This window comes from Trachurus japonicus, chromosome 3 (assembly GCF_045865225.1).
Source record: "Trachurus japonicus isolate A0001 chromosome 3, Traja_1.0".
In the NCBI taxonomy this organism is placed as follows: Eukaryota; Metazoa; Chordata; class Actinopteri; order Carangiformes; family Carangidae; genus Trachurus; species Trachurus japonicus.
The window spans coordinates 4,742,731-4,814,819 of record NC_140909.1 but is presented as its reverse complement, the minus strand read 5'-3'; positions in this window follow the sequence as shown (position 1 = coordinate 4,814,819).

Genomic DNA, 72,089 nt, shown 5'->3' with positions numbered 1-72,089 from the left:
CCACTGAATATATTTCATTTTATCAGTTAATTGTGCTGCAAAAAAGTCCTGCTGTTTTTATCATTTATTTTCAGTACATCTGTACCAGTGATCCTTGTCCTCTGTCATTTGCTGTTGTCCTTTTTGCGAACCAGAACCAGCTCTGGGTTATTGGCTTAGAGTTTTTACCACACTGCAGCAGTGGATCACTCAGGATGAGATGGAGATGGAGATGCAGCAGCAGCACATGGGCTTGGGGGGAGACAGAGGTGCAGCCATGGATGGCCTGAGGGGAAATGGAGGTACAGTAGTGGATTGTCTGTGAGGGGCTGTTAGTTACTGAAGCTGGGAGAAAAAAGTTGTCTTCACTGAATAGTTCTTTGTTGCACAGTGCAGTAAAAAAAACAACAACAACCCAGCTTCACATTTTGAGGTGACGCTGCCGGCAGCATCGTGTTATCCAGCTGCTCTGACAGGTCAGAGGTGGAGCTGGTCGTTCCCGGAGGCGTCCGGTCCGAGTGCCGCGTCCAGCTCACCGCGTTGCCATAGTAAAGCTGGTAAACAGGTGGTAGCGGGAACCGAGGCACTCAGAGTAGGAAGGTAATTTTAAAAAGCCTTTATTGCAGCATGGCCAAACAAATTAAAACCAAGCCAACGCGTTGTGGCCACAGTATATATGTATATATAGAAAAAGGTCACATGACTGGGCGGGCCTTATGATAGAAGCACATGTGATGTTAATCAGTAGAATGCAATATACATCAATATCTAAACAGACATGAAAGGAGAACAACACAATATAACAAGCAATCAACAATAGAGAACATTTCAAACATTCTAAATCATCAGGTTAAAGGGACAACGAGGAGTTTCTATTTGGTTATAAAAAAGTCTCACGTTAATGTGGATGAATCTCCGTTACCACTTGTTAATGGTCCATTTTAGATAAATCTATGGTTTTGTCTCTATGGTTATTTTGTTATTATTAGTGGTGGTGGAAATGCTGGGCGAGCCGACCAGCATTTCTTTACTTTCGGTTTCATGGCGAGTCATGAGAATAACGCCACCGAATCTCCGTTTATGGTGGGAACTACGACGGTATGTGATCGTCTTCCAACCTCTGACTTTAATTCTTGATGAATGAAAACATGAGTCTGTCTTGCTCCGGTCAAAGAATTTGCGGAGGCTCATAAATGTAGTGTGAAGACACTTCGCTTTAACAAAACTCCTTGTTGTCCCTTTAATTAACAGGGGTTTCTCATTTAGGAAGCTGAAGGATTGGGAGCTGGGTCCCGCCTAGATCAAAGCAGATCAGTTCCCGCTACCACCTACGTAGTATTTGGATCCTCACACTGAAGAGCACCAGAGAGACAAAGACAACTGACACCTCGTGCAGCACTGACTCCATGCATGTTTTCTGATTAAAGCTGGTAAACAGTTGTATCCTATGTGGCTGGTAGAGTGGTGTGTGTGTGTGTGTGTGTGTGTGTGTGTGTGTGTGTGTGTGTGTGTGTGTGTGTGTGTGTGGTGGGAACACAACAAGGGAGAGAGAGAGAAAGCTCATTTTCCCAGTGGAGATTGATCACTTGTGGTGGTCCAGCAGCTGGAGGAAGACGGCGTGTCCTGCTGCTGCTGCTGCTGCTGCTGCTGCTGCTGTTAATGCTGCTGCTGCTGCTGCTGCTGCTGCTGCTGCTGCTGCTGCTGCTGCTGTTAATGCTGCTGCTGCTGCTGCTGCTGCTGCTGCTGCTGCTGCTGCTGCTGCTGCTGCTGTTAATGCTGCTGCTGCTGCTGCTGCTGCTGCTGCTGTTAATGCTGCTGCTGCGGCCGCGGCCACCGGCTGCAGCGATTGATCCCTCAGGACCAACTCTGGTAAAATGAGCCAGGTATTTCTTCTAGGGGAAAGACAAAAGCATGGTGGTGGTGGTTGTGAGAGGGGTGGGGGTAACCAAGGGCATCGCCTGCCATTGCCATGGTAACGAGGGCCATAGTAACGAGGGCCCCCTCTCGTGCTCTCTCTCTCTCCACTTGTGACTCCTCTTTCTCCTTTTGCACCAGGATAACTGGACTCATGTGCCCGATGGATTGTTTACCTCAACTCCATCCTGTGACTTGACTTGAATAGGAATAAATGAATCTCTAAACAGACCATAATAAGTTGTGGACTGGATTCCTTCACATGATATTGACAAACCAACTTTTACTTGTCATGCATTTCCTGCATATTAATGTGGAAGGAGGATGTGCCAGTTCAAAGGCAGTTTACCAATCAGAAACAGTAAAGAAATAAATGAGTTGTTAATAACTAATATGAAAAGTTGCACAAGTATAATTTCATTTGAATTAATTTCTCTTTCTGCTCTTGCAGTAATAGAGAATCTGTTTTTGCTTGATTTTTAGTATTGTTTTCTTGTGCAAGACATTTTGTGCATGCGTCAAATAGTTATTGTCGGTGTTGCTTTAGGGAAAAAACATAAGCAAATAGCGTTGGAAATCATGGTTGACACCAGACATTTGATGACCGTGATGTTTGTGTATTAGTGCAATAATATGTAAGGAAAAATAGAAGAGCAGCTGAGTATGTGAGTACAGGATGTGATCAGACTGAGTCGGATCAGTCACAGTCAGAGACACAGAGAGGGATGTTACAATGGCTGCATGACTATATTGATCAATATGAGGCTGCATGATATCAGCAAAATGTGTGATGACACTGTTCAATATTGCAATGACGATATGACTTGTGATGAATAAGCAAATTCTCAGGTGTGCATATTAACCATACATCCAAAAAGACTCAATATGCTGCAGTACATACACCTGGCCTGTATTGGCGCTGTAACACTGCCACACTAGGGCAGTTGTCAGTCTGAGAAGTGAAGCTCACTTCCGCGTTCAAAAAACTGCAATCCCCTCTTCTTCCTCTGGGGGCTGGTGTCAGAAGGGAGCATTCTCCATAGACCCCCATGTTAAAATCACCCACTTTACATCCTCAATAAACATGTTAAAAGCCTGGTGTCAGCACGTTTTTTCGTCTCAATCGATAGTTTCTACCCCCGCACACACTCTGAGGGGGGTGAATTTTTAAAAAACTCTACCGTTTTACTGTTATTAGGTAAAAGAATTCTGGCCAATTAGGGCGCGGAAACGTTGAGTGACAGGTCCGAGCAGCTCCGTGGACAGCTGCTTCGAGGCCAGTGGGCGGGTTCTCGGCCGGCCAATCCAACATGGCGCTGTTCAGGCCGCCATATTTGAGTCATAAAAACGACTCCCCAAAACCAATGGGGGACGTCACAGATGCTACGTCCATTCTTTTTACAGTCTATGCTTACAACGCGTCGACTAAACACGAAAAGTCGTCAAAGATACTCTATTTACCAAGACACTCCATGAGAGGCTGTTCGTAGATAGAAATGGTGACACTTCCTGTCTCTCTAAATGGGCGTGGCCAACCGTCACCACCTCGTCTGTGAACTAGGTGTGGATTTATAAAATTTGTAGGTAGAGGAAAGTGAGATATTTATATTTTCTCATGATAACATTTAATATTTACACTAGTAACAGATATATTTAGCATGACGAAAATTATTTAAATAGTTTTCATGGGAGTTCGCGGCCGTTTGTTTGACGTTGCCTAGGAGATCTGTGCCGAATCTCACGAGAGTGTGTCGTAGAGACAGAGACAAGTGGATTTTCTTCTGATGTGTCTGTCTGAAAATTGCCGTTTTTGTGTCAAAACGTTCAGAAAAGATGTGGCTTTTGAAAAATGATTTCAAAGTTTACTTCTGTGACTGTGGGGCGAAAGGATCGACCATAATCCGCGTTCACGTTCAATTTTCCCATTGGAGTCAATACACTCTATGCTGCCTCTGGTCTCCTAAAGGGGCGTGGCCGAGCAGAAACCCACCTGACACATACAGGAAGCTGACTCGTCATGGGGGTCTTGGTTCATAAACCGTCTTTGAAGTCGTGCCAGAACGAATATGACCTGTAAATAAAACTTACTCATCACATTTCAGGCAATTTCCTTTTTGCGATATATTTAACGTGCATGTTGATATCGCAAAGACGATGGAAATGAGATTAATCAGCCCCAATCAATATTATGATCACAATATTCTGATTATATTCACTGCCATGCTGCGCTACACTCCCACTTGAACTGGGATCAGCAGAGACGGGTCACTACATTTCCCCCAGTGCTGCAGACCGTGTCTTTGAAGGGGGAACCGACTGGAGTGGCCAGAATGCACAAGTACCTCCATCACTGTCATGGTTTTCTAATTGTAGGTAAGACTGTAGCTCTGAGGCTGCAGCTGGTAGTTTGCCGGTCGGGGGGTTGAGGGTGTTGGCGTCGGTGCCGTTCCCTCAGCGGTTTTTTGAAGACGCTCCCCGAGCTCTTGGTTTTCTTTGAAGTGGGTACATCAGCAGTCGCTACATGGGGATCATTTGGCCCCCATCTCCTTGAAGAGCGCATGGTGAATAAAATATGAATACCAAATTCAATCTAAAGAAACATATTTAACATCCATATGCAGAAAGTACAGCTTTACAGCACGCTGCAGCATTGGATTTTATTGCACATTTTAATCTTCACTTCATTAATTAATAATAACTTCTGTATCTGTTTGTGGTCACGGTGATAACGTCCATGCAGTCCACTACTCACTGTCTCAGAAGTAAGTCCTGCTTGGATCGGTCCAACTCCTTCGTCCCAGAGCCGAGGCGGCGTCTCACAGTTGTAGTTTTCCTGCAGTTACTACAGTATACAGCACAGCGTTTTTTTTAAAATATATATTGTTGATGGTGCATTTTAAGTCTGAGTCGTCAACTTTTCACATTCAGGCTGGAGGAGGTGAACAGGAGGAGGGAGGCTTTGAGAAGCAAACACTCATGATACTTCTTCTCCCACTGAAAACCAGCATCAGTAAACTCAGGAGCAGAGGGATTTGTCGGTGGCCTTTAGGAATTTAGTGTCCTTCGATGTGGGGATGAGGTGTCGGGCCTTTTCTGTCAGCGGAGAAGACATGAGCAATGGCCCCGTGCTGCTCCAGGATTCTTCCCATCATGCCCTGCCTTGATCTCTACCCTGTGTGGCACTACGTCTTCAGCTCCGGAAACTTCATCTCCTTCTGTGCTGCTGCCAGATCCTTTTTTTTTATGCCTCCAGCTGCAGGAGAAGCTTTTTCTTTGTTCTGGAGGTCAATTCTAGGATCTCAAATTGCATTGTCTTAAAAAAAAACAAAAAACAAACAAACACAAAAACATGAAATGACAAGGTAAATCACAGAATAAAAGCGTATCTGCATCTACGCACATTTCAGAATCAGAAATACATTTGAAGAGTTCATTTGCAAAAGCAGATAAATGCCATTTTGAAAAAGATGAGCTGATGCTTTTGAATGATTCTTTGCATAGTGTTGTTTTCAATAAAGCTTTATCTTTTTGAACTACATCTGTTTTGTTACGTCTCATCTACTTGGTCAAAGCCACTCAACTTTGGTTTGACTGATATCACTTGGTGTAAATAATAATTAAAAATTGTTTAGAAAATTTTTTGAAAACGGAGTTATCTGCTGTTGCAAATGAACTCTTCTTTTGTTGCCAAGTATGTTCACACAGAGCACAAATTGACCTAAGTTGCAGATATATAACCTAAAAATATACAAGGGGACATATGAAAGAACAACATACTATTCACATGAGGGCCAGACTAATATGGACTTTTTGGGGCTGATGTCGATATTAGGGAATACAAAAATGCGATAACCAATATATCACACAATTACATTTTTTCATTAAAAAAATTAAATTAAATAAAACAAATTGCTGCTTTTCATCCCTAAAATATGGTTCAAACACAAATGCTAAGGCAGAACATTTTAACAATTTTCTGACACTTTTATTGTGAAAAATTGTTGTGTGAGACAAGAAGCATATGGACAACTATGATATAACATCATAAGCCCTTTTAATATTTAGTTTTTCAAAAAAGAAAAGTACAAAATGATGTGCAAAAACGCAGCAAAGCTCTGGAAAATAACAAAATCATGCAAATTGGCAGGTCTATTTTCAAATAATGACTTCATCATTATCTATAGCTAACAGGTGGATAAGCAACATCATAAGAGTCACTGGTAAAAATGCGCCTCTCTGACGTTATGATGCAGATACAGTATAATGTTAACATCAGCATTTGACCATTATTCTCTAGTGGCTATAATTGGCTATAATTAAATCAGCTTGCCCATTAATCGGTCAGGCCCTAAATTACATTCATGTAAAGGTACCAGAAATATATATAAAGGTGTACAATTTCATAGCCCATTATTAGTATTAACAAAGAATTCACACAAGTGGAAGTGGAAGTGGAAGCAGTAATCCCAGATTCCAAGAACATTTTTTGAACCTTTCTTTCATACAGTGGGTATGTATATATATTGGTATTTATACCCTGTTTCTTGATGGAGCTCGTAGCCAAAGCTTTGCAGCAGCTTCCTCCGTTTATTCAGAGAAGCTGCCTTCACTAAATTTGATTTGTTGTTGGTTGTAATGCAGACACGTCTCTCCTCCGAGCTCCGGGAGGCCATCACTTCCCTCAGCTCTTGGGCAATTGGCTCTTCGACTTTGTGGTCTTGAGGGATAAATGACATTTGCAAGCATCGACTCTTCAGCGTACAATCACTGTTGATGCAGGGAATTGTCAGGCTCATGTCTGGCTCCACGTTTTTAATCCAGAGTGTGTTGACCATGTTCCAGAAGCCTTCAGTACTCACAGTGTTTACTGGACACACACTGTATCTGAGGCCAGATGAATGTGTTTGCATTAGTAATTTCAGTTTGTGTCTGTGCTAGCTGGAGGAGGTGTACAGCAATGTGCACTTATACATGTCTGAACTCACACTGGACAAGGACAGAGATCCAGTAGTATTTATCTTTTTGTCCTTCATGCATTCATTGCCCTGCAGCTTGTGCTGTTTTCACCCCTGTTTGAACAAGTTATTTGTGTTTCTTTGCGGCTTCTCTTTCTTGCACTATTTCCAGATAAACTTGTTCTTATTTAACATCACTTGCCCAGAATCTGAAATTCTTCCAAACAAACAGATGAGGATCTGTTTCTGCTTGAACCTTTGGGGGGAATTTCTGCTCTTCTACTCCAACCAAAACATGCCCGTCTTTCCCTCGGTGGTTGGATGTTTAATTTCGGCTGCAGTCGCTCTGATGTGCAGCAGAAGTTTCTATGAGCAGAGCACGCATTTTACAAACATCGATCGAACATGTTGAACTGTTGGGAATCCAAAAAAAAAGAAAAAACCCTCTCTGGGTTCAGTGGTGCAAAGGCCACAGGAGTTTATAGTCCACAGGGACGTGGGGGGAAGACAGCGTGATTTGGTCAGATGAGTCATCCCTCACCATGGTCCACTCGTCCCGTTAGAGGGAAGGGTCATCGCAAATCAATATAAAGTGATTCTGAGTGATTGCCTTTATCTTATGATGGAACATTTCTATCTTGCGTGAGAGTTTTTTTCTCTTCCAGGACGACGGAGCCTCCATCCAAAGGCTCCGAGGGTCCTTGAGTGGTCTGATGGAAATGAAAAAAAGGTATTAATCATATGTTTTGGCATTTGCAGCCTCAGATTTCCGTCCAATTCGAGTGAAATTATGAACAAAGGTGTTGGACAGCGCTCTCCACCATCATCATAAAAAAAAAAAAAAAGGAAGGGAACATCTTTTGGAAGATCGGTGCAGCCGCTCCTCCTGTAGACTTTGATGAATCGATGCCAAGGCACGATGAGGCTGCAAACTGTCCTGCAGTGGTAATAGAAGAATTATTCATAAGGGCCCAAATCTGTGTTTTGCGAGGTCATTGTGACCAATTAAGTAGTAATCCAATCAATTCATGCTTAAGTCCAATTAAATGTTTTTGCAAAATTTGGAGAAAATCTTGAGACGGAGATAAGAAGCTTGAACAGCACCTGTTTATTTCTACCTTGAAGTTTGTGAAGCAAGCTGTCAGCACTATACTCCTCTTCAAAGGATTACAGCAGTTTCATGACAGGACTAATTAAATATATCTTTTGAAATTCAGAGTAACATTTGTTCATTATTGCCACATATTTTCTTATTGAAACAAGAACAAACAGAGTGAAATAATAAAATCAGCTGTCTCTGATCCAGACAGTTCACAGCTTTGACACATTTTCGTAGTCGTCTAAGCATCCAAGACGCTTCACAATGTCTCCTTGTAAATTTTTCGGGTGTCGTTACTGAGTCGTGTCATTACATTTTTCTCTCTTTTGGGGATTTTAAAATTTGTGTTATTTGGCTTTTTTTTGCCCTTTAGCGGTGCCAAGCATGCATCTTTTCATTTAGACCCTAATTTTTTTTTCCTCTGCAGTGTTTGAGGTATTCATGTGGGCTGATTCAGGCTTTCCATTATTGTTGTGGGTTGCAGAGCGAGTTCTTCAAGTGGGTCTATATCAAGGTTCATGGCTCTACTTAATAGAACTTTGCATTTAATAGACTCCCGGTCTGCTTGGTTGAGATGTTGCCAGTGCTTTATAGATTTTATTTTTTTTTCCCCTGTAACACAAGAGGGGACAGTTACAATACAGCCTATTATGCGTGTGTATGTGTGTGTGTGTGTGCATATAAACAACAACCCGAGCTGCAGATTAATTTTCTTCTTTTTTTTTTATAAAGTTACAACCTCACTTATGTTCTTACTTTGCATGCTCCCTTCCCAAAGTTACAGTATCTACTATATCAGCAGCACGATCACCAGTGGCCTCTAAATAAAATGCATTAGGTCACATGTACATTAGTTACATGAGGTCTGACATCATGGAAATGGATGTGTTGTCGAAAATGAAGTTATTTTAGGGACACGGACATAATAATACCATTTCAGCCTCTCGGTTATGTCTCATACAGCTGCAAGACTTCATCACCAGGAGCTAAAATGCTGCCCCTAATGTATCTCTAAAGCAATTACAGTGTGCTCTGAGGACTAATGAATATAACTTGCCTTTTTTTTCTCTTCCTCTCATTAGATCAAACCAGCAATTAGTCATAATGCTTCAGAATTTGATAAGATTAGTCTTAGGCAACCGTGACATGCACAAGAGTATTAAATTGTTTTCAAAAGGATGAAAATAATACAGTAACAAGCACCCAAGGTTGCATAGTTTTGTAAAAAAAAGAGTCATAAAAGGAGTTTTTTTTTTTATTGGGGCAGCGATTATTACCTCAGACATATTCATGAAATATTAAAAACACTGACACTCATAAGCTGACAATTACATATTTTATGTGATCGTACCAGTGGCACAAATATTTGTTAATGTCAGTTTAACTGGATGTCGTTCACCATCGTCACCGTAAACGTCCACAGATTCAGCTGCACCAACCAGAGTTTCCCAAATGCTCTTTAAAAGCTCACCGGGTGACGCTGTGAATAAATAAAGAGGAATTTGTTTTCGTCCTTGAAAATATCAACAGTCACAAATTGGATTTAGTTTTTTATTTTGCCACTTTTCTCAACACCTCTTTCTTTTTTTATTATCTACTGTGCTGTAAAGTTGCTCTTATGCTGTGTCTTAAACACACCATACACCATGTAAATAATATGCCATATTTGATGACTCACTATTTTTATTTTCAGTGCAAGGAAGTGGGGGTGGGGTGAGGGGGGGGTTAATAAATCTCACACCATGGGAGATGACAACGGCGCCAACTCCTCCACTCCAGTGTTTGAAACTTACATAAATTGTCTGTTTAAAGCTACTGATGTGCGAACAGAGCGCTTCCACTCATCATGAGCTTCACTTCTGGGATGTCCAGGATCCAGAATCAATCATTTTTTCTCTCTGCATTATGTAGCTGCACTGTTACTCCGCTCAGAAACTCGAGTCAGCTGCAGTCCAGCAGCTCGTCCAGTAACGAAGAAGGAGGTTCTCAGTAGCGCGGCCAAGTCTGTGGAGTTGACTGTTTGTTGTTTGTTGTTTTTTTTAATTATACAGTAAGTTGATTGAATAATCGCTGCAGGCGATCTGATCTTTCAGAATCAACAGATGTGGTTGTAGCTAAATGTAACTACAGAGTCCAGTTTGGCATGCTCCAGCGCTCACAGTGCCAGATTACAAATAAGTGATGATTGCAAACTTTCCCATAAATTCTCTGTTTTAGTTTTCTTCAGTCTCCACACTGGTGACAGCTGCGGCCACATCGGGGGATCCCATCCTCACCCATCGCCATGATACATTTGCTTCATTCTCAAGGTTCAATGTTCATGTATTGTCTTTTTAAACATGTTTTCACATGTAGAGAATGAAATGTGTAACTCCGGTCCCAGTAGTTCTATAAAGTGGCAGTAAAAACACATGAATAAAAGACGACATAAAGTCCACAGCAGCATCAGTGGAGGGTTCAGTTAATGAGGCGGTGAGTTCGTCAATCTCACGTCCTCTGGAAAAGAAGCTGGACTTCAGCCGTGATGTCCATTTGCTGGCTGGCTGGGTGGGTGGGTCGGTGGGTATAGGCTCCTTCATGATGGAGGGTCCAATATAATGGAGGAGTGGTCTGAGAAACCCAGATGGGGCTGCAGCAGCGATCTGTATACACACATGGTGACCTCATATGTTGTTTCCTCTGGTTACTATGGAAACTTGGTGACAAAAAACCATAGCAGAGGGTCTGAAATATCAGATTTACTTGGTTAAATTCTCAAGAAATCGTGTGTGTGTGTCTGTGAGAGAGAGATGATGAATGTATGAATCAAAGGGACATCATGTTTTTATTTTGTAGTATTCTCATGAATGTGAAATCTGAGAGACTTTCTTCAAATCTGGTTCAAACCTTCACTTGAACTTTCATTCATTCCTTCACCTTTATTTATTCAGGTAGAGACCAACTGAGAGAAAGCTCTCTTTTTTCCAATGACACCCTGATTACAACAATTGGAGCAATACAATTCAATCAATACATATAGTATTCATGCAAAACGTAAACTATAAAATAATAATACAAAAAAACAATACATGCACATGTAGAATATATGAAGTCAATGACGATTATTCAATTTAAATGGAGCAAAAATACTCAAAAGCAATTAACTTAAAGCAGATATCAGTGGCACGGCCGTTTCGGCTAATGCTGTGTTCAAGGCAGGCTTTTGAAACCGTAAGTTACAGCTTCAAGTCACAACTACGACTTGGTAGCGTTCCAGGTAACCCGTAGCTCGTGTTTTTACCGTCCTGTTGTCTGTGAAAGTTCCCTATAACGGCCACTCGTAACTTCCGACCCGTGAACTCGTACCAGATCGAACTGGTATGACTTCACAGGAAGGAAAAACACAAAGTACGAGTTTCCTTGAACGCACCATGAGTTAGCAGCCCCCGCCCTTGTCAGGCATCAATTGGTCCTCGTGCTACGTCACCACATTCACGCGCATCCCTTGGCTGCACACACAGCCCTTCATGCCGTTCTCTCCCCTCATTGGATAACACTTGTATCCCACAAGGAAAATTTTCTCCTCGGGTTACAGCAGAGCAGAGTGACGGAGAGAGACTCGTGTTTAGGCTGAAATACTTCATGTAAGTGATTGCTGACGGAAAATAGGACTATTTAGGACTTATATTAACAAAAACATTCCACTGATATCTGCTTTAATTAAATTCAGATCAAGTGTCAAAGGTCACGGCGATCTTACGTTCTTGTGAACACAAAGTATCAGGAAAGTCCAGAGGGAATTACATCTGGTAGAAACATTCATTCCTTTGGACTCAAGGATGGACTGATTAGATTTTGATGGTGTTCAGTCCAAGGTCAAGGTCACTGAGATCTCGCTAAACTTGTTTTTTTTTTTTCGTGCCATGTGAAGGTGAAGCCTTGAAGCCTCGACTTTCATCAGATTCACTTGGACATCTGATTAGATTTCAGCGCTGAAAGGCCATAAAAACCAGCTTTTGTCGTCCACACTTAACAGCAACTGGACCGCCATGGCAGAGACGTACAAACCGCGAGACAGTGACTGATGACGTTACTTGAACGCACCTTCACTTTAAACGCTGCGTTCTCCGAGGGGAAACAAAAAATCCCCAGGTATTTCAGATCAAATGCTCTTTTGGGCTAATGCATTTTCTGCATATAAACTCATACATGTAAATCTGAGCCTAAAAGCCTTGTTAATGGCAAAAAAAGAATAAATATTGTTTTATTGTTTCCCTGTTATTGTGCTAATGAAGACAGATCTGTCATGACTGCAGTTCTTGGGTCTCCTTCTGGTGTAGCTTTCAGCACAGAGATGTGGGGAAGAAGAAGACAGCGAGAGAGAGAGCGAGGAAGAAAAATCGTCAGAGCAACTTTAAGAGGCAGAGACGGAGACACAGTCAGACAGAGATTGATGGAAGAAAGGGAATTTATGATAAGTGCCTCTCTGAACTGAGGATGTAAATTGTGATCTGCAATGATACGTCCTTAGTATTCCATTGTTTTAAACCACAAGGGTCAAACAAGCAAAGTCAAAAAGAATGAATCGGACTGCGAGGCAAATGAGGCCAGTTTTGTTTCGGCAAACACATAAATCCAGAAAACAGGATTTGCAAATGCTTGTCATGTTTCATAAACGAGCCGCGCTAAGTGTACAATTCCCTCAGACACAAACAAATACCTCTCAACTCATGTTATGTCGACCGCCATCTGAAAAACTGTGAAGCAATTTGTATTTTTTAAAGAGAGGAATCCAACCATGAATGCTCTCTCACACCAATTCACGAGAGCCCTGGTAACTATTACTGCTAAATAATTCCTGAGATGTGAGCGCCGTACTTGTCAGCATCCTAGATATTTAAACAAAGGTTTTCTTTATGTATGTGTGTTTTCCAGCTAAGCAGGGCAGCGTTAATCAAAAATAATTAGACTGTATCTCTGAAGATAGTGCTGCTCTCTGAGGGAGAAGCTTGACCTTCATATGAAACAGTATATGGTACAATGCAGTCATATACACTACACAACTCTCATTAATCTGCAAGTTAATTCAAGTTTGTCCAATTTGGAGGTGAAGTTATTCTCACTTACTGTTGCATTTAACCCTGAATCACAAATATAAATATTTTGCCCAGGCTTTTATTTAGTCAAAGAAATCTCTGCTTTTAATATAAAGATGCAGATTTTAAAGCATATAAAAAATATTACCACTGCAAGGTTATCAAGGGCTTTGACTAAAATAAACGTTAAGTCTGAGAGGTGTGGGAAAAAGAAAAAGACGGTTTACGTTTTGTGGATGCAAATTATAGAATAATTTCCTTCCCTCTGGGTTGAATAATCAGACATAACGTTATGAAATGGGCACACAGTTTTCACCTGTCTGTCATCTCGAAGGTTGTTATTAAAGTTTTTGCTTCCGTAGCAACTTGGTTGAAATACCTGTAAAAATCACTGAAGCAGAAAACATCTACAACCTTTTTTTAAATGTTATTTGTAGAAAAAGCTTTGCTGTCGGGTAAATAATGTAAACTTTTATATTATAGTATATTAAATATTCTTTTCTTGCCAAGGATTCGATGCAGTGTTATGTTTGTATATTTGATAAAACGCTTCCTACAATAGTCAGTTTAGCTTCACATCTTGAAACTTGACATATATTGTTTGTTGTCCGAGTAACCCGAGCAAAAATTACAACTCTCTGTTTATATAAGGGCTCATATACCCTAATCCAGACAATTTCCGGTTGCCATGCAACAGTGAACATTTTTTACACCCTGGTTTCAGTGCTAGAGGAAACAAATTAGCAATAAATAGGTAATTAATTGGTGAACCTACAGTCGGAGATGCTGCTGATGCCTAGTTTCATTGAACCAAGCCTGGCTAGCTAATGTTACGCTAATTAAATGCTATTAGTAGCTTCATAATCTATATTTTACAGCATCTGTGATTGTTCTAATGTTACACCCTGTAAGAAATGAGGCTGTCACTCTTTAAAAAAAAGTTATGTTCAAACATGTTGTTGTCACTTGAGTTGTAAAATAGCTGCATATATTTTAGCAAATTTATGGACAAAACCATAGAGTTCAAAGAGGTTATTACAACTTAATTCTTTTTATAGTGCATTTCCCCGAAAATGTTCAATTATGGCTCAACAATATTGTCAGAGCTGAAAGCAAATACTCATCCATCTGCACCACCTACATCTCCCTTCTCTTACAGTCATTTAATCCTTTTAGTGGGAGAGAAATGCATCAGTTTTCATATTTCCTTTGTGTGACGGTGCTTGTTTCACAGACTATGAGGGGATCGGGCTGTTTCCAGTAGTTACGAGTTTTTGCTGTAGGTTGACCTGCTCTGCCTTTAAGGTAAATGAGGGTGGAAGATGGAGTAACTGACAGCCAGGTCACAGGGTCCTTCTATTATAACTGGAACAAGTGCGTCTGTAACCGGTCTGAATTCGTATCTTATCTGAAACTCCTTGCCCAAGCTACCTTGCCATTACACGGTGACCTGTGGCCACTAAACTTTCTCACAATCTGATAGGGGCCCTGACACACCAAATCCCCTCAGCTGGTGCAAAAAGAAGGGAAGATTTCAGCAAAAGCTCATTTTTATCTTTCACTGAAGATGTAGCCCACAGTGTGTGTGTGTTTTTTTTCTTCTGTTTTTTATTTTTATTTTAGGTTGTTCCTTTGTTTTTGTTTTTTACAGTGTAGATGCTGGATACTTTTAAGCTTATATACTGCTACAGTACGCTTACCATAGGATCTATATGGGGACAGTTATCAGATGGACAGGTGATACTGTTTCCTGCACATTAAAGCAGATGGACAGTTTGTGTTATGGTTGTGTTAATTTATTTGATCAGGTATCAACCAGCTGCCAAAAGGATAGAAACATTTAACTACATTTAATTTAAAGTTTTCAGGGGAAAAAGTTGCTGCTAATCATTAACAGTGTCAGACTATTGCTGAATTATATATCCATATCTTACTTCAATGAATAGAAGGGCAAATAGCTAAGACTTTCATTGTCAATCAGCCTTCCAATTATGTTCTCAAAAAGGATTAATCAATGAAACGTACAAAAAATAAAGTATCACCAAAACTTTTCAGAGCACAACACGACAAAAAAATGTAGTTTACAATGAAACAAACTGTCTGGAACCAGTTGCAGTATCAAAACAGTTTCAGCAATGTTAAAGCACTTGATCAATGGACCAATTCTTTCAGCTGTAAATTTCAGTTCAAACTATATCTTTAAAAGTTAGCACCATAATAATGCGTTTACACCACAAATTCTTTACTATAATACATCCATGGAAGCAACGCAGCTGTATCGTGCGGATGGTGAACTATCCACACGTTACTATAGCAGGTTCACCGAGACTGACCTGAAGGAGTAGTTTGTTCTGTGAACGCGACCAGACCTCGATCCGCTCCAACTACTGCGACCTACACTACATTTCCCATGAGCCTCCACGTGCACGGTGAAATTCTTGGGCCGGCACAAGACGGACGAAAGCAAAAACATTTGCCAAGAATGTTTTCATCGATCAAGAATGAAAGTTGGAGGTTCGAAGACGATCAGATACCGTCGTAGTTCCGCGAAACCGAAAGTAGGAATTGCTGGCCGGGTCGACCACTAAATAATAATATCAAAATAACGATAAAGACAACAGATATATTTATCTAAAACTGACCCATTAACAAGTGTGGGTAATGTAGATTCATCCACATTAATATGAGACTCTTTTATAACCAAAAACAGACTTCTCATAGTCCCTTTAACAACAGATATTATGCGATTAATCGTGATTGACAGCCCTAGTTCAAACCTTGATAAGCAAAACTCTGATGTATGAAGACAAGATGAGAAGAATTGGTATTGTATAGGGTTTTTTTATTATTATTATTGTCTTCAGCTCTTAATAAAGTCCACTGCCACCTGAACCAATAAAATGTGAGCAAATAAAATTTTTGAGCTTTTGAACTTTTGAAGTCGGGGTGTGTTTGTGTAACGCTCCTCAAGCTGCAGCATTATGTCACACAATACATTTAAAACAGAGGATATGAAGGAATGTGATGTTTACTTCTTTGTGTTTACTCAGTGCAGGTATAATATCGTGGCTCAGTAGCTGCTGTAGTTTTAGAAGTAAACCCTCCTTTCAACAACCTGGACATGTTTATTTTATGTTTAACGTTACAATACATGTTTATTTATGTGTGATGTTATTGTGTCTAACACACTGAGCCCTGAGGTCCTGCTGGTGCTGTGGCCAAACTCATTTATATAGTCGTACACTGTTCATGCATCTGTGAGTCTCTGGGCAACAACAAATCCCTGTTTTTGTTTCTTTTACCGTTTGTTAGATGCTTTTAAAATATTTTTTCCCATAAAGCTTTGGGATGAGATGCAGCACAGGTAGATTTTAGTCTAAACTGCCCAAAACTGATGAACTGTTTAAGATCTGTGCATTAAGTGTAATGAAAAAGGTGGGATATCTCAAGGCTACAGTATAAGGCTTCACTTTGATTATTAAAGAAAGCATCAGCTCAGCAGGGATTAGAAGAGTAATATGCATGGGCATGTTTTTGGAAACCTGCATGAGATTTTCCACCCATTCCAGTGTTGAACTGATGTGGTGGTTGCTCTATCACCAAGCTCCCGGTCTTAAAAAAGAAAAAAAAAAAAATTGTAATGTCAGATGTGAGCTGTGGATAGCAGCAGAGCAACCAGGCGAGCAAACCGCCAACTAACGGGGCCACAACGTCTATGTCCCTCCAAAAAAAAGAAAAGTAAACTGCCTAAAATCCTTTTTTTTTCGGTATCCTTCCCCAGTGATGTGCTGACTTTGAGCATGAAAAAAAAAAAAAAAAAGATTTCCAAACAGAAAAACATCTTCTCAGATTCAAAGGGTAGAAGAGAGTGCGGAGGAAGTGTTGGGGAGAACATCTGCTTTGACCTTGTGTGGCTTCAAAAAAGCCCATAAATATTAAAAAAAAGTCTGTGTCGGATGTGTGCCCTCAGCAGCGCTGGGAAAGGTCACAGCCCAATCCAGTCTAAATCTGTTTTCTAACACCACATATGACATCTTGTATACACTGTGTAAAAGTCTGTGCTTGAGCTGTGTTATCAACATCGTTCGGGAGCAAAATGACCCTGCAGCGTAACGACCCCAGCTGCAGCGTAAAAGTAATATTTATAAGAAGTAATATAAAATAAAACTTAGAGTAATATTTATTTAGGACTTAATATAAAATTCTATTCCTGTTTGTTATTGTGCATGATGTATTATTATGTATGCCTGGAAGATGGAGGCCAAGAAAGAAAGGAAGAAAGAGGGCACAGTGTTTGGCCATGGAAATATTTATTGCAATGCTGGATCCATAAATCACAAATGTATGTCATATCCGTTGTCATAACGCCTATACATAAATCCTCCTCTTTTATATTACATTAAAGTGTATTTTCCCTGTCAGGAATCCTGTGTATTCTAATCTAACGCTAACGCGAGGCACTCGGGCAAATGTCGGAGAGAAGAGAAGAAAACAAATATTAGAAAATGCAGACGCATCTTCCAACTCCATTGTCAAAACCGGTAAAAGATAATCAGAATTGATCCTCGTGCAGCAGCAGCAGCACTCAGGAAATCCATCCATTGATAAACACTTCCTTGAGAAAGTCACGCTGCGGCTCCAGTAGTGGTTTTTCGTTTTCCATTTGTGAAAATGAACCAGCAATTTATTTCTAATCCAAAAAAAAAAAAAGTGGTAGCAATAGCAATGGGCTAAACACAATAGTGTCTGTATTGCTCTCTCAATATGATTTATGGGACAGAATCTCTGTATATTTCTTTTGGCGATAATAAGAAAATACAGTAATAAATCTGGAAATGTCAGGCAATTTTGTTATCACCTTGTTGGAATATCTGAATACATGAGAGGAGGGAAGAGAAAGAGGAGGAGGAGACGTGTTAGCCATAAGATAGTTTGACCTGTTTATGATATTACAGCTGTACTGTACAACCTAGAAAATACTCTCATTCCAATCAATACATCTTAATAAATAATAGAAATAATTGACGGTTGCAGCCGTGGAGGATAAACACCTGATTCACGCAGCCGAGTCTCAAGGTTTGTGTCACAATAACAGAATCTGCTCTATTGTGTTGTATACCATCATATGATTATGTATAATTACTGTGTAATTACGTAATTACAGTTGCCACCGACGCCACGGTAACGCACGGAAGACGGCGACAACTATTTATATAAGCTCGCCTTCCTTCTTTCTTCCTATACGACGGCAATCAGCAATCACTCGGCATAAATAGAGCCCACGTGCGTGCGCTCGCAGTCGCACACTTGTTCTTGGACATGCTTGTCATCATCGCAAAGGTCATTGAAGCCCCCCCACCCTGCCATCCCCTCTGTCACTCACACACACTCACACACACACACACACACACACACACACACACACACACACACACACACGTATAAGAGGATGAGAGCGCAGGAGGAAAGAGGCTGGTATGGAGATCACCAGCTCATTTGTCTCTTTATCAGACTGTGTCTCCCCCTCTCCAGAGGAGGTGTCTGTTTGAAGAATGTGCCACGGTTGGGAGGATGAATTTGCATGATGAACTTGGAATTTATTTATTTATTTTCCATCAGGCGGGCCCCCCCACACCCCCCACCCCCCGCTCCCTCTCTTCCCAACACCATCAGCCCCTATTCCCCCCATTTAAAACTGATTTCCATTATACGCAGGGCAGCTACAGATCCTTTGTCAGTTAAAACCAATGTCTTTGATAATGATTGTGCCCCTTTAAGCTGTCACACATGGAAAAGCAAAGATTTGTTACACTTCTGCACAACATTCAAGCATAATTCAATTCATTTTTTTTTTTGCCAGCGTGGCATTGTAAAGCATCAAGGCTTTAGAATGGAAGTGCAGATTAGGTCGACTTTTCCACCGAGCAATATCCATAAAAAGCAGAACATGTGAAGAATAGGAGCCGATGTTTAAGGTGTGCTAAGTGAGTCAGATACGATCTGATTACAGAGATCTCCCGCTGCTCCGCTCTGTCTTATGATAAATGTGTCGAACGTCGGCTCTTTAAGGTAAACGCCTCTCATTTGTTTCGGAGAAAGCGATATTGTTGAGATGAAGGAGTGCTGCTCGCTGATGTTTGCACCGTTTCAGCAATACTTAGCCCCCTTTAAAAGGCTGGCATGATGGCAATAGAGCTATCAGATAATCTTAAAAAACAAGGAATTACTTTGTCATTGCAAACCACAACTATAAATTCAGCCAGAGGAGGAAAACTGAAGCTGCATCTTGGAGGCATCTTCGCGCAGCAGTAAATATTACAACCACACAGACTGTTTCAGTTGACAGCGCATCCATGTGTGTGGCCTAGCCTCCACCGAGGGGGATGACAGAGGGAGAAGCAGTAAGACTTTTATAAGACTGTGCAGCCCGTTTGATGAGAGCATTGATCTGTACCTTGTTACTTAGGGCTTGAAGAAGTGACAACTGCCTGGCACTTTTCTTTTTCTTTTTTTTTTAACTGTTGTCATTTTATTGCAGTGGTTGGAAGATGGTGAGAGGAGGAAAGTGAAATTCACCTCCTTTTTTTTCTTTTAGTTTCTGGAACGCCTCGTAAATTACTGACAATCCCGGCTCGTCAAAGATGAATACATGTGATAAATCAGAAGGCCGCCGGCAGCAACAGCCGTATATATACGTGATCACACTGCTTGTTGCTTCCTCTGCAGACTTGCACTTCCACTTCTGCCAAGTTTGCATGCCCTCTGCTGAGGAGGAGTAACACAGTTTGAACCACTGGGGCGCACTAGCTTGAGGTTTATAAGCTAAAGTCATTTGGTTTCCTTGACAACAATGTGGAAGTTTAGAAAATGGGGTGACAGTGCTGGAACCAGAGTTTCTTCAGCTGGAACCAGTCAGACTTTTTTTGTTTTTTTTCTCCCCCCTCGCTCTGTCTTTTGTTCTGCTTTCGTTTTTAAAGAATGAGTAATTTGATGTTCTGTTCCCAGAGCAGTGGTTAATTCAGCTCATTGACTTGTTTACTCTGCACACTCTTAATCCCTCAAAGTAAAGGGTGCGGTTGCATGTGCAGCATTTGAGGGAAAAAAAACGTGACAGACACATCATCACACTCAGAAAAGCAGAAAGTGTCAACATTAACTTTCATCTATTCATCTAAGCACTGAGTTTGTTTGTTTTTTTTTCGTCCCTGATAGCAGCGATGAGCAATTACACACTGATTCATGATGCTTTGAGTTTGTCAAAACATAGATCCACACAAATGTGCAGGAAAATACCGTACATACGCAAATTGTATCATTAATGATTAATCATCCAACATGTCCGATCCATCTGTGTGTTTGCATTTGCATGTGCATGTGCATCTTTCCTGCTGTCTCAGGAGACCTCATTTATAAAGCATGTGTTTGCAGAAAAAAACAAAAAATACTGGACGTGACATTGTACAGTAAGGCTCCCACATGGGCGAGTGTATACAGTAGGAGAGGGTTTCTATACAGTATATCAAGTGTGTGAGTGCACGTAAGCAAGCCGGTGTTATTGCAGGTTTGTGGTGTGGTAAAGGAATGGATAACATACTGTCCAGAGGAAGGGCCAAGCTCACAGCCATTAGGAAGAGCAATAAACTTAATTGAACATGAAATTAATTGAGTCCATCTCTTTCTCGCCTTAATCGCAGGATAGTCGCATGCATTTTTTATGGGATATGACTTCTGTGTCGACGACGTCTAATGTTTCTGGCCATTTGCAGCTCAGGAAAAGGAGCTTGATGATGATGATGTTGTTGTTGTGTAGATCTCCACTGGAGACCAATATCACGCTGGTAGTTTTATCAAAGAACCTTTTTTCCCCTGATTTTTAGAGTTAATTTTGGCTGAAATCACAAAAAAGGTCCAGTAATAAAGAGTAATGATCAACCTTGTTTGCAGTTTTATAAAAATGTCTTATAATCATGGACTGTGGGGAAACTTTTCAGAACATCTATGTGTCTACCACGGCTAAATGAAGCACTAAGTGCAGTAAGAGTAACAGCAGTAATTACACTACTTTTTGGCTTCACTCACATGATAAACAATGTTCCCAAATTTAGCAAAACTGTCATTTGACTGCTTGTGGTAGTTGATTGACCGATTGCAAAGTGAATACGCTGCCTCCCATATAATGCTGACTTGGTGCCTATACATTGTAATAAGTGACTGAACCAATAGTCAGTACAATGTTAAAATACCACTGTGGTTATAATAAACAGCTAATTTCTTTCAATATTTACAGTCTTCTCCTTAATAAATGCCAAACAATGAATTTAAATTGTGTTAAATTTACAATATGTCTATATAAGTGCGGTGTCCAAATCACAAGAGCTGCGTTTTCTTTTTGGTAAATGAAAAACGTTACATACCATAAATCAGGGATGTCAAACTCATTTTAGCTCAGGGCCAACAAACAGTACAGTGTAATTTGATCTCAAGTGGGTTGATCCATTAAAATAATAGCATTATAACGTTTAAATAATGAGAACTCTAAACGTTTCCCTGTTTCAGTGCAAACAAATACATTATTACGATATTTACATTTAATGAACTATCCCGTGGGCCATACATTTGACACCCCTACCATAAATGAAGAGATGCTCTGGTCTATAAAAAAAATTTCTCCAGATGTAAATGAACATGCTCGTTTGGTACAAGCCCCAATAGAAATGATCATTCCAACTTGCATCACAGTTTCTGCCAAAAAACTCCCAATATCAAATTTTTTTCCCCGACAAACCATTCAGCCCTGCTATAATCCCATAAAACATTCATGTTAGTCTGCTCTTATCCGTGGTAGAAATGCCATATTTTGTCGTAGTGAGGTGCAACAAATCCTAAACTTGGCCCATGAGTGTGTGTTTGTAAGTGTGACCACTAGAGCCTGTGACTGTGTGAAGCAGCCAAATGTCCAGTGTTTCAGAGATGTGGCTGTATGAGTGCATGGATGTGGAGGAGCTCGGGCTGAAAACAAGTTCCTGTTTTGTTTTGTGGTTGTTGTTTTTTCTACTTTCCCTACTTTGCGTCTAATTCCTGTTTTTATAAATATGATGTATCTCCAAAGTAACCCCAAGTGCTTGAAGTCTTATACTGCCCAATTAGCGTTTTGTATAATGGCTCTGGTGCATTATGTTGTCATAGCCTTTCTAATGTGCCTGCAATTTAGACTAAACAAAACACAGCAAAGTTGTGGCTAAGTGAACAAAAGTGGGTTACGTTTTGATTGCACAATATGTGACTTCAAGTAAACAGCCGCTACAATGGCTCATGTAAATACGGCGCTTTATGCAAATGTGTGTCTTATTGCGGTTCATGTTCACAACTGTGGTTGTAATGACATATATATATATAGTGTTCAGTCTTCCACAGTGGGCCAGGATAAAAGAAAATAGGCTTATAATGGTTGTGTTTCTGCAGGTATCAGTTTCATTTATTAAAACGCACACTGAGACATTCATCTCTGCTCTTACAGCCCTGTTGACGTTTTAATTTACTGTACAAAGTCGAATAAATGCCCATTCATAGAAATCATTTTATTGATTGTTCAGCTCTGCAGCCAAACAGTGGAGCAGATCCATATATATAAATATATATAAATATATATATAACTATTGGCTATTGTTAACGGTGACTGCTTCCCTCTGTGCGACTCAGCTGTCCCTTTTCAGTTGAACACCTTGTTATCTTGATTGTGTGAACCTGCCCCCAGCTGAAGTCAGCTAAAACATTAATTGGACACAGGGAAAAGTTCACATTCCTTCCAGCCATTCTTTGCACACCTTTCCATTATTTATGTTCCTGTATGTGAGGAATTCCCTTTGATAGAACCAATCAATGAGCTTCTCCAAACGCTCCCTACCCAAGGAAAGAAAGACTGTACAGGAAGATCAAGAGAACAGGCCGTCCGAAACTCTATTTTCTGGGGGAGTTGATGGCACCTGTGCAGGGAAATGGAGGGGGGGTCTATTCACTGTGGAACAGCGAACGTGTCTGTCGACTTTGATTCCTGCTCGGGTGGTCGTAACTTCTCAGAGAAGAGAAACTTTAGTACATGTCAGTGTTTCACATGACCAGATAAATCTATCTCAACAGGATGATTTACATATATATATATGTAATGTGTACATACATAGAATAAACCACTTCATTAGCTCATTATTGTGTTTTAGGGCTGCAACAATGAATTGATTAGATAGATAGATGGATGGATGGATGGATGGATAGGTGGGTGTGTGGATGGATGGATGGATGGATGGATGGATGGATGGATGGATGGATGGATGGATGGATGGATGGATGGATGGATGGATGGATGGATGGATAGATAGATGGATAGATAGATAGATAGATAGATAGATAGATAGATAGATAGATAGATAGATAGATAGATAGATAGATAGATAGATAGATAGATAGATAGATAGATAGATAGATAGATAGATAGATAGATAGATAGATAGAGTTTATTATGGACTAAATAGAGTTTATTATGGACTCGGGTACATTATAAATAAAAGAAGACAATACAAAGGCACATACAATACAAGGTTTGGAGCGCCGGTATTTTGAAACATGACGGAGGTTGAGAAAACGGTTTCACCAAAATCTTCTAAAGTGTGGAAGCATTTCACTCTACATAATGTCAGGGAGTGTGTTTGTTGCAATCTTGGCAAAAGTGATATTATGGGATGGCACAGCAGCACCACGGTGATGATACACCACCTTAAATGAAAACATGTTGGAGTCGTTGATGAGGAGGAAGGAAGTTCAACAGCTGGGTAAAGCCTGGTACACACATAAAGGTTTTCTACATCTCCCCACACATGAAGATAAAAAGTCTTTGATTGAACAGTTTTGATCGTATTGTGTGTGGTGTGCTACGATGTTCCAAATACAGAACCACACACATGAAGATGTGTCTTATGACGTACTTTGAATTTCGTTTCATTGATGGTAGCCTTGGAGACGGTAGCCATACTGGTTTTTTGTAACACACCTCACACCACAGGATCGTCTCGTAGGAAAATCTTAAGAGCTGTCAGATAATCGGGTGATTTCTGTCCTTGGTCGGAAATTGGGCCAAAATCAGACAGATTATCTTTATGTGTAGAGTGGTGGGGGTGCGATCGAAACGTCCAACGGGTCGGGTGGGGTGGGGGGGTGGCCATGCAACTCTCTTTTTACCACGCACTACTGTCATGCATACACGCTCCTCTGTGTGTGCGAATGAACAGATGGAAATTAGCCCGAGGGCTAAATCTGGTACAACCATCTTTTCATTGTTTTTTTCAATTGACTAATGGTAATGTACACTGTCCTGTTTCAATAAACTAAATGAACTAACTAACTAATGACAATAACGAAGAGAGAGCGCTATGCGGAGATGAATGAACGGAACGATATTGCGTTGGTCGACCCAAAAGCAGAAAAGTCTATTCGTGGCAATTTATTCTGCCACGAATAAAAGAATGTATGGGAACCACTGTAGCCTAATTACCGTTGATGCCACAAACTTGTTCATTCATTTTTCCCAGATCGCTACTTTGCTAAGGAGCTAATTTGAGGAAACTTTGGTGACGCGACCTCGTCATACACACGCCTCTTTACAAACCAATTAGGTAGACACAGCATATGTAGGTGATGAGGACAGGATGTCACTACGTCATAAACAGTTCTTTAGTGAGTGAAACCAGAACCAACCGGATCAGATGTAGACACAATGAAGCAGAAACACAAACCTTGGTTCTGACTTTCACCATCCGAGATCCAGGTAGAGCTTTGAGGTCGACGAATCAACTTGTATTGGAAGTGCCCAGATCAAAATATAAACACTGGGGTGACCGAGCCTTTTCCGTCGTTGCTCCCAGGCTCTGGAACAAGCTCCCCACTGAGATGCGTCTCATCTCAGACCCGGGCCTTTTTAAATCCAGGCTAAAAACCTATTTATTTAGGATGGCTTTTAATACCCAGTAGCACGATGGCACTTTTATCTCATTTTATTTTATTTTAACTTATTTGACTTTGCTGTATTTTATTGCTCTCACTGTTTTTATTGTTTTCAAATGGTTTTATTTCTGTTTCTTTCTTTTTATTATTACACTATTTAAAGCACTTTGGTACTCCGAAAGGATTGTTGTAAAGGGCTGTATAAATAAAGTACATTTACATTTACATTTTCAGGTGTGGAAACGCCCCAAGTCTCTCCAGAGCTCGTCTGGTGCTTTTAAAAAAATCCAACTCATCAATTTATCAAAAAAGATAATCTAATCGACTATTAAGATATGATGGTGTCTGTCTATAGCACACATACATACGACTACAACATGCTGCTGTGGTGGTGAAATGGCTTTTTCCCTCTCCATCCTGCTGCTATCATCCTCCTCCTCTCCTCTGTGTCCCATCCGACAAAGCCAGTGGAGTAAAATAATGAAAAAAAAAAAAAAAATCAAGACAATTCCCAATTCAGAGTTGGCATCATTATTCAGAAATCTCTCTCTGTTTTGATGAAATCCTCGCCCTGAAAAGTTTTATTTACTTGAAAGCAATTGTCAACCCTCAATCCTCCATGTGGTAGCTGAGGATCCAGTCTCTCAGTGTAGCCATCAAACATTCTCTTTTAATATCCTTTGCAAATAAAACATTGTGTTTGGTTAGTATTTGAAGATCTCCAAGTCTCCGTCTCTCTCCCTCTTTCTAGTTGCTCCCTCACTGATGGAGCCCACACTTATTGATCATCGCACTAAAGCATTCCCTCTCGTAGTACAGCAAGGACAAGAGCTCATGATTTAAAAATAAGAACTTAGTTTTAGTTCCAACACATGTTTCTGTTCACTGCTGCTTCTTCTTTTTTTTTTTTCCCCCCCAGTGCTCAGCAGACTACTGTTACGGATTGATTCAGTGATTTGTGGATGACGGCTGGCTGTCCACATCCCTGTCCATGTGCACATACTAAACAGGTACCAGGACAAACTGAATCCTGAGGGGTGGACTGAATAAAGACAAAGACTTTAGATGATTCTCATGTATTACAATGTGGTTTTTTTTGTTGTTTTTTTTTGTTTTTTTAAATCTTGTCAGAGCTTGAATTGTTGAGAATTGGAGGAGAAATGAAATGGCAGGTTCACACTAACAAATGCAGCGGGCCAAGAAAAAGATCAATCACACAATCAGACATGTTGTAAACAAGAGGTGCAAACAAACAGCTGTGGTAAGAACAGCAGGTCAAAGGTTGAACCGGGAGCTCAGCCTGCGATTGTGTTAGAAATGTATTACTATTATTATTTTTAGTCTTTGATAATACTTCTCTTTCAAATAAACTAACTGACTTTCTAAGTGCTTTGATGGAATGAGAACAAAACTACAAAAAGTTTCACATGTGGTGCGTTGTAGACACAAAATCATAGAAATATCAACTTAGCAGTAATAATAATTATTAGAAAAATGCTCATTGCATAAAGTACATGCTCTTAAAGGTATTCAGAAAAGAAAATTGATTTTGAGCCCACTGTGGGTCTTAACATTAGTGTAATAACTCATCTATCAGACGATGGAGCCCAAACTTTGTGCTAAATTCTATTTTCAAGTAAATTCGGGGTGAAAGTGGGGTCGTTTTTTTTCCGCATTGGATAATGCAGGCGCACGAATTCTGCGTTGCGTTGCTCACGATTCATCAGCCAATGATATTGGATCCATCATCCGTCAATCAAACATCTGAGACAAACGAGGAGACTCGTCCACCACCACCGACACAACCTCTCCTCCGTCCATCCTCCACTCTCCTCCTCCAGATCCCTGCGTCCATCACTTAGCCTCACTAGCTAGGTTAGCAAGCTATAACATAGCAAGTCTACTAGCTAACAGTTAGCTACGTTAGCTAAACACACTCGTACACACAGACACACTAGAGCACTGGAAAAGAGAGTAACGACACGCATTGGTCCAATGGAAGCGCCTCCTGGTGGAGGAATATGGGTTTTGCAAAAGCGCCCAAGAACTGACATCTCTGCATTGTTGGTGAATGAGCAAGTGTGGTGTTTTCAATAATTTAAGGACATTTATAGATCACCCACATTAATAGCATCATTGAGGATCAATCAATCAATCAATCAAAAAACAAAAACAAAAAAAAATTGTTGTCTACATTAATGTTTCAATCTACATTTTGTAATAAACAAGTATAATCTGATATGACCAAGACACCTAAAACCAAAAACACGGCTGTTTTCATCAGTTTACAAGCAAGTGGGCAACACACATACATTGGAGTGAATGGGTTTTCTGGGCGCTTTTGCAATACCCATATCCTGCCACTAGGGGCGCAAAACCCTTAAACCCTTAAACCCTTAAACCCTTACCACGGGAGTCAATGGTGGTGTCCTTACTCTCTTTTCCAGTGCTCTAATACACACACCGAGCTCGGTCCCGCCCCAAACATTGAATAATATTACTCGGGTAAACTCGCGCGACAAACAGGACAAACGGCCATTTCTGAACACCTTTAACAGGCTGTGTTTGATTTTATAGTTATACTAAAGAACTTTCATTTTGTATTGATTTGTGGACAAAAGCGGTTATTGTTCCTCTTTGCGGATCCTGTCCCAGTATCAGCCATGACGATACAATTGAGCTTGGTTTTTACTGGCTGGTGGAGCAACAACCCAATGCTACTTTATGGCCTCGTGAGGTGAGGTTGTCTCTTCCAGTCTGAGTGCCAAGCGTTTCTTCCGGTGGACCGACCCGACCACTGCCTCCTGCAGGTGTGTGGTTACACTACTTAGAAACAGCTTATCTTCCCACTGATGACTTCATTTGCTGTTGTAGGTCAAACAGAAACCAGAGACTTTTGCAGGTGTTCCAGAGGTTCAGTGCCAGTCAGTGCAGCTAACAGTCACTAACGGGGCAGTGTGGGAAGCCAGCAGGGGATGATGTCCTTGTTTTTGCAGCATAAACTCAAACTCTTTGTTTTCTAGAAGGGGTGTTGAGGGGGGTTGTGGTGTAAGAATTAGTACTTGTGTGGGTTAAAACCAAAATGTTTCACTGTGAAAATACCCAGATGGACAAGAACAGTGAGCCACGTTTGAGATTTAAGTCGACAAACTGACCAACAACAAACCAACACACTCTGAAAAACCTGTTGTTCTGAAATCAGTGCAGAGGGCTTCGACTTTCATGAGTGCTCATTTCATAACACTTGGAAATAAGTGGTGCTGAAGGAATTCACAGAAAAAAAAACATAGACGTTCTGTCTTCCTGCTTCTAAACGAACAAGAGTGCACACAAACAATCAACTCCATTGATCCATTTATCAATCAATGTTGTGTTTGCAACTTGTTGCTTCCTCCCAAGTTGCTAAAAAACAACAACAATTACTGCATGTTGAAAGAGGACCGAGTCATTCTGTGTTGTTCCTTCAACACTTTTGCATATTAAACATAGAATAAATGATCTATGAAACACTTCAGGGACATTTTTAGTGAAACTTTATAAAGTTATTATACATTTTAAATGTAATTGAATTTCTTTAAACAGTAGCCACCACAAATCCCTATGAAATAATAGCAAATTATAATAACCAAGTCCAATCGTGCAAAAAAAAAAGCAATTAAATGACACTGAGCATTTTCATTGACAAGAAGTTTTTACTTTGTGAGTTTATCGTAGATTTTACTCCGTTACATGAACTTATAATACGTTAACAAGTTAAAGGTGCAGAAAACAAAAGGAAACGAGTGTGATAAAAGTGTTGTAAATGTTTTTCCCTTGTGTCTCTGAACGCCACATTCTCTGTCTCGTGTTTATAGGCAGATCAGGGAGGACTTCAGGTGGCTTTGCTGTTGTAATCCTCATATTAGTGACACTTCATTTGAGCCCCTCTCACTAATCTCAGGTAGCGGTTACACTTAATGATTCTCCGGTGCCCTCATTCTGCTTAAGTAAATGGGAAAAGGGGAATGAGACAGACAAAGAGGCAGAGACACAGAGAGAGGAGAGGAGAAGGAAAAAAAGAAGAGAGAGAGAGAGAGAGAGGGCGGTTAGAGAGATATAACTCGCTCCAGTCACTTTGCAGGGAAACAGTGCCATCTGTTGATACCAGGGGGGAGGGAGGCTGCAAAGAAGACCACACGTTTAAGGACGAGTTGCATGCATGCATCTGTGTGTGTGTGTGTGTGTGTGTGTGTGTGTGTGTACCTGGGAAAAAGAAGAACACTTATCAATTTTTACAAAAAATTCAGCTGAGGCTTATTTATTCTGGAGCTTCTTTTTCTAAAAAAAAACAAAAAACAAAACAAACGTGAGAGAAATACATAGAAATCACATTCGCCTGCTATAATGGAGCAAAAAAAAAGAGCTGCATATGGCAGAATGAAAATGAGTCACCAGTGAATCTTTTTTAATTGATCAGTCTCTTAGCAAAGCAAAGCAAAGGCTGGGGGTGGGAGGAGGGAGGTGGGGAGGAAGGGAGGAAGAGGGGAGGAAGGAGGGGTGGGGGGAGGAAAACAAACACTCCAGAAATGTTGATTTGGAACAGACACTTCAGAGAACAGATTAGACTATCTAATTATCATCTTTGCCTTCGGATGACGCCTTTGATGTGAATGTGACTGCAGAGTCTTTCCCTTCACTCTGTAAATAATGAGAATTATAATTAAGGGATGGAATAATCGCAGGGCTTGTGGCCTTGGTTTTCGCTTGTTATTAGGGGCCCCGCTTAAATCCTGGGGGATGGACAGCGGGCATTTAGAAGGGCAATGTGGAGGGAGGATGATGTTTGTTGTTGTGTTTTTTTTTTTTTCATTTTTCAAGGAATTAGGAGTGTCGGCCGATTTACTGGCACGCCGCCTTTTATGTTGTCAGTAGCTATGGAAAGGGATGTCAATCATCTGAGTTGCTGAATAAGTAGGATGCTGCTGTAGATTTTCAACAAGTAGATTATCGCGGCTGCGTTCGCGCTCCGAGTGCGTTTAAAACCCCGAAACCGGGGTGATGGGAACTTTTTTTTTTTTTTTTTTGTCGAGTTCAGTTTAACCTTAACTTCTATTCCACATGATTAGTATATCTCATTAGTGTGAGCTTAAGGATTATGAATGTAGAGGAATGCAGCGACCAGAATGTCAGTTTAGAAAGTGCTTTAGTGAATAATAAAAAAAGATCATTTGTTGTACATTTAGCAGGAAGATGAATGTTTTTAATGCCGAGAGATTTATGTTCTGAACAAACAAGCAATTTGGAGATAATGGATTTGAAAACTGTCAACATGAACATAAACTATCAGGAAGCAGAAAAACTACTTCAACAGGCTTCATTAGAGGCTTCTGCTCTCAAGATTTCTACACCTTACCAATACCGACACCTACTTATACTTTAATTGAGTGTTTTCTTTTCATGTTTCATGTTACTAGTTACTTTGCTGTTGAAAATTTGATTTTGGTTTCTAAAATATGGAGTGTTGCTATAGATTAAACTACACAAGAGAGTATAAATAAATGGTTAAAATCACCTTGACAAGCTGAAACATTAATCGTGCTTCTTGCACATTTAAACAGTGGAGCGAGCTGGAGTTTCTTGTTGATGTAAAACAGCTTTAAAATGAGGTTACGGTGAGAAAAAATGTGTCACCTTCACTGTCTGATCACATGGATTCAACGCATGAACAAACCCACATCAACACAAAAACAACATCCTGTAAATCTGATATTGTGCTGCTGTGAATTGTCCTTTTGAATAATTTGCAGAATTGCCTGAAATGTTTTTTATACAACCAGACGTGTTATTAGCATAAATACTTAAGTGTAAACAGAGCAGCAGCAGATTCACTGACAGTTGACAAATCCTCCCAATGGTAAATATCATCACATTGTGCAACCCCATGCATCAGTAATAATATCTCAGTGACATAATTTACAATAATAAAACAGTGTCAGCCACCAGTCTGCTGCATAATGACTACATTTGATATTTAAAGTATATTTTCTGTATGTTTGCTGCAGTCAAACGTAGCAGGACTCTGCAGGAATATCGATACTTCAGTTAAAGTAAAAGATCTAAATCTGTCTTCAGCTGCTTTATGGGCGTTTAGAGTCACATGGTGGGTTTAAGTGAGAGCGATTGGAGTCACATGCATGAAAGTGAATGAATTAATGACTTAAAGTAAATTAATTAACCTTAAATCAATTAGCCTTATGACCTCATCGACCTCCTTCATGCTACACGGCGTGTTCGACCTGCAGACGGTTAAAGACCCGGGGCTTTGTTCAACATCGCTCTGCTCAGTTTGTTCATAACAGAGTCTGTATTTTATTAGGTTTTTTTATTGTTATTCGCTGTTTTTACTGCATTATTTTTTTGTCATGAGTAAACAGTATCCATTCCTTTTTATATTGTAACCCTTCAAATGCCAGTTTGTTTGCACAATGCAAGTGTTGGTAAGTCCCTTGGCCAAAAATGGACCAATGACATAATCTGGTTGAAATCATTAAAAACTACCTTTTTCAAATGCTGAGTTTAGAATGAAAGACATTTAACCTAAATTGTATCATGAAAAATCAAACGTGTCTGCTTGGTATCTCTGTGTATTAATGCATTCATGTATTTATGTATTTAAATCAAGTAATCATAAACTCACTACTTGATTTTGTTACAACCTGGGCTATCACAATATGTATGCTGAAATGATGTCGCATGAATGGATTGATAATTATATGACTTTGAAAACAAAAAAGAAACAAAACAGAAATAGTATTTCGCAGACTTTTATTAAAAAAACACAGAGATGAACAAGGGAAAAAATTTTTTTTAACCTTTTTTCTGCAGAGGATGCACGTTTTGCTCCCAGACGTGTCCTTCTTGCTCTTGTCCTCTCTTACACCAAGTTGATCTTTGGCTGCTCCTGATTGGATGCTACTGTCATTAAACCAAAATAAGAAGAAATCAGAGCATCCTATTGGTCAAGAGACCAACCAGAAGCCTTAAATAGAGGTCCTGTATCATAATTTACAGGGTTTGTTTTATAACAAAATGTAATAAATAATCACATTATCACGTACAAAGTTTCCGAAAAAACACTGCACTCAACAGCTGGATTGAAAACCTTCTCCAGAGTAAATAATTGCCCCGAGCTCATCGTAGATCGCCCAGAGAGTATAAGCTTCTGATCACAGTTTTCCCCATTAAGGTCTGTTGTGTGGTTTTAGAGATAATATGCAAAATACAGACCACTGCTGCGTGGGATCACCGGCACCCCCACAGAGTTAGCACTAGCAGTGTTAATACTGTTAATAACAAGGAGTTTAAAGGTCCAGGGTGTAAAATGGGGGGAAAACCGTGACATCTAGTGTTCAGATTCTAGATTGCAGCGTTCACTCGCTCCCGTCGGCAAAGTGACGGTGGCCTCCGAGGACAAAAAAACTTGTTTACCACAACTGGGACGACTGGGAGTATTTCAGAAGCATGGAGCGATGAGGTGAAGATCTAAACCATTTTACAACATGTCTGCTGTTTCCTCCTCCTTCTTCTTTTTTGTTGGTTTATCTATGAACGTGAAACTCTTGAAACCTGCTCTCCGACTGGCTGGATTTTCTATTCAGGCTGCCGTACAAACATGGCCGGCGCAAGATGGCGCCACTCTAAAGCAAGACCCTTGCTATATAAGAATTATAAGGCTACAAAAACCAAACAAATTTTATTTTATAGCGATTATACACTTATACAATTATATTCATGGGTAGTATATTCAGATTTTGCCAATAAACCTTGCCAATTATTGCACACTGGACTTTTAGAAATGCAGTTTTCACCGGTTTCAATTGGCCACGATAGAGTCAAATGGTACAACTGGCTTTTAAACAGTATATTATTGATACATTTTAAGAGCTCAAGTTGATAATTAGTGCCGAGACGAGATACGATGCAGCCAACGATGAAGCATCTTGTAACTGAGTCGTCAAAAAAAAGAAAACAACACTCTCGCACATCAGAAAGTTTAATATCAGCATTTAAACGACATGGTCACACAGACAGAGTGGGACACATCTGTGCAGATCAGAGGAGCTGACTGAAATCGATAAACTAATAAACAACAGAATGTTTGCTGTAAGAACGAGCCAGTGGATAAAAAAAAAAGCCTTTTGTTTCCGTCCCTTCTGTCGGCTGCAGTCCGTTCTTGTTTGATAACTCGGATGTTTCCAAAAGTCTCCAAAGCCCAGATCTGAAGCTCTATTGTATAACCTGTGATATCATCATCATTCATGCATATTATAAGCGTTCTCCCAGCTGCTAATTTTCACCACCTCTCAGAGTAGAAACCAGTGATTTAGCCTTTCCAGTGAGATTTAGGCTTTTTAAGTTGTATTCTGTAGCGACGATTTAAGCACAAACACGCTCTTATTCCAGTAATTAGTGTCAAACCCTGGTGTGTTTTTGAAATCTCTGGATACTTAACCTGTTTTTCAGACTTTGATTTGATGAATTGCAGGTTGAAGCCGCAGCTCCAGGCTTTTCCTGAGGTGTAGAAATACATCAACAAGCTGTCTAACCCGGACTATCAGATCATGGCTATCCATCTGTGTAAATGTGGATTCATCGTGTCCGCTTTAAACAATTTCATTGAAACCTATAAGCTGTCGTTTTGATCTCAGCATGTAACATTAAGTGAATAAATTAGTATTCTTCTGTGTTTCTCTTATGAATACAGATAATTAATGAAGCAGCAGACATTCATGTCAACTCCTCAGTATGGAAACATCATCTGTATGCGCGTAGTAGCATCCAGTCTGAAGTCTTCAGAGGCACAGTGCTCTCTACTGTATGATAGTTTGTTCTAACTTACACACACACACACACACACACACACACTCCACTTTGTTTTATTCATTAAGTCTTGTTGGTCATCGCTCATTACACAAGCGATCAACACTCCCTGTTGTTGTTTAACAAGTCGTCTCTTTATGTCGCTCCACAGTGAACCATCATTCCTGTTGTTCTCAGACACCAGGTCTGAATCCGGCGCAGAGAGACTCAACTTCTGTGTCTGTTTGTACAATATTTACTACACACGGATTCAATTTAACCACCGTTCCTGCCACTAATGAACAGCTGAAAGACACAATAGAAAGCGTGCAGATAAGTGCCTCAGTTCTACTGCTGAAATCAGTGTAATCTACACAAACAATATTTAAAATGGAGTGACAGTATAATATCAGGAGCAAGAGCATAAATTGTCACACAGGTGTTGTTTGCACACACACAGTTTGTTTTCATGCATTCAGACTCACAACAGCTGCACCCACAGTTTCCATAACATCTGACATCTTAGTAAATACTTTTGTATTACCACTAACTGTAGCTCATCAGTAAAAAAATCAAAAGTGAAATTTGTCGTTATAATTGGTATAATATATAGTCGCTGCAATATCCAACATAACTATTTTTTTCATAATGAAATATAACTTTATATGTCGCCATAAAAGCGTCAAAGAATCAACACATTACCTAGTCATAACATGTGACCAGACTACGTTCCTGGATAAGAAGATTTTACTGTGTTAATTTGTGGTTTTGGCAAATGGGAAACATGTTGATTAGTAAAATAATAACAGACATCGTATCTTTTTCTTCTACATAGCCAGTCCAGCTGCACAACATCCACTTGCATCGTTAAACCTTTATATAAAACAGCCAGTCTGTGATCAAAGATCGTGATTTGGTGTAATAAAGAAAAGTGTATCTATTTACATTTAATCTAAACCACATCCTTTCATAAACTATAACCAAAGAGTGTGACCTTCTGTTACAGTAATACATCTAAGCCTGTGAATATTCTCATCGTTATCCCCAAAGAAATTTAAATCGAATGCAACTGGACTTGGTTATTTGTCTAGGAAGACGTTTCACCTCTCATCCAAGAGGCTTCATCAGTTCATGTAGCATGTGACTTAAATTTGACTTCAATTTCTTTGGGGATAGTAATAATAATAATAATAAATCTACAGCTTCACTCACTCAGATCATAATTTCATCAGGTGATTAATAATTTCCCAACAAAAACATGTTTGCTGTTGCAGTTTAATGATCAATATACTGTAAACTCCATAGAAGTTCAACTTGCAGCCAAACAGCAAAGCTTAAAATGTTTATGTACATTTTATGCTTCATAAAAGCTTCAGTGTCGAGGTTTAATATTGTTTTATTTTATATTGTGCTGTGTGCTGCTGGGGGTTAAAATACATACATATATATATATATATAAAAAGAACAGTTTTTAGTGGCTCGCAGCAATGATTGTTTGTATATTTCATGAGATCAAATATAGAAGCAATATTAATATTAAAAGTTGCATTACCGATTCAGCCAGGCTTTCAACGATCAGCGCATCAGTTTTACTGCAGCTTGCACTGCATTTTACAAACGTCTGGTTGGAAGTCTGGCTCCAAACGCGTAACACCAGCTCTCTCCACAAGCTGTTGCTGTTATTATTATATTTTGGTCTTTTTGTCAGATTGGAGGTGGAAAACAATTTAGAAACGGTCGGTCCACACAGTGTTCATTTGGCGAACACTGAAACAGGCCTCACACATGTGCTGTCAGTCTCACATCCCTCTCAGACGATCCGGTGACATTTATTCTCCGCAGCAGTTGTCACCTTTTGAAGTGGCCCCTCATCAAGAAGGCAATGTGCCCTGGTGGACTGAAGGTTGTCATTTACAGTGGCTTTGCTGCTTATTACTGAGTGGGAAGTCAGTGACACCTGTCAAAACACAGGGCAGCAGAGAGAGGGAGGTAGACATGCTGCAGCTCTACGAGTACACCGCAGGCTGCATATCAACAACCGGCTGCTGGACAGGACTAATAAAACATATTGTTCAAGAGGTGACAGGATGCTGCGCTTCAAAACTATCACTTCGTCTTCGTCTTCTTGTAGCCGAGCACGGGGGAGGAAACGGGGAAACAGGCAGACAGGCAGGACCGAAACTAAACAAGTGTCTCTGTTGTCTGAACTTTGTGACCCCGAGGAGGAGGCTGCCAGAAGACAATCGGACAAGAAAATAAAAAAAATGAACCAAACTCCATCGTCAATAACAAAAAAACGCCCCCTCTGCGGTGATATTCGACATCTGTTCCATGACCCCCAGGTGCAGTGTGATGGTCTCTGGGTGTTCATTTGTTCCTCCCACCAGCAGACGCCTTCGTTTCTAAATGGCCCTAAAGTCTCCTCGGCAAAAAAGTTGATGCTGAGCTCGACAAATATCCTCCACTGTTTTCTGCATCAAGGGAATCTAAGCTAATCAATATATATTTATTATGTTTGACTGTTTTTTTTTTTAAGTTTTTCTGTCCATATTTCTGCATAAAAGAACAACATCATTACCACATCCAAAGAGGACAATCTATAAAATAGATTCCCTCGATATCTGTGGAAGAGATAATGGAGATTCTTTTTAACCTCATCTACATGAGGTTCAGTACAGTCATTTCTTTATATTAATGTGATCAAAATTCTGCAAACTGAATATTAGACATTGTTTTAGGGTTGTTCAATCATCCATCTGTTTGTCTGTAGGTATTGGTCAGTGTGACCTCACAAAAGACGTTTTTGGTCACAAATTGTTGAATCCATTGGATGTTAATTATGATACAGTTACCTAATTGTGATGAAAAGTGAATGGCACTTATCCAAACAGTGAGAAATACAACACCAAAGAACTATTGTCCCAAAACTAATGTGATAAAATGTAATTGGTGTTAAAAGACTTGATATTCCACCTTTGAAGCATGAACTGCTGATTACAACAGTTTTAATTGAGGCAGACAAATGTACCCGGTGTTAAGATGTGTTATGTTAAATATTGGCATTAAAATATATTGCAAAGAGTCTCATTGAAAGATTCACTTTGCAGGAGGATGATTTTAGATCAGAGACAAACATTTAGTTCAATTCTGTGAAATTTAAAGTTTATTTAAAAGATTTTATAGTCAGTTTTTAAAGCTGCAAATGGACCATAGCCCCAACATACTGTATATCATCTCACCTGATGAGCTCTCTGTTATAGGCTATGTGATGATTCATCTATAAATGTATAAACAACTGCACAGTTAGGCTTAATCAAAACAGATATTTTGCTAATTATTACAAAGTACCAAAAACTGTACGTATATATACTGTACATTTAAAGTAATCCCCAGAGTACGAACTGGGCTGTTAATCACTAGAGAGGTGGGTCAGGAATTAGTGAAACTTTGCCACGGTGGTTATGAGATCACCAGGGAACATTTTTAAAAACACAGTAAGTAATTTTAGCAGGAAATTTTTATAATTGCATTTTGAAGACGGTGACTACATCCTTGATAGGATTAGCCATCAAACCCTCCACAGATTCATCCATCTTTCTGTCAGCCATCCTCCAGGACTCCAGGGCCGTGATTGGATAAAAGGAAGGGGAAAAACGTTACCCACCCTGTTGTCATTACCAATCCAGCGCTGGTAGACTTTTCTATTTTTACTTCAAGTAATGAGGGAGGAAGTTGGTTAATTTTGCCTTGATCCTTCTTGAAAGAACTCAGTGGGGATTTCAGCCTGTGTGAAGAGGAAGAGGGACGTCTAATGGTTCCTTTAATGTGAGGCTTAAATATATCTTTTTCACTGAGACCTTTAAGGGGAATAAAGAAAAAAAAAACCTACAGATGAACATGTGTGAATATCATTTAACTTTCAAAGCCTGAACTTGGACTTTTATGTGTTTAAGAGTGTTTGTGCTCTCGGAGGTGATGGTTAGTGGACCAGAAGGGTCATCATTCAACACGGAAGGAATTCATGTATATAGACTAAATATCTCTATAACAGGGCTTTTTAAGTACAAATTCTGTTGGGCCAGATTTTCAAACAGACACATTTTAAACTATAACACAAATAAAAGTCATGTTTATACATTGTTTCCCTTCAGAAATGGTCACATTTAACACAGGCACACCAAAACAATGAAAAAACTTCAACTGAACAGAAACTGAGGTAGAATCAATACTTAAATTCACTTTTGAAAGGAATAATAAACATTTTGATCATATCTAAGTGCAGGCATAAAGAGCATAAAGCACGCACACATTTGAATAGACCTGCTCTATTTGATGCATTTTATGGAAAATCTTCAAGTTTTTGTTGTAAAATGCATCACTTTTTATTTATTATGTTTATTCCTGCCGCCTTCTTTTTCAGTTTTTATGAGAAGAAACTGAGACTTTTGGAGACAATGACAGGTCTGATGAGTCTGTATTGATTCTGGCTCTATGTATTTTTTTTTTTTGCTGTCATGACCAGTTTACTTTAGAAACTAACTGCAGTGTGAACAACAACAACAACAACACACTGCCTTTTCCAGGTGGGTTAGCCTGCATGGACAGAGGTTATTTTATAAGTAATAACATACATACTGTAGGCACAGACATGACCAGATTTTACGCATCCAAAACTTGTCGATACTTTTCATCCAGAACTGAAAATGTCAGCCTCGCGGTGCCATTACAGTAAAAGGTCGAGAGGTCACAGAAAGTCATTTGGAGTCGTTCCTCTGGAGGCCGTGAACGTCCGCTCACAGTGTGACTGTAATCCATCCAGCAGCTCCCAGACCTCTCAGTCTGATGACGCTGTGCCATTACCAAGGCTAAAAAGTAAAAAAAAAAAAAGCTTATACATAACATTTCCCCATGATAGCTATTGACTCGGGCCTCCACTCTCTCTCCTAATGACATACTTCAATGTCTGCTTTTTTTTTTCTTCTTTTTTTTGTTGCAATGTGCAGGAAAATGGAGGAGAAAGCAGCAGAGTGAGAGGGAAACAGAGTGAGAGGGAAACAAAGTGAGACAGCTTTGCATGACGTCTCACAAGATGCATCCACACATCCGAAGCCTCTCATTTGCTCCATTGTTCTGCCCCCTCCTTCCCTCCCTCCCTCCCTCCTTCACTCTGTGTTTAGACTTTAATTAGACCTGGATTTTTACTTTAAAGGGATAGTTCACCCGAAATTGAAATTTCACTCATTATCTACTCACCCTCATGTCGAGTCCTCCGTGGCTTCTCTGAGTTACAGGGGGTCTCGGCGTAGCAGTGCATGTCCATATGACGGTTGCAAATGGATACCAACTGTCTTCGTAACAAAAAGACACACCAAAAAACATCCAAATACCTCCATGCTGCTCGTATGTAATGTCCGTCTTGTATTGAAGCCCCGAAATGCGAAATTGTCCCGAAAAAAATTAAATAAGACTATTTTTCAAGCTTGTTTGTAGCAGAAGCTTCTTGAAGCTCCTCTTCCCAGTTCGTCCAAATTTGACGCACCAGGAAGAGGAGCTTTGAGAAGCTTCCGCTACAAAACAAGCTTGAAAAATAGACTTATTTAATTTTTTTCGGGACAATTTCGCATTTCGGGGCTTCAATACAAGACGGACATTACATACGAGCAGCATGGAGGTATTTGGATGTTTTTTGGTGTGTCTTTTTGTTACGAAGACAGTTGGTATCCATTTGCAACCATTATATGGACATGCACTGCTACACCGAGACCCCCTGTAACTCAGAGAAGCCACGGAGGACTCTGAAACTTCTCCCAGCCCTTAGTCCACATGAGGGGGAGGAGATAATGAGTGAAATTTCAATTTCGGGTGAACTATCCCTTTAACAACCTTTTCCATTTCAAGAACGGTGTTGGCGTTCAGGCGAGGCCTCCTCCTCCTCCTCCTCCTCCTCCTCCTCCTCGACTCTCTCTTGTGACCACTTGGTATAAAATAAAGTTTAATAAGGTCAGATTACACAAAGCAGCAGCAAAGGTCTCAGCGTGCGGCTCAGCGGGGATAAAAGGCAGAATAACATGACAGTGGGAAACCAGGGGAGGACAACAAACACACAGAGTCAAAGGAAATGTTGTGTATTCGTTTCATTTTGAATTCTCTCCTTCTCTTTACAGCCGGTTTGGAGATGAAAGTCTTCCTGAAGCATTTTATTACCTTTCTATTCAAACTCTAAATAACTTTATCCATCTGTTAGAAGAGCCCATACATAAATAACACAGTAGAATAGACAGCAAATGAGTGTATTGTAGTCGGTGTGAAATGGTAAGTGTGCTTATAATTGTCCGCAGATGAATCCACTGAGGTCGCTGAGGCGTGGACGAGTCTGGTCGTGACTAAACGCAGTCTGTTGGAGTTTGTGTAGTTTGTGTAGTTTGTGTGTGGACGGTGTCCTCGGAGCGGCTCCAGTCTGGTGAAGGCGTGAGGAGGATTTTGTGTAGATGGACGACAGGAAAGTGGATAATGTTGCAAAAATGATCCGGGACATTTTCCATGGCTGTCAGTTTGACTGCCGGCAAAACCACACACACACACTCACACACACACACACACACACACTCACCACTGAGTTAAAATGCAGTTCAGAAGCTGCAGCACTTGTGACTTTGCATACCTAACATCAAGTGAAGCACCAAGTGAACAAGTTCAGGAAGTAAGAAGTAGCTTCCTCCTGCAGATCATCAGTCTAAACAACACGAGACAAATGCCACAGAAAAGTTTTTATTTCTATAAACCCGAATTATAATTCATGTTTGGTTTATGCCTCAAGACATTACATAGTTTTCTGCTGGAGCTCTGGAGCAGGTGTCCGCAGAGAAAACATATACTTTAGATCAATCTACATGGGTAGAAAGATTAACATTTAGTCAGCTGATGATGTGTTTGATTTTCAACATTAATGAACCAAACGCAAACAAAGATTAAAGGGATTGTTCAACATTTTTGGCAAATTGGCCCATTGCCATAATCCCTATAGTCATATAGCAGTAGGTTATTACCTTTAATTGTCTTTTGGTTTCCCTCATCAAACTCATCAAATACAGAATCCAACAACTCCACAACGCTCTGGTGGACAAGTTGTGAGCTGCACATTCACCACGCTATGAGATAATAACACAACGTTACCACACAGAGTTGTTTTAGAGGGAAATACAGAGACTGTTGATGAAAAACTGTCCCTGAAGGCAATGCACATCAGCTATTTTGCATGAATTTCCCTCTAAAATAACTCTGTGTGGTAACGTTGTGATATTATCTCATAGCGTGGTGAATGTGCAGCTCACAACTTGTCTACCAGAGCGTTGTGGAGTTGTTGGATTGTGTATTTGATGAGTTTGACGAGGGAAACCAAGAAATCCCATAATGAGCCTCCGTAGCGTAGCTCTGAGCAGCTCACGGCTCTGCTCCGCTGTTCTAAAAATAGCTTGCACCGACAATTAAAGGTAACAAACCTACTGCTATGACCATAGGTATTATGGTAATGGGCCAATTTGCCAAAATGTTGAACTATCCCTTTGGGGGGGGGGGGGGGGGGGTCAAGACAACTCAGTCATACTGTATGTGAATGGGAATGAATGGAGCCCAAATCCTGTCCTCTTTTATTTTTTCCAGTGCATACAGTTTTACAGTGATGAGGCTGTACAATAGGAAACATTGTTTAATGAATTTAAATCATCAGATATAAGGTGAGAGGTTTTGTTTCTGATCGTGTCTGCAGCATTTGGGACAGTAGTTTGTAAATAGTGAACCAGAAAGTTTGAGCTTTAGGGCCTATTGTGAAACTGTGAAGCAGAGTTATCTCCTGCTCAGGTGTTTTTGTGTTCAGTATCTTTATTGGGCTTTTATATATAACAAGACAGATGGATAAAAATACAAGGCAAGAGGCCAGAAAACATAGAAATGGAAGGTTATACCATGTGTAACAAAGAAAGAGGAGAACATTACGTCCATTATCACACAGACCTAAAAACAGTTATAGTTTCTCTGTTCCTTCCTGTATGTATCATCTTATTATGAAGAGCCAAATACAAAGAAATGTAATAAACCAACACAGACAAGCACAAAAACAACCATAACAGCAAGAACAACAGTGGATGGGGCCATGTCATACATAAACCTCTCTATCTCTCTCATGACAAAACTTCTTTACAAAGGCACAAATGATGTTTATCTCCTTAATTTAACCAAAACTGAGAGAGCGTCCGGTTTCAACATAAACAGACAAATGTAAGCATTACACAGCGAAAACACAGTGTCTAAATGATATGAAATACAAGATAATATGACACAGAAACTATTTGAAAGTTTAAAAACAGTCACATTGACCAGGATGTTCCTCCTCATCCTTTAAAATCTACTTGGATTCACCCACAGACAATTTTAATTATTCCAGGCTTCATCATCATCATAATAATCACGACTTCAGAGGATTTTAACAGCAGAACTTGTGATCAATTTATGATGGAGATTTTTCTCTGCACAGTTCATCACTTACCATCTGCAATTTATATAGAAAATATAGAAAATAACAGTGCATGAAACAGTTAGAGACACAACAATTTTGTAAATAACCATCGCTTGTGCATCAGTTGCAGCTTTTGCAGTCAAAACATTGCCTTTTTTTGTTGTTTCTTTACCACCAAACACACACACACACACACACACACACACACCTCTTCCCACCCAACTCTAGTTTTTTTTTTTCATTTGGAGTTGCAGCTCAGTCTGTTCCAAAACTAAGAGACAATGCAGTGTGTTATCACCAGCGACAGTGCCATCCGCTGGCTGGCTGTGTCTGATGTGTGGACCCGGCGTGGCTGGATGTGGAGGGGAGATAGGGCGCTCCGATAGAGCCCAGGGCTGAAGGAGAGGAGAGCATTGTGTGTTGTGTGTTTGCTACAGTAAAACCCACAGACCCACACACAGTGTTGTCTTAGTTATGCATCACAGAACTGGATGCGTCGTCTTAAATCATCCAATTTCAGCACCCCCCCCCCAACACCCCTCAATTCCCTCACTGTCTCTCACATCCTGCCAGTTCTCTTATTTAGTCAAACGTGCAAAGCTACGTATGCACAACAACAGGCTTAAACCACGAAGCCTGGTGGGCCGCTTGTGTCCTACATCTTAGTGCTGCTGCTGCTGCTGCTGCTGCTTTTTCTCTCAGGTGTCATTGATGTGAAAAAAAAAGAAAGAAAGGTGGACGACTAGGGTTGCAAAGGGGCGGAAAATTTCCAGTAAATTTCCAGAAACTTTCCATGGGAAGTTAAGCTGGGGAATATTGGAAATATTCCAAATTGGAAACTTTCCATGGGAATTTATAGGAATTATTGGGAATTTATGGGAGTTAACTGGAAATTGGGGGTAATTTAAACAAGCTGTATCATATCCAAACATAAATGTATTTTTTTTTTGTCATAAACATCCATGCAAAATAATACAATTTAAAAAAACACGACATTTCAACAGATTTATTTGTGAGTAGAACTTTATCAAGTTTTAATTCTTGTATGAACAATCAATTCTTTTACTAACCAACAAAAACATGAATGTTGACTAAAATATTACTATAGTGCGCCGCGGAGGCTCATGGGAAATGTGGTGAAAACACTTCGCTTTCCATAGATATTCAAGTGTACTTGCATTTACATCTGGTTGTTTTATTATGCTACAATATATTTTTCACAACTACATTTAAGTTCCCTGTTAAGGGCCAACCTTCAATTTGGTAAATTTCTGATTTATTCCCATTTATTCCCATATATTCCCATTAATTCCCATGGAAACCCTATGGACGACGTAATGGACTGGTGGTCAGCGTGGTGGGGAGAAATGGTTGATTGCCGGTAAAGATTCAAGAGCGAGGGAAAGAAAAGTGAACTGAAAGTGAGTGACACAGAAAAGAAAAACAAAGATTTTCAAGGGTCGCAATAAGTCAGGGATGAAATAGGGAAAGATGAAAAGGGCTGCATTGATTGGATCACTCAGCAAACCATAGAAGGAGAGACAGACTAAGGGAGGAAATGGCTCAGAGATCTTTAGTTTAATAGTATTCTTTCAGACCGGCACCACCGGCTAATCACCGGAGAGTGTGACTGACTATGAGTTATCGCCCCCCTTTTATTGTATCAAAATTGATCACATTATCTCTCATCCATCTCTGTACATTCATCTCTGGTGGAAGTGGTGTCGTCCAAAAGCACATAATGGACAGATTAGGAGAAAACCTCTGTGTTCTGGCAACACTCAATATTTCCCCATTAGTGCGGGCGGCCTCTGGGATTAGACCTCTGCCACACATTAAAGATGTCAATACTGCTAATATTCTTTTTGGAGGTCCTCCACCTTCTCAGAGCTGCAGCCTGTGTAACCAGATCGGTTTGATAGGAGATCTATTGAACCGCTCAGCACAGAAACCTACAGTACAATATACAGTATACTCTATACTGTATACAGTACACCAGAGCGGTTTGATAGGGATCTATTGAACCGCTCAGCACAGAGGCCTCACATACAGTACTCTATACAGTATACAGTATACTGTATATAGGCCCCGTCGTCTTGTTTGAGATGTAGAAGACTGTGGGGTGAAGCAGTGAGCAGCAATCTGTTCACTTCCTCCATCCTTCCTTCTGTTCTTCCTTTCTCCTTCCGTCTTTCCACAATCATTTTTCCTTCCTTCCTTCCTTCCCTTCGTCCCTACTTCTTCCTTCCTTTTTGACCCAATCTGTTCCCTCCCTCCTCCTATCTTTCATTCCTTTTACCCTTCCTTCTTTCCTCCCTTCTTTCCCTTCTTCCTTCCTTCCTTGAACAAATCTGTTTCCTCCCTCCCTCCATCTTTATTTCCTTCCTCTTTCCCATCCTTCTTTCCCTTCTTCCTTCCTTCTTTCCTTGAACGAATCTGTTCCCTCCATCCATCTTTCTGTCCTTCATTTTCCCACCATTCCTTCCTTACCTTCGTCCCTACTTCTTCCTTCCTTTTTGACCCAATCTGTTCCCTCCCTCCTCCTATCTTTCATTCCTTTTACCCTTCCTTCTTTCCTCCCATCTTTCCCTTTGTCCTTCCTTCCTTCCTTCCTTCTTTCCCTTCCTTCCTTCCTTCCTTCCCTTTGTCCTTACTTCTTCTTCCTTCCTCTTTTGATCCAATTGACCTGATCTCTTCCCTCCCTCCATCTTTCTTTCCTTCCCTTTTCCCTTCCTTCTTTCCTCCCTTCTTCCTTCCTTCCTTCCTTGAACGAATCTGTTTCCTCCCTCCCTCCATCTTTCTTTCCTTCCTTTGTCCCTTCCTCCTTTCCCTTCTTCCTTCCTTCCTTGAACAAATCTGTTCCCTCCGTCCATCTTTCTGTCCTTCCTTTTCCCCCCACAATCCTTTTCCCACCATTCCTTCCTTCCCTTCGTCCTTACTTCTTCCTTCCTTTTTGACCCAATCCCTCCACCCTTCCTTCTTTTCTTCCTTTCTCCCTTCCTTCTTTCCACAATCATTTTTCCTTTCCTTCCCTCCTTCCTTCCTTCCCTTTGTCCTTACTTCTTCTTCCTTCCTCTTTTGATCCAATTGACCTGATCTCTTGCCTCCATCCATCTTTCTTTCCTTCCTTTTCCCCTTCCTTATTTCCCTTCTTCCTTCCTTCCTTCCTTGAACCAATCTGTTCCCTCCATCCATCTTTCTGTCCTTTCTTTTTCCCCACAATCCTTTTCCCACCATTCCTTCCTTCCCTTCGTCCTTAATTCTTCCTTCCTTTTTGACCCAATCTGTTCCCTCCCTCCTCCTATCTTTCCTTCCCTTTTCCCTTCCTTCTTTCCTCCCATCTTTCCCCATGTCCTTCCTTCCTTCCTTCATCCTTCCTTCCTTCCTTCTTTCCCTTCGTCCATCCTTCCTTCCTTCCTTAACCCAGGAGGACAACAGGAGGGTTTTAATGCAAAAACACACAGATACACTGGATTACAAAGACATTTTGCAGTAAAATCTGATTGGCAGTGACCTTACAGATGTTCCAGATGTTTCTGCACCACACATTCAACTATTTCCTCTTCATATGTTCACTTTTTTTTTTTTTTTTGCATAGATGCAAACACAAAACTGGGGAAAAACTGCATACATTAAATTATTATAACTAGTGCAACTGGGACAGACTGTCAGCAGCAATTATCAAAAAAAACAAAACAGCAATGATGTGGTTTGGCCACTAGAGAGCACCATGGCGCTTCGTCAGAACACGGCAGCTTGAATCCAGCAGCTCTTCTTATCAACATTAGGACAACGACACATACATGGATCCAACTGAAAAACTGCAGATCAGAGTGTGAATATTTATAAAGTGACGTTTGAGTTTGAGATTCAGTTTTGATTATTAGTGTAAATCCAGAGTAAAGACCCAACAGTTGATGCTTTTTATCATAGATTGTGGTTTAGTTTATGTTCATTTTCTGGCCTTCAGTTGTTCTTCTGCATAATTTGATCTGCTGAATTTTGTATTTCTTTTACCATGCATCCTTGAACTGCAACTTTAAATGATATGCATTACCATTATTATTATAGTTTTATTGGTAAACAAATACTGATCCTCCTGCATGTGTGTGTGTGTGTGTGTGTGTGTGTCCCTCTTGCTGCAGCAGTGCTGAGGTCATATCCACTGGGATGTCCTGGTGGTGTGTGGACAGGATGAGGAATAGAGCCCCACTCTCTGAGTTAGATAAATACCTCCATCCGCCCTCACTGGAGCGTCCACCGGGGACAACACAAAGACCAAAATCAGCAATACATAAGCATCAATAATTAAGCAGCCACACACACACACACACAGAGAGAAACACACAGTGTGAGAGGGCGAAGCGAGGGTGGGGTCCTGGCCGGTGCACAGCTCTGAAGTGATCCTAAACGCTGCTAATGTCTCTGAAGCTCCTCACACACGGGCAGAACGGAGCTGCATGCTTTTTACAGTCGTCTTTTATCTAAATGGCACAGCTGCAGAGTCTCCTCCTTTGTTTTTACTTTTTATTCCCTTCCTTTCTTTATTTCTTTCTCTTGTAGTTATTCTCTGTCTCTCTGTTTTTCTTCTCCTTTTCCCTCTGCTGCCAGTAGTGTTCATGGATTCCCACTCAGACGACCAGACGTATTGGGTCAAACCTATCCTATGAACAACTACACCCCATGACCCAACCTGGCTCAGCCTGCGCCTTATCATTTATTTATGAGAGCCACACTATCAGTGCAACGCTGAACAAAACAACCGTGATGTCATCGTGGCTTCCAGTTCTTTCAGTGGGGTGAGACAATCCCATCGGCCACCACAACCAACAGCAGCAGCAGCAGGGAAACTGAAATGATAATTAAAACCTTTAAAACCCCGTCTATAGAGATAGAACATAATGATAAAATAAACTGGGAAAGGTTTCCTCTAACAGGACTCTGTCTGAATCTGCTGGCAGTTTTATTTTGGAAGGAAAAGGGGCTTTGGTGTCATGTTCCTGTGGGGGCTCTGGGAGCGATGGAGGTCTAGGATTTCTCTCCCAGTGTCACTTTGACCTTGTGGAGTTTTTATCCCTCTGTCTATCTCTCTCTTTCTCTTTTTTTCCCTACCCTATCTTGTCTTTTGTGCATCTCAGCAGCAGCAGCAGCAGCATCAGTGTCTGTCCTGTCCTTTTTTTAAAAAAGGATTTCTGCATAAAAGATGAGTTTGTGTTTGGTTCCCCCCAAATTTCCCGCTGTGTAATACACGCATAGGCCACTAGGGGGAGAGACAGAGCTGAGACAAAGTATGTGAAGGAAGGAGAAGAAGGGAAACGGGAAAAAGAAGTGAAAGAGAGAAAGAAAGAGAAAGCTTTGGATGATTTAACAGAGACTGAGAAGAAGATAAAGAGTGAAAAAGAAAAAGAAGAGGGAGTGGAGTGTGAAAACCTAGAGACGTCGAGACAGAAAAACACTTGTCTGTCTGTGTTTGTTTAGGTTTTTTTTGTTTTTTTATTATTATTTATTATTTATTTTGTAGGCAATGTGTATATATGTGTGTAACCTGTGTTCATCTGTGGCATCTCGCTCAGCGGTTGCATTTCCATTCATGGGGGGCATGGGGAGAGAGCAGTGACCTGAGGGAGACCCTGTAATTATCCTCTGTGTCTGTGACAGGCCCGGATAATCAGTCTCACTGGGAATACTGGAGAGATCTGTGGACCAGTGATTCTCCCAGACCTAATCCTCAATGAAGCGGCACTCACACTCGCACTTAACTGGAGTGGGTGACACACTCACAGGTCATTGTGTGTGTGTGTGTGTAATCCCCTCTTCTATCTTTTTTTTTGTGTTTTGTGTATATATATTGTGTCTATTGTGTTTGAATAGGTTGAGTTTTTGTTTTTCTTCAGCAGACATCAGAGGTCACACAGTGGCGACAGAGTGAACAGTTGTCAGTATGTTTGATAACTTTAATTTGCCTATAATGTTATCAATCAATCAAATTTCTATATCCATATACAAGCTTCAATTTTCCACTTCCATCTGTTTTTAGCAATGAGCATTTAGCGTTCAGACTTTTTTAATAGTTAGAACTTTTTTTTCAGATGATCCAAAAACATTGTTCCTGACATTTAAAGTCCTAACAACAAAACATTTTCTGTTGTTTTTTACTGTTCCAGTAAAGTAAAGTGTTTGATATTCTGCGTCTACAAAAAAGGCTGTTTGATAGTTTATAGGATGAGACAAATAATAAGCTACATGTCACATTACAGTGAGTGTTGGGGCTTCAGGTAGGAAGCAACAACAAAAAAAAAAGTAAAAGGTTAACACACACACATTGTGCTTTGAAGTATGCAAACACACACACACACACACACACACACACACACACACACACACACAGATACAGTATTACGTGCACACACACACACACACACACAAACACAATGGTTCAACATCTCATGAATTTTTCAAAGAGGCTTCAGAAAGAAGTCAGTGATTTATCTCAAGCCAAAACACACACACACGCACACAGGTGCACAGAGGCAGAAAACACACACACACACACACTCAAAAATATTATGTTTTATTATAAATTAAAGGTACATTGTGTAGGAATTAACTCCCATCTAGCGTTGCGGTTGTATATCGCAAGCAACTCAATCGTATTTTTCATGCTGCATTCACCTGAAATTGGGCAGACGGCAGACGGACGACAGCCGCTGCACGTAACGACATAAACAAGCCTCTATGTAAACAAGTGGTCCGTCAGCACGAGGCAAAACAATACACGTGACAATATGTTGTCATGGCGATGTCGTATTGTTTTACCGGCTTTCTCTGGACTTCTGTGACTAAAATGACATCTGGTTTGTTACAGTACCGATGGCCGTCTGCCCGACTGCAGGTGAATGCAGCAACAGTGTAACGCTCTGAATAGATAATAGGAGAAGTTACACAATGTCCCTTTAATGTTCCAAAACAAAACAAAAAATGCATGCATGTACATGTGTGCGTATATATTTTTCATGCTTCTTCCATAATCCGCTCTGCTCACTGTGCAACAGGAGATAAGAATGAGATCCCTCCAACGTCTCGCTGCATGCAGAGAGCTGTGGGTCAAAGTTTGTGGAGAAATAACGACACGTATGCACAACACACACACACACACACACACACACACACACACACACATACACACACACACTTAGACCCTTGAAATGTCTGGTTTCGGATGCACTTGTGCGACTGTGCCGTGCAACAAGATGAGGGGAGCAGCATTCCCACAGGGGGGAGCCTGGGAATCAATTACCACTCTCCCGAGGCTGTGGATTGGCTACTGAGGAATGACAACATGCCAGACACACAGGCACACACACACACCTACACACAGCAACACACACACACACACACACACACATGGTCAGGCTTGATTTACACATAATCAGCTCCCTAATTGTATCACATCAGGCTGCAGGTTCACACGTGTAATTTTTTTTAGAGTAAGAGTGTGAATTCAGCGGGGTTTTGGCCGGTGGAAGCTTCTTATTTATTGTTTCCCTCTGGTAACGAGGGAGAGGGGGAGCGAGTGAGCGCTGCTTTAATGTGCTCTGGCCCCTCGTGGTCGTCGGGAGCTGCTCGCCTCACCGTGGCGTGCATGGGAACCAGACTTTGGCGCTTTGACAGCTTGATGGACAGCTGACATGACTGACTCTGGAGTTGCCAGTCAATCCATAACTGAGAGTCACCTCGGTGCAAGCGCCTCACGATGAAGAGAGACTTCAAAGCGTTGCAGTGCAGGGTTTTTTTGGGGGGTTTTGTTGTTTTTTTTTCCACCCATACATATATATAGCAGCAGTTGTATTGTTGTTGTCTTCTCTCACAGTGATCAGCTCCAACAACAACAACAACACAACACTATCCTCTGGACACGGCTGAAGTTTCTGCAGCGTGGTGGTGGAAGCTGAACTCTTATTTCTTCACAAAAGTTTACTGGAAGAGAAACAAAAAAAAAAAAAAATGGCGCTCAGGTTTCTGCCGTTATGGTTAAATTATTAATCTAATTATGTGACACTCAGGAGTGCTCTTACAATAAATCATCTGCGTCTTATGAGCTATAATATAACAGATGGTGCAACGCGGCCTCTTTACTTTGCATTGTCTCAACCTGTCTGTGACATCACGGCACCAGACGACGGCACCGACTCCTCCGAGCATCAAAATGCAGACGGACTGAAAAAATAACCAAGACCTCTCTATTAATTTACTCCGTTACGGCCGCCTGATCAATATATATTTTGCTCTCGTTCAACAATAACCATTTATCAAGTGGAGCTGGCTCTGCGAAGGCTAACCTTTTAAGATGTCAAGAGTAAAGAGGGGGGGGGGGGGGGGTTCTGTTTAACATGCAGCTTTAAAACATTTATATATATGACAGTAAAAGACACTACACTTAATGGCATCACCTGTAGTAACTCTGAATCATAGCTCTCTGCATGTTCGGTGTAAAGTTCATGTAATGTGATGATTATTTTTCACTTTTTACTACATTTTCTCTCAGAAATAGAAAAGTAGATCCCAAAATGAATAAATAAACACACACACGTTCACGTCTGTTAGCCGAGGAATCTGTTTCCTGCTCAGGTCTCAGTCAGACGGCGGCGGACAGAGACAAACTGACACCCCGAGGCCTCAGTCTGCTGAAGGTGAAGACGAGGAAACCAGTTTTTAGACGTTTTCTGCTTCAGTCCTGTTTGAGATGTAATAAAAAAAGGGACGACTCAGTCAGCAACCTTGGTGGTTTTCACCTGATGTTAAATCTTCATATGATCTTGTTGAACTGTAGATTATTCCTGCGTTAGCTTTGGATTCTTCTTTATTTTGCTGTTTATTTCACCTTATTGTTCAGTGGCTCGCTCTCACTCCGACATCTTGTCCATCTTTGTCTCGTAACAGAGGAGTCTGGGTAATTCACTCGGCTCTGAATTGTCGTCTCGTAATAAAAAATAAAAAAAACGCCACACAGCGAGTCTCTGAATCTAACAAAGCTAACGTTTAGGCCGCGGCTCACAGTGTAAATTCAATAAACAGTTTTCAGGCTTTTTAACGGCACCCTGTAGGTAAACACACACCGAGTCCTTTTTTCTCATAACTGCGGTCGCATTTCACACATTTGCACGGCTCTTATTAGAAATGTTGTTGGAGAATAGGAAGTTAATAGTGATAAAGCTGTGTGTAGTGTAGTGTAGTGTATAGGCTACAGAATGGGCAGTTTCCTCCGTCGTCATGGTGGCAGAGCAGATTTGTGAAGTGAAAAACCCAAAGCTGAACGTTCATTTACTTTCATTTTTAAATGTTAATCATTTAATCAACAAAGTTCACACACAATACTTAGTTACAATGTGAGCGCTCTGCTGCTGCAGCTTTATAAGGTTTCTGCAGCCTTCATCTAAACCACCTCTGTGTTTTATAGCTCACAGCAGAGTTACAATACAGAGCACAACACAGGCACACACCAGGGAGGAGGAGAAGGAGGAGAAGAAGCATTTATGGCGCTGAATAAATTCACTATCACATTTTAAACAGGACTGATGCAACATTTAAGTCCTGCACCGGCACAAAACAGAGATAACTGGAACAAAGAGCCGCGTTAAAACAAGAACTGAATCAAATTTTAAGTCGTATTAAAGACCTGAGATGTGAAAATAATCCAGTGTGCTGTTTTTTATTTCACGTTATGATGTGATTTTAAAATGTTAAATTTGTCCTTAGATCACAATAAACTGTTCAATGTAATGTATTAGTAACATTATTAATGACTGAAGTGATGCAGAGTTAATGATTCAGTCCTGATGAAGCAAAACACACAGCACAAACACACACACACACACACACACACACACACACAGAAACACGGCAGTACAACCTCCACAACAGGAAGTGAGCGGCTGCGGAGCCAAAGGCCGTGGCAGCTACAGGTGCAGCTCATTCTTTACCTCCTGACTGAGATGGATCTCTGCAATTTCTGGTGCTAGCGTTGCACTAAGTCGAATCTAAATAATTCAAGACCCGGAACGATTTTCAAATTGCTTTTATTTTGAAACAGAATACAAAACAAGACAATGGAGGAAAGAAAAATAAAAGCCCCCCCCACCCCCTTCTCTCTCTTTCTCCCCTTTCTTTCTCTTTTGCAGTGTGAGTGCAGAAATATCTCCCTGTCAGAGGAAAAACACACTGTGTAGTAAATGATTTCATACATCTGCTCTCATTCCTGTAATATAGTACACACTGTAGATTCTGACTTTCACTGAATGCACCACCATTTCTTTTTTCTCAAACTGTGTTAACCGTTATTGCAGCTGTTGTATTTTTTTCTTTTTTCTTTTCACTTTTCAAAGCAGCAGCAGCTTCGACATTAGTCAGCATTTGTTGGGTCCATAGCTGCAGCTTCAGAGGAACGGATTTACAAAGCCAAGCTGTTTCACACACAATCACACACACACACACACACATACATTTGACTCCTCCACTTAACAACTCTCCCCCTCTCTTCTTCTTTTTCTTTTTCTTCTCTCCTTCTTTCTTTTCTTTTCTTTTTTTTTTTGCCAAGTAAACAAACATCATTTGGAGTGATTCCTCCTCCTCCTCTCCCTCCGTCCCCTCCTCTGCCTCGGTGCTGGTGCTCTCTCTCGCTCTGTGCTTGTCAGAGAGAGAAGCTGCTTTAATCGCTCGCCGCCGCCGCCGCCGCCATGTGATGTTCAAGGGCCCCCCCCTCTTCCTCACCCACACTCCTCCTCCTCCTCCCAGCCATCTCCTCTCTTTATCTGTCAATCATGAGCGCTTGAAAAAATAAAGCCCCGATGCCTTTATTTCAAGAGGTGCCTGATCAATATCATCAATCCATCCACCTCTCTTTCTCCCTCCCCGGCTTTTTTTTTGCTTTTTTTTTTTGCTCTTACACCCCCCACATGTTCTTTCTCCTCTTCATCTCTCCCTCTTTCTTTACTTCTCTCTCTCTCTCTCTCTTTCTCCCCCCTCCCTCCCTCTCCCTTCTCTCTCTCTCTCGGTTGCTGCAGCTGTATCCATTTCCTCCTGGCAAAAAGGGACTTTATGAATAAATGATACTGAATTGCTGAAGGTTCAGATACTAAATAATGAATTTCACCACCAAAAACACAACAACTTCTCCAATCATAAAATAGCTCTCCCCTTCCATATTGATTGTGCTTGTGCAACCAGATGCAGAGAGCACAGTCTGTATCCGTGCAAGGTAGAAGACATATACACAGGAGGTGGAAAAATGTATAAAATGATAGTTGGGAGCCACCTGCTCTTTCTTTAGCTATAGATACTCCAGTATGTGATAACTAACAGCTGGGTGCAGTGCCTTATGGTACGGCTACTACTGCACCTCCTCTGCAGCTCCTTCTCTCCTCTTTTGCTGTTTTTTTTTTTTTTTTTTCTTTTTTTTTGCCGAAGCGCAATACAGTAAGAGCCGAGGAGTTTTGGTTTTGAGGGAGGCGGAGGAGAGACGGAGGAGAAAGAGAAAAAAAATCTGAAAACTTTCCTTCATGGGACATTTAAAGTAAGTGCGGTCATCTATTCTGTGCTACAGCAACGGGCGATGGTGTATGTGTGTGTGAGAGAGTGTGTGTGTGTGTGTGTGTTGTGTGAGTATGTTGTGTGAGTATGTGTGTGTGTGTGTGTGTGTGTGTGTGTGTGTGTGTGTGTGTGTGTGTGTGTCGAAGCTGGCTTGAAGGAGAAAGAGTATTGGCTGGTGAGGCCATGATTTTTTTTTTTTCTCCTCAGGTCATAGTTGGTTTGAGGTGCAGCTGTAACAGAGAGAGTCGCTCCTCGCTGCTGCAGAAATCACATTTTGATTAGTCATCTCATTGTTTCCCTACATTAATAATAATAATAATAATAATAGTAATAACAATAATATTGATGTAATATGAAAACAGCTCACAGGGGCAACGGTGTGTAAATGTGAATGTGTCTCGGGGGGGAATGGGGTTATTGTAGCACAGGGTTTTTAAAATATTTTGTCCCATTCCTACGTTTGCTGCATGCGCTTGAACGCCTCCTGATATAAACCTACATATATTACATGTACACGTGCTTCACTTGTAAAGGTGTGTGTGTGTGTGCAGATGAGCAGCAATACTTAGAATTTACAATTTAATTAAAGATAATCTGTAAAGTTTTATATTTTCCACTCTTCTCATAAACAAATATCTTTAATTTTATTTTAATGAACAATTACAGGAATATCATTTGATTTAATCACAGTCATTTAAAAAGAAAAATATATATTTATGGCACCAAATTATAGAAAATTATGATAAAAAAAACAAAACAAAATAATAATAATAATAATGCAAATCAAAGTTTCTGTTATATTCTTATATTGTTATACATTTCAGTAATTTAACAACACTCTGACATTGTTATTTGTCATTATTACACATTGATTTATTCCATTTATTATATGTATTATTCAGTAAAAAAAAAAAAAAATGCATATGCTGCTGTGTTATACTGTATGGAGGCACATAGTAATACAGCAAGTCATTGTGGTGAGGGATAAATAATTGATATCTCAATGAATATGCAAATGAGAGTCAGAGAGAGAGAGAGAGAGAGAGAGAGAGGAGCGTGGTGCGTTCGAGGTGCACGGAGCAAAAACAAAAGGCCCGTGTGATTTCCATCATCCAATTAAGAAATATTACAGCCACCATGTTGGGACCGAGCCGTTTAGAGCTGGTTTCTGTAGCTGTGTGTGTGTGTGTGTGTGTGTGTGTGTGTGTGTATGTGTGTGTGTTTGTTGTTGTTGTTGCCTTTGAAGTAATTGTGTTGTATATTTCCCCTGATAGGTTTTTTTTCTTATGTTTTTATTATTTTTTACATGGTGAGATTCAGTTTAACTCAATAGACCATAATTCTCTGGGAGGGTGGGAATTTATTTTAATCATGTTGGGTCTATTAGTATTCACACATGTGCAATTCATTTAAACAGTGCATGTGTGTGTGTGTGTGTGTGTATGTGTGTGTAATCATGGAGAAAACCATGTGAATAATGTGGAATTTGAATGTGGATGTATTGTTGTGTTATCATCATTATCATTTATACACACACACACACACACACACACACACACACATTGCTGTGGCGGGTGTGCAGCAGCCTCTTTACCTCCAGTCTGCAGTCAGAAGCTTTCAGAGCGCACGGCGGCAAAGTCGGGCAGAGAGAAAAATTAAAATTTGATGTTAATCAAGGCGCCGGAGAGCCGGAGCTGACAGGTGCTTTCTACTCTACTTACCCCAGTCTCTTTCCATCTGGCGTCACGGCCCGAGCTGCAGCTCACTGTTGCCCTTTTTAGCCCCCCCCCCTCTGCCCTCCCCTGCCCCCGTCAAATGGAACTTGCCAATCATGTCACTCTGTTTTAGCAGCATTTATAGTTTTTTTGAACCAAAGTGCAGCGAGACTGTGACTGTGACTGTGACTGTGACTGATGCTGGTGCCGCTGAATTATTGAACTGATTAATGAGAAAAGCTGTAAAAGACAGAAAAAAAAATGCAAGCTGTGGATTTTTGTGAATGACTGACATAGAAATGTAAAAATGTAATGCTCATTATTTCATGCACACACACACATATACACACATGCACACGTACATTCATATTAATGCAAACATATGAAACATGTCAAGTCTATATAACGTAACGCCGCCTTTTCTAACTCTGTTCCTCTGATCTTTTACCTTATCTTCAGATTATGGGGTTAACCCCCTCACACACACACACACATGCACACACACACACACACACACACACACACACCCCCAGGGACCTGGCTCTCAGACAGGAGTCACAAGGTTGAGTTGGTCATTATGGAGGTCCTTGACTAAAGCTCAACACAAACTTATGATCCCGAACATCGGCTGCTCCGCTCCCCAGTGAGTCACATGGAAACAAAGTGTGTGTGTTAGTGTGTTAGTGTGTGTCAGAGACCCACTACCTGCCCCATGTTAAATCAAACATGACCAGCATGTTGTTCCTATTGCAAAATACAGTATGATATAAGTTCAATTAACCCTTCTCTTGTGTTCAGGTCACCATTGACCCGTCTTCTGGTTTTAAATGCATAAAAGTACCACATGGATTTATAGCGTCAAGGCTTTTTGACTTAAAATGCTCTGGTTAAAATTATGACATTTGTGTTGTTAAGGTCGGTTTTGAACCGGTTATAACAATAAGAACAATAATGAGAGTTAAAACTGAAATCATAAGTGCAAAACCAACATTTTCATGGATAAAGAAGCCTAACAATGTAACCAAGAGATGAGAAACAAATGGGATGATAAATAATTGTTTTAGTGTGTTTTACAGCTGATTTAAGACTCAGGTCAAAACCGACCCAAACACCATAGATGGAAGCAGAAAGCTACAAGAGGAAGGTTCAGTTGAAGCCAAGGGGTAAACTGACAAAAAAAGGCCCACACAAGAGACCCACGCCAAAAAATATTGAAACCAAAATTTTCATGGATAAGGAAGCCTAACAATGTAACCAAGAGAGGAAAAACAAATTGGATGAAAAGCAAATGTTTTTAGTGTATTTTACAGCTGATTTAAAACATGGGACAAAAGCCAACACAAGACGAAGGTTGAATCAAACATGACCAGCATGTTGTTCTTATTGCAAAATACAGTATGATATGAGTTCAATAAAAAAACAAAAAACAAAAATAAAAACAGAGGTGATTTCCTGCAGACTTCTGTGATCTCAGCTCTCTGCTCTGCTCGTCTGAACCTCGGCGGCGTTTGTCAGTGATTCACGACGACTCGACGCTGAGACCAGAAAAAGCTTTAAAAAGATGGAGGAGCTTCACTGCGTTTTAGAACCAGTTTAAATCTTATTTCCCTGCTGCTTCCTGGGCCAGATCTGGAAGAGAGGAAGAGAGAGAGAGGGAGGAAGAGAGAGAGAGAGATGGGAAAAAAAGGAAAAAAAGAAGAAGAAGATTTCTCCTCCACTCTGTCGAGCCCCCTGAATTATTAGGGGCATCAATATCTTTAGCATATTGCCAAGGGCTTGCAGACAGTATCTGCTTTCATTATTAGTGTCAGCTCAATTATAGCTCACACCCAACTGTTTCTCAACATCTAATAGCATCAATCGACAGGGATAGTTGACGACCTGGCACTCACACACACACACACACACACATGCATGCATTGCACAATTGCACAACCGAACCTGTGCAGCACATGCACACACACACACACACACACGCATGCATTTGCGCCTCCCATCCATCGGCTGCGTTCTGTCATCTGGCTAATGTAGCGGCCGAGGAGGAAGCACGGGGCTCATAATGGAGGCCATGTTCTTTAGTGGCGATGAGCAGCTGATGCAGCCTGGCCCCATTTTCATCAAATATTAATGGCATGGAAAAATACACCCGGACCGAGGCCTCGTCCACGGCCAAACTGGGGAGGAGAGGCTGGAGGGGGGGGGTGAGGGGGGTGAGGGGGGTGGAAGAGCAATGGGGGAGAAAGTGCAGCGAGTGTGTTTAGAAGTAACTGTCTGATGGCCATAATTAGGGCCGCTGCAATTAAAAATTCAAAAGCCCCAGTTTATTTGAGCGCATGAATCTTCCACTCACTCGCAGCATTTATTTCCCCTTTTACAAAGTATTTCATTTTACAATGTCAATTGAACTGGGCTTTTCTTTTCTCCCTCTATCTCTCTCCATCTCTCTTTCTCTCTGTGTTGCTGCTGTTTCTCTCCTCCGTCTGATGCTCTCGATTTTTCGCTCTCAAGTCAGAAAGAGAAAGAGAAAGAGAAAAAAAAATCAAAATCAAAAGAAAGCAGCATTTTTAAACAACGCTCAGCTCGTTTCTCAGGAATCTCATGTCAGGGTTTTTTTTTTTTTTTTTTGCAAATGATTGGCAGCCATTAAAAGGAGGAAGGAGAGAGACAGAGATAGAGAGAGAGAGGATCACATGATGAAGACACAAACAATGAATTATAACAGCTGATAATGGCTGCTGCACTCAGAGAGAGAGAGAGAGGAGAAGGAGGGGAGGAGGTTAAATCCTGGAAATCACATGAAAATCTATCGTTTTTTCATGCAGGTTTTCACCGGACCGGATAAATGTAAAAATGATTCATTTCTCTCTTTATTTTTTCTTTGTTTCCTGCTCGGCTACAAAAAAAAGAAGAAAACCTTTAGTTGGCAACAAAAGCCAAGTATAAAAATGTGAAGACTTCCCCCCCTTTCTTCCTCTCTCTTTCTCTCTCTTTCTCTTCCTCTCTCTGGCCCTCGTGCTTTGTTTGATTACGCAAACAGTCGTTTTCACCTTCGGTGTCAGAATCACAAGGAGGAACGATGAAGCGATGAAGAGAAAAGAAAAGAAAAGAGGCTTCAGGGAAACGTCGACTTCCTTTTTTCCCTTTTCTATGTCTTTTTTCTTCTTGCTGCTGCGCTCCCATCGTTGCTCCCTCTGCCCTCTTTTCTCTCCTCCATCGCCCTCACTCTTCCCATTTTTCTCTATTATCTCTCTGTCTTGTTCCACCTGTTTTCCTCTCTTTCTTCCTCATATTCCTCTCTCTCTCTCGCTCTGACACACACAGAGAGACACACACACACACACAAACATGACACACATTTGAGCAGTCTATTCCTCTTTTGAATAACACCTCTTTTATTAGTTTGGGTCTTTTCTCTGTTGCCCGCTTTAAACAGAGAGGGGAGATGGGATTCTAAAGAGCTGCCAGGGGCTCAGTTTGCTCAGCGCTTTGATGTCATTGAGATGCTGTGAGAGTGCAAACACACACACACACACACACACACACACACACACACACACACTCAGTAGACACCTCTACATAACCAGACAGCATGCAAACCCCCCACCTACTCCTCACACACACACATAAACATGCAGTACAGTAGAGTTGTGCTCGTGGCAGCAGCAGCAGCTCACATGGATGTTCACACTTGGGGGTTTTTTTTCCATCTTTTCTGACCCACAACAACTTTTCTCTGCTTTTGTGTTTCAAGTCAGTGATTGGAGCACATTGCAGGGCGTTCACGGAAACATTTAGTCATCTGTTTCCAAGATACTGTAGGTACTAGAGGGTTGTACCGATGCACCGATGCACCAATATTCGCTTCATTGACTGAGATCGGCGATCAGAAAATACGGATGGCAGTGGCCGATGATTATCTGTTTAGTGGGACATTGTGCTGACATGTTTTTTTGTCTCTTACAGTATTTGGGGGATGTGACTCTCCCGAGATGCAAAACATGTTCAATTTGTTAAAGTCAAGTGAGCGGAAATGTCGTTTTTGTGGGAGTAATGAGGGTTTCTTGGTTTCCTTTACACAAATGAGGAATAAATAACAGAGAAAAACATCGATCGGCCATCGACCAGATTGTTATTTTAGACATTACACGTCTTGGTATCGGCCCAGAATTTCACAATCGTTGCATGCATCTCTAATAAGTAGGGGTGACCGGGGATGATAGTAACACTTTTTGTTTGAGCAAGTGTAACTCAGTGGTTGTTGGTACCAGAGATCTCAAATTTTGACATGTGGTACCCATATTTGTCTGCTGTAAATGACATACACTTGGACTACTACTAAACCATCACAGATTATGTAAATTATGTTACAACCTACCCCAATACCAGGGTGAATTGTAACACTACTTGAGGATGGATGTAACAATTAAATTATTATACTTAAAAAAAAGATCCACACTTAAAATGTATGCAGGCACTTTAATGAATAATAAAGAAGGAACCATAAACTTATCAGAATACAAAAATAATGATAAAAAAAATTAATAGAAAGTATAAGTTAAATACAATAAAAATACATACAATAAAATAAATAAATATATATTAAATAAAATAAAGAATAATAAAGTATAAACTGGTGTGTGTTGTGTGTGAGTGTTTTGTAGCCTTGGCGACTCGTCTCACAGATCCCTGGATGACTTCAGCTGCTCCCTTCTGGAGAACTTCTGCAGGGACACCCCTGTACATATAATATGTCAACATAAGGGGAACAGTTCCAACCCTCCCCATGCCAGGCAGCCATTAAAAAGCTAACCATCCTTAGCATTTAGCTGCAAAGCTAGCACTAATGCAGCATATCAAATTAAACTAGAGAAACTACTACTTGAGCTTACAGTATGTAGGTGAAACAACTGTATCTACAACACAGTGGACACTATGCAAAAAATAGTTGTGATGGAAATATTTACTTTCTTACCTGAAAAATCGTTTTTTGGCTCCAGAACAGACAGTTTTCAACTCAGAGACATGAGGCTTCACCTGTGAGCTCCGTTTGTAAGTGGGCATGGACTGTACTGATGACATCACCACAGCTCGTTTCTGAGTGGTCAAACTGAGAGTGTTACAACTATCCCTTTGTTTCAACCATCCCCGGTCTCCCCTACTAAATATTCATAAGCCTGTTACTAAATAGACTATAGACAATAACCTGTGGCACAACGGAAGACACATGCCGAAGCCAAACACAAAAACTGACAAATTTAGGGCTGAAGCTGCAAGTTAACATGGATAAATGTCTCAAACGTCCAGACTCAGGAAGGTTCAGGGTTCAGGATTCAAGGTTCAGCCTACTGTGAAAACTACTTCTGTATGGATTCATTTGTACATCGCCTAGTGTTTCTTTAAGGCTGAAGTCCTGTTGCAAGAGAGAGAGTTTAATAGAACAACAATTATATTTAATTCACTTCACTTCAATTCAAAAAACAATTTATTCCCAGGTGGCAATTACAAGCTCAGCAGCATCAACATCAAGAAGTTTACAAATTTGATGATGATGATGATGATGATCAGTGCAGCCATAAGGTTTATTGTATATATTTTACAGTGCAAAGGACATGTTATCCACAAAAAGTGCAAATGGAAAATTTAAATCTAAATAAAAACTGAGGTTATGATACAGTGGAGTGAATGAAAGAGTCCAAGACAACAGAGTCTGGGTGGGGAGAGGAGGTGTGAAAGACCTGTGCTATATTAGTGTATGTGAAAGTATATGGATGTGGGTATGTGTGTATGACAAACAGGTTGATTATTATTTATTTTATTTTGAAGGCAGACGGATTATTTTTTTGATGTTTAATTTGAGTTCAAGAGCAAAAATGCAGAAGAAGCCATACACAGAGAGTGTAAAATGTCTTTAAAAGAGAGAAATTACAATGATTTTCATTTTAATAATAAGTTGTGTTACGTTTCATATGACAATGCTAAAGGGGTACAAGAGAAAAAAACATCTAGAACCACTGATCCAAGTGTTTAAAATAAAGCAAATCATCACTCACACTTTAATGTCTTAATCTGAATAAAAACACTTTGGATTTATGGAATAAATTGTCCTAAACTCTGAGGCTCAGATAGACTGACTCTCCTCTCCTCTCCTCTCTCTGCTCTGACTGATTGGTTAAGCAGCTTCTATTTATCTTTTTTTTTCCCACTCAGAGGTCAAGAGCCCTGGGAAATGGAGGGAATAATCACAAGTGCAGGGCCCCGTGTCTTCATTATGTCCAAATGAGGTTGGGAGAAATTGGACAAATACGTGCACGTGGCGGCGGCCTCGTCTGCGGCGCTTCATATTCATGACCCTATTAAAGCGCTTTGGAGTCATTTTCAGAGCAAATTTGATCAGATCAGATCAGATCGGATCTACCCACGGCGACCGGCGGTGTCGATATAAGTGTTATTTGAATTTTGGACGAAAATGAAATTGCAGAAATTAACACGTCCGGCGATCAGTGTGACAGATGCTGCAGCTCTTCCCTTTTTTTTTTTTTGCTTGGTGTTATATAACTCTGAGTGTCTGCCTCACACACACCCCCTCCACTCCTCCCTCTAACTTGCTCTGCTGCTGTGTCGTGTGTGTGTGTGTGTGTGTGTGTGTGTGTGTGTGTGTGTGTGTGTGTGTGTGTGTGTGTGTGTGTGGGTCGTAGAGCCTCCAACCAACCTTGACTAACAAGCATATGTTAATTATGGAGGAGATCACAGGCAGGTCATCCAGCACTCTGCCACTAAAAAAAAAAGGACTGAGATGCTTTACTGGAGGGCAAATCCAGGGCTGGGAGCGGGTACAACACCATCCTGCCCCCCCAACCCCCCCCCCCCTCCTCCTCCTCCTCCTCCTCTCATCCCAGCCTCCGTCTTAACTCTACATCCTCATCCTCCTTTTCATCTGTTGTTCCTTTAAAATTTTGTTCCTTCCCCTGCTTCAAAGTTTTTATTTCATTAACGATGTTCACTGAAGGATTTTATATCATAATCCTCAGATTTCTATACTCTGTATTTTGCATTCAGGACATTTACATCATCATCACATAGGAGCAATTTATTATAATATGTAATTTCTTTCAGTAACTGTACAAGACTGCAACATCGCCACAGTTAGTCAGTGAGAGAACAAACATTTAAATCAGATAATTAAAGCAGAAGTAAGTGATCCGGTCGTTTTGGCTAACAAAAGCTAGCAGATGGAGTTAGGAGTCCCCGCCCTCGTCCCTACGTCACCACATTCAGGCGCATCCCTTGGCTGCACACACAGAGAGGACTGCCCCTTTATGCCGTTCTCTCTCCTCATTGGATAAAGGTTGTAGGATACGATAAAAGTTTTCTCCTGGGCTCAGAGCAGAGCAGAGTGACTGACAGACCCGTGTTTCAGACCAAACACTCTATAGAAGTGATTGCTGTCGGAAGATACAACTATTTAAGACTTACCGTATTGATCCGAATATAAGACGACCCTGAATATAAGACGACCCCCCTTTTTCAAGACCTGTCTTTGGAAAAATACCTTTTTCAGACAAAATCAAAGAAAAAATTAATCTTTTTAAAATCATGTTTTCAGTATCTGTGAAATAACGTTCTGGTAGATTGTAGCGCCCACTGATCTCTCTGAATGTGTGTAGGTGTGTGTCCATCTCTCTTGCGCTCTGTTTACACAAAAAGGCACACGCATCAATTGCGGTGTTTTATTTTGAAAATTGTTTTGATTTTGAAAGTTGAGCGGATTCTCTTGTGTTTCTTTGTTTGACCTGCCCGGCTTGACGCAGTCGCTCGCAGCTCGCGCACAAAATAGACCAGACACTGAAACGATTGCTGCAGGACGTCTGGTGTGAACGACACAATCTAACATTGAGCCCCGAAAGGAAACTGGCTCAGCTTCTCGGCGCTTCGCAGCTATTCGGCGCCTCCGCGTCCGGTGTGTCCCTGTCCCCGGAGACAACGCGGCCGTAGCCGCTGTGATATGACGACCCCGCCCCCGGAGGAACTGTGAAGGAGTCAGCTGTGATTAAAATGACCTAAACCAAGCCGAGTTGAGCTGTAACTGTGTGGCAGCGCTCTGCTGTGTGGCGAAGGGGCAACACACACACACACACACACACACACACACACACACACACTTGGTGCACACACGCGCGATCATCCTCTCAGACGCAGCTGCATCTCTGCAGGTGACTGGTGTGTGTGAGAGGAAGAAAAGCCCTGACTTGCTTGGACAGACGTTGTTTGATGTCACCCGCTGATTTGCATATAAATATCTAGACCCCGAATATAAGACGACCCGTCTTTTTCAGACTTTTTTTGACGGAAAAAATATCGTCTTATATTCGGGTCAATACGGTATATTAGAGATACTGTAATACATTTGTGCACACATAATGAAGATAAGTTTCAAAGGTCCAGTTGTAAAAGTCCATGTGTTTGTGAGTCGACATGGCGCTCTGTGATATTTCTGTTTGTGTTCGACCTACCACATTTTCAAATTAAAGAGGAACTATGCCAGATTTTGACCTTAATTAAACAGCTTCAGAGTAATTATGATGGTTAAATGACTTGTTCCAGGGAGAATGGAGGCTCTCTGCCTTCCACCTATAGCATCTCTTAGCTTCCAACCCGGTGTCCCAGGTCCCGTCTCGCACGCGCCCCGTAACCCATAATCTCTTTTTTATGACAGATAAGACTACACAGATATAACGTATAAGATATATAACGTTATCCACCGCTTCTTCAAAACAGTGAAAAAGACATCAAAGTGAATCATTGAATGGATCCTTAACAGCGTCTGTTAAATCTGAGGTCAGCATCACTCTCCACAGCGGCTATGAAGTCATATTTTTCCTGCTACAAGTTGTTTTTCCTCCATATTCCTTTTACATTTAAAAACATTTGAATCGCTCAAATCACAGTTTTCAGTCTGAATGACACAGAGTTTAACGAATAAAAAAAATGGAAGTTTCACCTTCGTACACCACAGACAGAGAGGCACAGACGGCTGACAGACACCTGCAGCTCTGTAAATGTTTACCAGTTTGAATCAGAACTTTATGACGTGTGAGATCACGTGACTACATGTGTGCAGTGGCAACTTTCAACTTATTTCCAAAGCTTCTCAAAGTTGTTTGAAGAGCTGGTCTTGACTTGTATCTAACATGTGTTTCTATTTGTGGAAGAGAAGAGTCAGGTCTTGGACATTTATTTCCAACTCTGCCGTTAACATCCAAGTCCAACTTGAAAATATTGATCGTTCCATGTGTCTAAATGAACTTCTCCTCACGTTCTGTTACATGACGGCCTAAAAAACTGTTTTCTTTAACGCTAACATTGCTGCTAACACTTTATCATGATGTCTATCTACAGCTAGTGAAGCACAGTGCATAGTTCAAGTACCACAAAAGAATAGGAAATTGGACGTTTGTCATAAAAGACTAATCCTTCCTATCCAGGAGATTACATAACAATACGAACAAACAACAATATAATATAATATAATAATAATATAAGTGTATATGTTTTGATAAATATAAAAACTAGAACTAACATTGGCTCCTTTACTGTGTCTGGTTGAACTTTAAATTTTTGACCAAATATAGCAAACCTCAGAAGTGAATCAATATCATCATCTTCATCACTGCTGAATCCAAAATTTGGAAAATAACAATAGAAATCCTCGTCCAGCAGGTCGTGATCCTGAGTCACCGAGGGTTTTTTTTGGACCCCTCCACCCCCATGACTTCTTCCTGACTCCCCCCGCCGCTCTTTGCCCTCCCTCTCTCCCTCCCTCCCTCTCTCCCTCCCCTCCACTCTGTACCCCCTACTTCCTCCTCCACCCCGAGGCCTTGCCCCAGAGCACATTGATTCTGCTGTATACCTAATTACTGCTCATAATCTATTCATTTCACCACCGCCAAAGAGGGCAGCAGCTGTCACACAACACAGCACCGGGGGGACTGGAGGGAAGAGGGAGGGAGGGAGGGAGGGAGGAAAGAGGGAGGGATACTGGGGCTGGAAACTGTGATGTGGGTGAGGATTTTTTTTTAAAACTTGGTGGAAAAAGAAGAGTGACGTCTCGATGGCACCAGAGATAACAATCGCTCATCACACGACTTCATGCTGAACATGTTTCTTTCTTTTTTTTTTGCTGAAATTCTCTAAAAACAAAACAAAACAAAACAAAAGAAACCGATGTGATGTGTGATGATGGAGATGTTTTTATTTTTTTGGTTTCTGCAGCTCAGGGTTTCACTTCAGGTCTTCACTGCTCTCAGGCTGCTGGAGGAGGAGGAGGAGGAGGAGGAGGAGGAAGAGGAGGAGGAAGAGGAGGAGGAGGAGGAGGAGGAGGAGGTGAAGTGTTGTTGAACCTCAGAGTCTCAGGCCTGTAGACACTCAGCATGAGCTGCAGTCATGGATGTATAAAAGGGTGATTCTTCAGTTATGGTGCTTTTTCTGTCCCAAGCTGGGTGAAAAAAGCAATAATTATGACATTTGAATATTATTTTTGTATATTGAAAATCCAAATGTGCCTGAACGTCTATGTTTTGGTCTCGCCACCAGCCCAGACGTTTTATTTGAACATCTTCTTAATAAATAACTTCACGTAACATAAGAATAACTTGAGAAAACATATATTGAACTCATTTAGTTTATATGTATTTGGGCAACAAGAACATTTTTTTTATAGTTAAATATCGCTGCCCTTAGTACATGTGTCATCACCGTCACAAGAACTGTTTTAGAGCAATAAAGGTTTCTGTTCAACAGAGAGTACCAGGGGCACGAGGCAGACATGGCAGAAGCATCATGACTTATAGATCTAAGAGTCAGTGAGTTTATCAGGTGTCATCACCGAACAAGTTACTGTTTGGATATTTTAGTTTAGAAAAAATAAATATCACTCTATTTTCATATATTCAGTTCACATTGTTTGCGAACTACTGACAGTTATGATAGCGAGTTTGTTCCAATACGTGACAGTGAATGATGTCAAAGTTATAATCAAAGCTTTGCTCAGATCTTGAAATTGGAAACAACAGAGTTAAGAAATTTATTTTTTCAAGATTTCAAAGGTCAAAAGTGCTCCTGCAATTGAAGATTCACCCATATATAAATATATATAAATGTATCTATTACTTTATTGCATGTGCATCTTATAAAACAGGAAATGCACACAAACTATCAGGAGGATCCATGGAGCTCATGAGGAGAAAATCCTCCCCCATGAACCATCCAGTGTCAATATTCAGTCTGACTCCGCCCACACGTCTGCAACTGGTTCCCACGTCTTCTTTCTTCTCTCTGGGAATTCTGGGAATTATCAGTGAGCAGAAGAAGAGAAATCTGATTGGCCACCAAAAAAAGACAAAAGTTAAACATTGAGTTTGTGTGTTAGAAGCAGAAAGAAATGAATAAAGCCTCGGTGTGTGATGGACTCACTCTGCCGTCGTTACAGTAATAAGTGAGCCCATGACTGCAGCACTATCGCTTTCACTGTTTCTCTTCCTCTCATTCTTTTACCTCGTGCTCTTCTCCCTTTATATGCACTTGAAATATCAAATATTTATAAGTTTAAAAAAAAAAGAGAGAAAAGTCCCACATCCACAGGAGGAATCTCCCTGGTGATATTTTTGTGCACGTTTGAGCAGTTTGCGGTCTTGGTGTTCGACAGGTGTGCGCTAGCTAGCTACTACCTGACGGTTTGGTCGGTGTCACGGTGTCACGACCTGCGGTTTTACCGTATCGTACCGTCGTCATGGCGAACACACCTCTCGCTAATCAGCATGTGTTTGTTTAATCTGCTTTAATCAGCCGGTTGAGCTCCGCTGGGCGTGCCTGGTTTGCAAAATTAATTTGTTAAGACATTAGCGTTGTTAGCGGGCGACGACGGCCAAATGAAGCCGCTGCTAGCTCATCTTGCTATAGTTTTATGCTAATGAGGCGGAGGATTTGGCGGCTGTGTTACCTCAATTAGTCTCTTCTTTTGATATCTGCCTCTTTCTCTCTCGTTCCCTGTCCCCTCTCCTTCCTCCGCTTTCATCTTCTCCTCTCTGCTCATTATCACTGTCAGGTTTTAGCTAATCGTGAAATACCGCTATTGTGTGACAGCAGCAGCGAGGACGGGGCATATGTGAGGGAAGGGGGGGGGGGGGGTGAAGGGGTGTGTGTGTGTGTGTGCATGTGTGTGTGTGAAACTGCAAATCATAACAAAAAAAAACAAAAAAACAGGGGATCTGGGTTTTTCAATTAGGGCGTACACTCTGGAGCATCCTGCACCACTATCACTGTTGTCATCACCACTACCGGCGCTCTGTGTGTGTGTGTGTGTGTGTGTGTGTGTGTGTTCTTGTACTTACTACGTTGTGAGGACCAGAAAGAGTTTTTAACCAACAGAGTGAGGACATTTTTGGGAAGTGAGGACATTTTGGCTGGGCCTCACTTTTTGAGAAATTGTCCCGAAAAAAATTAAATAAGTCTATATTTCAAACTTGTTTTGTAGCGGAAGCTCCTCTTCCTGGTCCGTCCAAATCTTATTTGACTTATGACTTATTTGAGTTTTTTCGGAACAATTTCGCATTTCGGGGCTTCAATACAAGAGGGACATTACATACGAGCAGCATGGAGGTATTTGGATGTTTTTTTTGGTGTGTCTTTTTGTTACGAAGACAGTTGGTATCCATTTGCAACCGTTATATGGACATGCACTGCTACGCCGAGACCCCCTGTAACTCAGAGAAGCCACGGAGGACTCTGAAACTTCTCCCAGCCCTTAGTCCACATGAGGGGGAGTAGATAATGAGTGATGAAATTTCAATTTTGGCTGAACTATCCCTTTAAGACTTTGCAGTAGGTTATCATTAGGTTTATATTAGGTTAAGAGTAATGGTTAAGGTTAGGGTAAGGGGCTATAGGGAATACATTATGTCAACGAGTGTCCTCACAAAGATAGCATTACAAGGATGTGTGTTTGTGTGTGTGTGTGTGTATGTGTGTGTGTATGTGTATGTGTATGTGTGTATGTGTGTGTTTGTGTGTGTGTGTCATCTCCTCCAGTGTGTTGGTGGGGTAATTAGTCTTCTCCCCGTACGTCGCGCACCCCTCACAAGCCTGTTTAAGGGTTAATGAGGCCCCGGCAGCTTCTCAGCATGCAGCTGGGAGGAGAGGAGGCTTGTTGGGGTGGTGGGCTGGCGTATGAGGGGGAGTGGGAGTGGGAGGGGGAGTGGGGGAGTTGGGGGGGGGTTCATGTATGTGGGTCAGGGTTTTGGTACAGGCCTGTACTGTGCTTCAATAAGAAACCACCCATAGGACTTCCCTTTGAAGTGTCAGAGGGTCTCCCCTTGTTCCGGGTGGCTCCTGTTTCATTTGTCTGAGTGGCAGCATGAAATATAGATGAGCTGCCAGACGACACAATCCATGCACCCCCTCCTCACCCCCAAAATACCCCTCCCTCCCTCCCTCCTTTGCACATCACTCCACCCCCACACTTGACATTATTCACAGATTAACCAACGCCTCCCTGTCACCCGATAATGACCTCCTCCTCCTCCTCTTTTCTCCTCCTAATCTGGCTGCGGGATGGAGGCAGTAAAATTAGACACACTCCGCTTTATTTGTGTTTTATTTATTTATTTTATTATTATTTTGGAGGGTGGGGGGGGTCAAAGTGACAATAAATGAACCTGTTTCCACCAGAGGACACGTTTTAATGCAAACTATTAGATAATAATGTGGCCCACAGATAAAGTTTACAATGAGCTGTGCTGCTCTGCGCTGCACTGGGCTGGGTTCTGCCCTGAGGTGGGGGCTTTGTAATGAGCGCTAATGCAATAGAGGGCGAGTGATACTGCAGCCTTGGGGGAGTTGTAGTTGTAGTTGGACTCCATTGTGGAGTATTTCATCTCTGCTGCTCCCAGTGGGACGTCCTGTCCAGCCGTCCATCTGAACACCAGCGAGGACCGACTGAGCCTCCGTCGTCAGCTGCGTCGTGTCGTGTCGTTCTCTGGTGGAGAAAATGTTCAGTTTATCTTGTTAACGCCGTCTGGAGACGAGGAAATGAGAAATGTTTCCTCTCTCCACGCTGAGATGCTCAAATAAAAAGAAAAACTCACAACTTGACTCACACAAATCTTTGAGTGTTGAGTTGTTATATCCAAATTGTTTCTTTTGCCAACAGTTTCTCTTTCTTAACGTCCATGTTACACTAAAATACAGAGAAACAGATGTTTACACTGATGCACTTTGTGTGTATTATACTTGTTTTCATGCTGGTTTTACACTTGTTTTTAGGAAAATGAGCTTTTAGTGTTGGGAGGCTCTTCCAGAAAAGTTTTTTTTTTTTGATTGTTGCAAAAATCCTTGATTATGCTGCAGGTTTTCTTAAAAAATGCCACAGAGTATGCGATGGGTGTTTATGCAGTTTCATGCGATGAAATTGCGGGAACTTGAAAAAAGAGTCATATGACTTCCTATGATAAGCAAACATACTACATCACAGAAAGTGCAGGAATATAGAAGTTCTCATCTTGTTTCATTTCAAAAGGCTCAAACTAACAAAACATCCCAAGAAAAAGTTCTGTAACTTTACAGAATAAAGAACACTACAACTTCTGTTAAAAAAACCCAAATAAATCCCATGTTTGTTTATCTTAATGCGCGAGACAATAACATTTCATGTTGCGTAATTACGTCACCTCTGAACGTTCGCAAGGTAACGGGGAAAATGGTTGTTCCCTCCTGTGTGAAGTAAACATGCAACATTTCTCAACTTTCTGCGAAGATACACGTGACTTTTCTGCAACGAGAATGCATTGAGAATGAAACTATGCAAGCTGATTATTTCACACATTTTGCACAGAAATCAGCTGTTTTGGTGGCGAAGGTGCAGCATCTGAAAAATTAAAAAACCCTACACATAATATGCGTTTGTTCGCTGATGATGCGTTGAATTATGCGATCGCATAATCACGTTTTCCTGGAGGGACTGGTTAGAGTTAGACAAGTTTTATTGATTGTTTGATGCCCCGATTTTCTTTTATGACAGATCAAGTTTTCTGATTCTTTGATCCAACACGATAAAATAACATCAGCAAAGTACGACTGAGCTCATTTGCATCAGAGGCCTGTTGTTTTGATTCTTGAAGTATTGATAAAATATCTCCACTGGAAGTCTCACTTCTCTCAGTCTCTGACTCGTTTTGTACAAATCTGTTAATTTAACTCTTAATCCTGAACCTCTGAATGTTTTGTTTCCTTCTCTGACAACCTGAAGACAAAAACCAAGAGTCCAACAAGTCGAGCGCTGCACATAAAGTTTCATTCAGTGTGTAATATCGCAGTGAAAGTCCATTTTAACTGCACCTTATACTATCTGGTAAGAGAACACCATGCATCTCACAAATGTAATCTCAGCTGTTCATATCATATTTCATCTCTTAAAAACTCTCCCTGGATGTTAATGTTTTCTTTCTTTGTTCCCACCGCCGGCATCAATCAGGAGAAAGTTATAGAAGAGCATTAATATGTCCTCATGATGACAAAATGCATTAGAGTCGGGAGGCACCACGTTTCATTACGGACTTCAGGGACCTCTAATCTCATTCCAGTCCACTTTGTGGAAATGACAAAATGTTATTACGTTCAGCGGGTGTATGAAACGTTACATAGCCAGCTATTTATTTTCACTTTATTTGCTTAAGTAACACGGGGGCATCGAGCAGGTAATTGTTTTAAGCTCGAGAGAATCTCTGAACATAATAAATCATCTTTTTTTTCTCCTCTGATCTCCGGTGTGACACCGTCGTCCAACTTTAAATGGTTTCTCTGGAACAACGCCACTTTTCTCTTGGCGACTTTGTCAAACTTTCTCGTCCCAATTATTATTATTATTATTATTACTCTATATATATATTTTTTCTTTTCTGTTGAAGCAGGCTATTAGAGGCGCGGGGAGATTGCTTTGACCTCCGTCTTACTTCTGGTGTTTGCTTCAAAAGTGGAAATAGATGACTGAGTGGCCCCGCCTGTCGACGCGGCTCGGTCTAATTACTGGATTCTCTGCTTTAAAGTGAAGCAGGACGGCGTGCAGATATTAGAAATTTAATATTACAGACAGTCGTCCCTGAGTTAACAGTGTGTTTGCTTTGTTCTAATTTGTGACAGCTTTGTTAACGGGCGTCAGGTAAATTTCACGTATCGTCTCTGTGTGTGATGCAATGGAATGGGAATAATTGGAAAATTCAGTCTTTTGAGCAGAGGACAGAATAGAAATTAGTCTTGATAAGGTCGGGCTTATCTCTCTTTGACAAATGCTCGGGAAATGGAGATTGACTGCGGCTGCACAGAAGCCAATTGAGCAGCAATTACAAAACAAGATAACAATTTTGCTTCCTTGCTTGA